The sequence below is a fragment of the Colletes latitarsis genome, chromosome 12, assembly GCF_051014445.1.
Source record: "Colletes latitarsis isolate SP2378_abdomen chromosome 12, iyColLati1, whole genome shotgun sequence".
Taxonomy (NCBI): Eukaryota; Metazoa; Arthropoda; class Insecta; order Hymenoptera; family Colletidae; genus Colletes; species Colletes latitarsis.
The window spans coordinates 18,847,560-18,919,648 of record NC_135145.1 but is presented as its reverse complement, the minus strand read 5'-3'; the positions used below and the strand labels follow the sequence as shown (position 1 = coordinate 18,919,648).

Genomic DNA, 72,089 nt, shown 5'->3' with positions numbered 1-72,089 from the left:
ACAAACTCGTCACAAACCATTATTTTTAACAACTAGTAACCGATAAGCGGTTCTCCCTCGCTTCTTGCAAAAATCTGCGTTAGTGATACATGCAAACGAATCAATTGGCTTTAGAAAAAAGTGTATAACTGAAACTTCGTGTCGAAATAACGTGCAAACTCGTCAGAAACCATTATTTAAACGACTACTAACCAATATACAGTACTACCTCGCTTCTTGCAAAAATCTGCGTTATGGATACTTGCAATAAATCGACTATTCATGTTCCTTCGACTCCAGAACTGAATTTCGTGACTATTCTTTGCATTATTGATATAAAGACGTTACTTTCGTTCGTATCGTTTTTATTTTTCGTTTTTTTTTTCTATTTTTCTAGAAATAAACGTTATAATTAATCGTTCCACACACGTGGCTCAAATTTTATTGCAAGAAAAGAGGCAGTACCACATACAGGGTGGATGGTTCACCTACATAAGACCATCTAAATATTTTCTCTAATAGTATGCATAGAAAAAATATTTTATACGCTATTTGAATGGTTCGAAAAAACGATTAAATTACAACATTCTTTTTCTAAGGTAATTTTTTTCGTAATTCACAAGGTTATCGATGTTTTTTTACATTTAATTTTATAATTTTTTTTATTGCACCGTATAGTTGATGCAAAAATACGTTCAGTTAAAAACGACCTCTAAATTAAAAAATAAATAGAAATAAACAGTTTTTGTTTATCGTGGGACTCTGTAAGTGTAAATAAACATGTTTTAATATTCCGGTATCCCCATTTAGATAGGCCACTCTGTATAAAACCAAGAAAAGACCCAAAAACTTGTTTCATTTCCATTTCGAAAATATTAACGAAGCGTTTCCCATTGCAGAGTCTGTATCGTGGGTAAAGGTGGCGACAGAGGACGCGAAATCGACGAAACATTGCATCTACGAGGACAAAGCGAAGAAGGTGGGCGAACAATGGCAGCAGTCGGACTGCGTGACCTGCGTCTGCGAGGAGGAGGGAGTGTCCTGTCAGGAACCGATGTGTAAGTCCTGCGAAAACGCCATTCCTCCGAATCCGGGCGAGTGTTGCCCCCACTGTCCCATACCGACGAACGCAACGATCGAGGAACTCGAACCGCCTTGCCGAAATTCTTTAGAAAACTGCGACTTGACATGCGATCATGGATACGTGAACGACGAGAGCAATTGCCCACTCTGCAGCTGCATCGTGCAAAAGGTACGTGGGAAAAATAATGTCCTTCGAAATCAATAAACGTAAATCAACGAGTCCCCAATATTTGAAATTCTTCAAAATTGTGTGAATAGTCAGGAAAATCTTAAACCTTCGATTTTAATAACCATGGATATCAAATTTAAATATTTATAATTATTATGCTGAAATTTAATTTTTTTTTTATTCAGTTTTAGTTACCTTGGAAATATTTGCAAGCAACACATTAAAATTTAATTTTTTTTAATTCAGTTTGAAACATATTGAAATTTAATTTTTTTTTTATTCAGTTTTAGTAACCTTGGATATATAAAATTTGAATATTTAGAACGAACATATTGAAATTTAATTTTTTTTATTATTCAGTTTTAGTAACCTTGGATATATAAAATTTAAATATTTGCAACGAACATATTGAAATTTAATATTTTTTTGATTCAGTTTTAGTAAACTTGGATATATAAAATTTAAATATTTGCAACCATCGTATTAAAATTTAATTTTGTTTAATTCAATTTGAGTAACCTTGGATATATAAAATTTAAATATTTACAACGAACATATTTAAATTTAATTTATTTTTTATTCTATTATTTAGTAATTTTTTTTATGTGAGTCAAATCATCTGGTGATAATTTATTTATAACAAAATTAAATATAAATTGAGTATTTTGAAAATGTTACGAAATAGTTGAATCTTTTCAGTCCCATTTGAATTCTCAAATGTTATTTTTCCCCCATTTTACTCTTATAGAAAATTATGGTAAATTTTCAAAAATTCAGTCAAGTAAATTTTTTTTCAAATTTTGACTGGTTTGGTTGTTCTAATGTTAAATACCTTATAAATTATATGTCTAAAGCAATATTGTCTAAAACTTCTTCCAGTACAGAAGTTAGTAAGAATTTAGTAAATTTTCAAAATTGCAGTGAAGTAAATTTTTTTCAAATTTTGTTGAGTCATTTTGACTGGTTTGGTAGTTTTAGTGTTAAATACCTTATAAATTATATGTCTAAGACAATATCGTGTAAAACTTCTTTTAGTACAGAATTTAATAAATTTTCAAAAATTGAATCGAGTAAATTTTTTACAAATTTTTTTGGGTCATTTTGACTGTTTTGGTAGTTATAATGTTAAATACCTTACAAATTGTATGTCCAAGGCAATATCGTCTAAAACTTCTTTGAGTACAGAGTTTAATAAATTTTCAAAACTTGAATCGAGTAAATTTTTTCCAAATTTTGATAAATTTTATGAATGGATTATTTTGACTGCTTTCGTAGTTCTAAATATTACTACAAATTATATGTCGAAGGCAATATCGTCTAAAACTTCTCCTAGTACAATTTAGTAAATTTTCAAAAATCCAATCGAATCAATTTTTTACAAATTTTGTTGTGTCATTTTAACCGGTTTGGTAATTCTAATGTTAAATTCTTTATAAATTATATATCCAAGGCAACATCGTTTAAAACTTCTTGTCTTACAGTTTAGTAAATTTTCAAAAATCCAATCGAGTAAATTTTTTACAAATTTTGTTAATTCATTTTGACTAGTTTGGTAATTCTAATGTTAAATTCCTTATACATTATATGTCCAAGGCAACACCGTATAAAACTTCTCCTAATACAGTATTTAATAAGAGTTTGGTAAATTTTCAAAAATCCAGTCGATTAAATTTTTTACAAATTTTTTTGGATTATTTTGACTGCTTTGATAATTCTAATGTTAAATACCTTACAAATTATATATCCAAGGCAACACCGTATAAAACATCTTCCACTATAGAATTTAACAAAAATATAGTAAATTTTCAAAAATCCAGTCGAGTAAATTTTATACAAATTTTCCTAAATATTTCAAATGGGTCATTTTGACTGCTTTGGTAGTTCTTTTTTAGTGTTAAATACCTCATAAATTACACGTCCAAGTATCATCTAAAACTTCTTCCAATACAAAGTTGAATAAATTTTCAAAAATCAAAATGAGTAAATTTTTTACAAATTTTTTTGGATTATTTTGACTGCTTTGATAATTCTAGTGTTAAATTCCTTATAAATTATATGTCCAAAGCAATATCGTTTAAAACTTCTCCTAATACAGTATTTAATAAGAGTTTGGTAAATTTTCAAAAATCCAGTCGATTAAATTTTTTACAAATTTTTTTGGATTATTTTGACTGCTTTGATAATTCTAGTGTTAAATTCCTTATAAATTATATGTCCAAAGCAATATCATTTAAAACTTCTCCTAATACAGTATTTAATAAGAGTTTGGTAAATTTTCAAAAATCCAGTCGATTAAATTTTTTACAAATTTTTTTTGGATTATTTTGACTGCTTTGATAATTCTAGTGTTAAATACCTTACAAATTATATATCTAAGGCAATACCGTATAAAACATCTTCCACTATAGAATTTAACAAAAATATAGTAAATTTTCAAAAATCCAGTCGAGTAAATTTTATACAAATTTTCCTAAAAATTCCAAATGGATCATTTTGACTGCTTTGGTAATTCTTTTTTAGTGTTAAATACCTCATAAATTACACGTCCAAGTATCATCTAAAACTTCTTCCAATACAAAATTGAATCAATTTTCAAAAATCCAATCGAGTAAATTTTGCAAAAATTTTCCTAAAAATTTCAAATGGGTCATTTTGACTGCTTTGGTAATTCTTTTTTAGTGTTAAATACCTCATAAATTACACGTGCAAGTATCATCTAAAACTTCTTCCAATACAAAATTGAATAAATTTTCAAAAATCCAGTCGAGTAAATTTTTTACAAATTTTTTTGGATTATTTTGACTGCTTTGATAATTCTAGTATTAACTACCTTACAAATTATAAATTCAAGGCAATAAACATCTTCCAGTACAGAGTTTAACAAAAATATAGTAAATTTTCAAAAATCCAGTCGAGTAAATTTTATACAAATTTTCCTAAAAATTTCAAATGTATCATTTTGACTGCTTTGGTAGTTCTTTTTTAGTGTTAAATACCTCATAAATTACACGTCCAAGTATCATCTAAAACTTCTTCCAATACAAAGTTGAATAAATTTTCAAAAATCCAGTCGAGTAAATTTTTTACAAATTTTTTTGGATTATTTTGACTGCTTTGATAATTCTAGTATTAACTACCTTACAAATTATAAATCCAAGGCAATAAACATCTTCCAGTACAGAGTTTAATAAAAATATAGTAAATTTTCAAAAATCCAGTCGAGTAAATTTTATACAAATTTTCCTAAAAATTTCAAATGTATCATTTTGACTGCTTTGGTAGTTCTTTTTTAGTGTTAAATGCCTCATAAATTACACGTCCAAGTATCATCTAAAACTTCTTCCAATACAAAGTTGAATGAATTTTCAAAAATCCAGTCGAGTAAATTTTTTACAAATTTTGTTAATTCATTTTGACTAGTTTGGTAATTCTAATGTTAAATACCTTACAAATTATATATCCAAGGCAATACCGTATAAAACATCTTCCACTATAGAATTTAACAAAAATTTAGTAAATTTTCAAAAATCCAGTCGAGTAAATTTTATACAAATTTTCCTAAATATTTCAAATGTATCATTTTGACTGCTTTGGTAGTTCTTTTTTAGTGTTAAATACCTCATAAATTACACGTCCAAGTATCATCTAAAACTTCTTCCAATACAAAGTTGAATAAATTTTCAAAAATCCAGTCGAGTAAATTTTTTACAAATTTTTTTGGATTATTTTGACTGCTTTGATAATTCTAGTATTAACTACCTTACAAATTATAAATTCAAGGCAATAAACATCTTCCAGTACAGAGTTTAACAAAAATATAGTAAATTTTCAAAAATCCAGTCGAGTAAATTTTATAAAAATTTTCCTAAATATTTCAAATGGATCATTTTGACTGCTTTGGTAGTTCTTTTTTAGTGTTAAATACCTCATAAATTACACGTCCAAGTATCATCTAAAACCTCTTCCAATACAAAGTTGAATAAATTTTCAAAAATCCAGTCGAGTAAATTTTTTACAAATTTTTTTGGATTATTTTGACTGCTTTGATAATTCTAGTATTAACTACCTTACAAATTATAAATTCAAGGCAATAAACATCTTCCAGTACAGAGTTTAACAAAAATATAGAAAATTTTCAAAAATCCAGTCGAGTAAATTTTATAAAAATTTTCCTAAATATTTCAAATGGATCATTTTGACTGCTTTGGTAGTTCTTTTTTAGTGTTAAATACCTCATAAATTACACGTCCAAGTATCATCTAAAACTTCTTCCAATACAAAGTTGAATAAATTTTCAAAAATCCAGTCGAGTAAATTTTTTACAAATTTTTTTGGATTACTTTGACTGGTTTGATAATTCTAGTATTAACTACCTTACAAATTATAAATCCAAGGCAATAAACATCTTCCAGTACAGAGTTTAATAAAAATATAGTAAATTTTCAAAAATCCAGTCGAGTAAATTTTATACAAATTTTCCTAAAAATTTCAAATGAATCATTTTGACTGCTTTGGTAGTTCTTTTTTAGTGTTAAATGCCTCATAAATTACACGTCCAAGTATCTAAAACCTCTTCCAATACAAAGTTGAATAAATTTTCAAAAATTCAATCGAGTAAATTTTGCAAAAATTTTCCTAAAAATTTCAAATGGATCATTTTGACTGCTTTGGTAGTTCTTTTTTAGTGTTAAATACCTCATAAATTACACGTCCAAGTATCTAAAACCTCTTCCAATACAAAGTTGAATAAATTTTCAAAAATCCAATCGAGTAAATTTTGGAAAAATTTTCCTAAAAATTACAAATAGCTCACCACTTTGATAGTTCCAATGTTAATCACTTCAATTTCTCAAAATTATTAAAAATCTCGCGTCCCAAAATTCTGCACTAAAAATTTGCAATCGAATGGTGTTTTTTGTAACATTTTTAACAACCAGGTTTCCGGGTTTCAGGAGAACGAGGTAGTGCATCCACCAGCGGACGTCGATAAAGTTTGCCCAGAGCTGCCGCATTGTGGACTCAATTGCGACCTCGTGAAGGACGAGGGAGGCTGCTCTGTGTGCGCTTGTCAGACACCACAGACCTTCGAGGAGCCCACCAACGACAGCGTCGTGATCGACGCGACCGGAAAGAAGATTTGCCCGGAGGTCAAGTGCGACTTGCACTGCGAACGCGGTCTGGTAATGGACGAGAACGATTGCACGTTTTGCAAGTGCAGGGCACCCAACTCCAACTGTCCGCCCCTGGTGGGATGCAGAAAACGATGCACCTTTGGCTACAAGACGAACAAACGCGGCTGTCCTGTGAGTTTTATTTTCGCACTTTCTACTCGAAACAAAAGAATCTTCCAGTAAACAATTTTTTAAACTAATTCGCTGATTTTGAAATTGTTCTGAACTATTCTGGGTTAAACACAGCATAGTGCGTATGTAAATTACTAGGAAGTTTCAAGAACGTAATTTGTGAAGAGCTGTGGTCATCGATCTGTGTTTGTTGGGTAACTTCGTAATTGATTTGAAACTGGAAATTAGGTTTTCGGTGGGTTCGAGTCCATTAAATACCAAACTATCGAAAGTAGGAGGTTTGTAAACAAATTGGATGATTACTTTTCGTGTTTTCATTTCGACAATAAAATGGAGAATTTGTGGATGATTGGAGAATATTAAACACGAGTGTGCAAAAGGGAACACATTTATAAGCGAAACAAATAATGCAAAATTGACTTAACACTGACCTAGACCGACACATTATTTCAAGAGTAGTTAGTTCCAGAAGAAACAATTATTCACGAAAAAATACTGGCTAGTAATTACGAAAAAATTCTGTATACAAGTTTAAATAAACAATTTATAATCCAGTTTTATCGTACACCAGTTTTATAATCGATAAGAATTGCTGAAACATTTGTGGGTATGTAGTGTAAAAGTAAATTGCAAAATAAACATGGAAGACTGCATAAATAATGATGATTGTTATGCTAGTCAGATGGAGGGTGAAATGCCCTTTAAAATGAGTGCTCGTTCAAGGTGATAGCATAATTAGTTCCAGAGATATAACGATTTTTGTTTCACGTTGATCGCGTGGCTAGTTCCGGAGATATGAGGGTTTAAAGCATTTGTTTACGTTTCACTGTTTACGTCGCGAGGTCACTGACCTCGCGCGATCGTAGTAAACGTGACGTCACTCAGTCTCGACTCACGCACGCAAGAGAGTGAGAGGTCGTACGCGTTAGACGGTGACAGACATAGTCGAGTTAAAAAAATTACCTTTTACATAAATTACGATATCTCGAAAACGGAAAGTCGGATCGCCAAAATCCAAAAACCATTTTTAAAAAAGAAGCTTCGCCGCTGCTAATGGCGGTGTAATAATGGATAAAGCTTTAATAGTTTCGAAACTGCAAGCGTCTAAATTTTGACTGTTTTTAATACGCGTTGTTAAACTGTTCTAAGGCAGTGGACGCTGAAGATTCTCTCTTTTCGTCTTTGGTATACATATATCTTCTAATTACATCGAAAGCTAACCAGAATTTTGTCCAGCTTTTTAAAAAAAAATATAAATCGTTTAAACTATATATTTTTCTCAGAAAACAAACAATAAGAATAAAAGTGAATATCGAAAGATCCATTATATTTAATTCGCTGAATGTCGCTAAAATATTATTGCATATTAGAAATTCTAAACGAAATTTTGAAAACGATCATTTACCCTATTGTGGTAGATTCAATGTCGATAAAAACAAATTTTTCTCAGAAAACAAACAATAAAAAAATTCATTACTAAAAATATAATATGTAACCAGAAATGGTACCACGAATTTACATGCGAATCTTTAAAACACCATAACTTCTGAACGGATTGGACGATTTTAATGTTCAAAAAGCCAAACGCCGCGTATTTTAGTGTAGAATATGTAGCAATTATAAAAATATTCGAAAAGTTGTTCCTTGACCCCCTAAAATGAGAAAAACCCCATAAAAATGGACCAATTTTGAAACAGCCATAACTCCTACAACAGTGAATATATTTCAAGGAAACTTTTTTCTGAAGTAGAGCTCCTAGGTACCTACAAAAAAGTATTAGACAAAATTTCCGTAGCGAGCCAAACAAAGTTATTAAAAATGAAAAACGAATTTTTAAGAAAAATCAAACAGGCGAAAAAAAAAATTTCAAATCGTTCTAAAAAAATTATTTTTAGCTAGTGGGGTCAATTACAATCATTTTTGGTGAATAGACATACCCACGAAATCCTACGCACTTTCGAGAAAAAAATTCGAATAAGTGGACAAATTTTTCGGCAAAACTAAAAAATTCCAAATCATTCTAAAAAAATTATTTCTGGTTTCAGGGGTCGATTACAATCACTTTCGGTGAATAGACATACCCACGAAATCCTACGCACTTTCGAGAAAAAAATTCTTTTGCGTGGCCAAAAATGATTCCCCAAAATTCCATGCGTATATACGTACAAAGCATTCGACCATACCTGGGAGAAATTTTAATGGCAGATTCTAGAGGCCAAAACAAGACAAAAATTAAGAATAGCAATTTGTTGATTGAGGCTTTGTTAAAAAGTTATTAGCATTTGCGCCTGTAAATAGACAACCTGCGTACAGCCACGTGCGCCAGCGTCTCACAGGCATAACCTTAAACGTTAATAACTTTTTAACGAAGCCTCAATCAACAAATTAGTATTCTTGATTTTCGTCTTATTTTGGTCTCTAGAATCGCTCATATAAATTTTTCCCAAGGGTGACTGAACACTATATTTTTTAAAAACGATCATTTATCCAGTCGTGGTAGGTTCAGTGTTAACAAAACCTAATTTTACTCGATTGCTTGCCCACCGTCGAACCTAGCTTCACGTAAACAAAGTCTTAACCATTTTCTGAACCAAAATATCCCATCCTGTAGGCTCTAAGGAAGAAGTCGAAGGCGGTCTCGAGCTAACCACGCGTTGCATCGTTTCAGATATGCCGTTGTCGAGCCTCCTGCACCGATCACCTGAACGGAACGCATCCGGAAGGATCGACTTGGCAACCGAACGCGTGCACCACGTGCACCTGCGAGGCCGGAGGAAGACTCGGCTGCAGAGAAACCATCTGCTCGGTAGCCTGTAGCAATCCGTTGCCTCCGAAGCCAGGAACCTGTTGTCCAATCTGTCCAATTACGGTAAGTACCGACCCAGAGGCGATGCACAGTGCTCGAAAACGGCGATTTAAACTCGAAAAAGTCTAATTTTTTGTACCATCTCCAATATCATTTTACTGTTTTTTTTGGTGTCATTAAAAAGCTTGTAAATCCTTGAGGATCTTCATTTGAAACTTTATTTATCCTCAGAAATTAGTTAAATAGGTTAATTTTTAATGAGAAAATCGACGTTTCTATTCTTCTTGGAAATCTGTTTTTGCAGTTCATATTTCTTCTGGGAAATAATGATTTTATAATAATTTTATTTTGTACTGTATGAATGACTGGAAGGTACTTTATTTTAGAATAAAAGTACTTGATATATTACTACAATAGTGAATATATTTCAATGAAATTTATTTCTGAAGTAGAGCTCATGGATATCTACAAAAAAGTATTGGACAACATTTCCGTGGAGTGTCTAACAAATTTATTAAAAATCAGAAACGAATTTTTAAGAAAAATCGACAGGGTGTAGATGGCTAAATTTTATGACGAAAAAAAAAATTTCAAATCGTTCTGGAAAAATTATTTTTGGTTTAGGGAGTGAATTACGATCATTTTTGGTGATTACACATACCCCAGAAATCCTACGCAGTTTCGAGAAAAAAATTCATTACTAAAAATATAATATGTAGCCAGAAATGGTACAACGAAATTTCATAGAAACGTTTAAAAAATCATAACTCCCGAACAGATTGAGGGATTTTAATGTTTAAAAAAGCAAACGACGCGTATTTTAGTGTAGAATATGTAGAAATTCTAAAAATATTCGAAAAGTTGTTCCTTGACCCCCTAAAATGAGAAAAACCTCATAAATATAGTTCAATTTTCAAACGGCCATAACTCCTACAATAGTGAATGTATTTCATTGAAATTTATTTATGAAGTAGAGCTCATAGGTACCTACAAAAAAGTATTACACAACTTTTCTATAGGACGTCAAACAAAATTACTAAAAATGAAAAACGAAGTTTTAAGAAAAATCGACAGGGGGTAGGTGCCTAAATTTTTTGGCGAAATTGAAAAGTTTGAAATCACTTTGGAAAAATTATTTTTAGTTGAAGGGGTCAATTACAATCATTTTTGGTGAATAGACAAACCTCCAAAATCCAATCCACTTTCTAGAAAAAAATTCGGGAAGGTGTGAAATTTTTCGAAGGGAAAAAAAAAATTTCAAATCGTTTTAGAAAAATTATTTTCAGTTGTGAGAGTTAATTGCAAGCATTTTTGGTCATTAGATATACCCCCGAAATCCTACGTAGTTTCGAGAAAAAAATTCGAGAAGGTGTGAAATTTTTCGACGGAAAAAAAAAATTTCGAATCGTCTTGGAAAAATTATTTTTAGTTGCAGGGGTCAATTGCAAGCATTTTTGGTCAACAGACATACCCTCGAAATCCTACTCAGTTTCGAGAAAAAAATTCATTACCGAAAATTTCATGTCTGACCATAGCGTCGATATGTTTCACTGAATTTTCATGCGAATCTTTAAAACGTCATAACTTCTGAACGGATTGGACAATTTTAATGTTTAAAAAAGCAAACTGCGCGTATTTTAATGTAGAATATGTTGAAATTCAAAAAATATTCGAAAAGTTGTTCCTTGACCCCGCAAAATGAGAAAAACCCCACAAAAATGGTCCAATTTTCAAACAGCCATAACTCCTACAATAGCGAATATATTTCTATGAAACTTTTTTCTGAAGTAGAGCTCATGGATACCTACAGAAAAGTATTAGACAACTTTTCAATAGGACGTCAAACAAAATTACTAAAAATGAAAAACGAATTTGTAAGAAAAATCGACAGGGGGTAGATGTCTAAATTTTTCAGCGAAAATGAAAAGTTTCAAATCGTTTTGAAAAAATTATTTTCGGTTGTGGGAGTCCATTAGAATCATTTTTGATGAATCTATATACCCCAAAATTCCTACGCATTTTCAAGAAAAAAATTTAAGAACGTGTGAAATTTTTTGACAAAATTAAAAAATTTCAAATCATTCTAAAAAAATTATTTTTAGTTGCAGAGGTCAATTGCAATAATTTTTGGTGAATAGACATACCCCCGAAATCCTACACAGTTTCGAGAAAAAAATTCTTCACCGAAAATAAAATGTGAGGCCAAAAATGGTACCCTGAAATTTCATGCGAATCTTTAAAATGTCATAACTTCTGAACGGATTGGAGGATTTTAATGTTTAAAAAAGCAAATTACGCGTATTTTAATGTAGAATATGTAGAAATTCTAAAAATATTCGAAATGTTGTTCCTTAACCTTGTAAAGTGCCGAAAACCCCATAAAAATGGTCAAATTTTCAAACGACTACAACTCCTACAATAGTGAATATATTCCAATGAAATTTAGTATGGAAGTAGAGCTCATGGATGGCTACGAAAAAGTATTAAACAACATTTCCGTAGCGCGTAAAACAAATTTATTAAAAATGAAAAACGAATTTTTAGGAAAAATCGACAGGGGGTAGCTGCTGAAATTTTTCACTGAAAAAATTAATTTCAAAATATTCTAGAAAAATTATTTCTGGTTCCAGGGGTCGATTACAATTACTTTTGGTGAATACACATACCCTCGAAATCCTGCGTACTTTCGAGAAAAAAATTCTTTTGCGTGGCCAAAAATGTTCCCCAAAATTCTATGCGTATATACGTACAAAGCGTTCTGCCATACCTGGAAAAAATTTTAGTAGGAGATTCTAGTGACCAAATTAAGACGAAAATCAAGAATAACAATTTGTTGATTGAGGCTTCGTTAAAAAGTTATTAACATTTAAAGTTCCGTCTGTAGAACGACAATCTTCGAACAGCTGCGTACACGTGACAGTGCGCCATTCTACAAGTGCAACTTTAAACGTTAATAACTTTTTAAGGAAGCCTCCATCAACAAATTGATATTCTTGATTTTCGTCTTATTTTGATATCTAGAATCTCTCAACAAAATTTTATATTAAATATCACTCATATTTGAATTAAATTTTTATAACTTTGGATACAAAATTTAAATATTTAAACCCATCATATTTATATTTAATTTTCGTAAATTTTATTATTCAGTAATTTCTTTTATTGTAAATCCTCTTTAGTCCCAATTTGAATTCTCAAACCTCTTTTCAACAATTTTGAATTTCTCAACAATAATAAAAACAAAAAAATACCAAATGCAACATAAAAAAAACGCATTTTACAGTAGAAGACTCGAAGTGAAATATAATTCTTCACGTCTAAATCGTCGTTTTCGAAAACTGTTCGTCGCGTTATAAATAAATAAACGAATCGACGTGAAAATACAAAAATTCTATTCTGTCCGCAGAAAAAATTTTAGTGGGAGATTCTATTGGCCAAAATAAGACGAAAATCAAGAATAACAATTTGTTGATTGAGACTTCGTTAAAAAGTTGTTAACATTTAAAGTTCCGTCTGTAGAACGATAATCTTCGAACAGCTGCGTACACGTGACAGTGCGCCATTCTACAAGTGCAACTTCAAACGTTAATAACTTTTTAACGAAGCCTCCATCAACAAATTGGTATTCTTGATTTTCGTCTTATTTTGATATCTAGAATCTCTCAACAAAATTTTATATTAAATATCACTCATATTTGAATTAAATTTTTATAACTTTGGATACAAAATTTAAATATTTAAACCCATCATATTTATATTTAATTTTCGTAAATTTTATTATTCAGTAATTTCTTTTATTGTAAATCCTCTTTAGTCCCAATTTGAATTCTCAAACCTCTTCTCGACAATTTTGAATTTCTCAACAATAATAAAAACAAAAAAATACCAAATGCAACATAAAAAGAACGCATTTTACAGTAGAAGACTCAAAGTGGAATATAATTTTTCACGTCTAAATCGTCGTTTTCGAAAACTGTTCGTCGCGTTATAAATAAATAAACGAATCGACGTGAAAATACAAAAATTCTATTCTGTCCGCAGAAAAAATTTTAGTGGGAGATTCTATTGGCCAAAATAAGACGAAAATCAAGAATAACAATTTGTTGATTGAGGCTTCGTTAAAAAGTTATTAACGTTTAAACTTCCGCCTGTAGAACGACAATCTTCGAACAGCTGCGTACACGTGACAGTGCGCCATTCTACAAGTGCTACTTTAAACGTTAATAACTTTTTAACGAAGCCTCCATCAACAAATTGGTATTCTTGATTTTCGTCTTATTTTGATATCTAGAATCTCTCAACAAAATTTTATATTAAATATCACTCATATTTGAATTAAATTTTTATAACTTTGGATACAAAATTTAAATATTTAAACCCATCATATTTATATTTAATTTTCGTAAATTTTATTATTCAGTAATTTCTTTTATTGTAAATCCTCTTTAGTCCCAATTTGAATTTCTCAACAATAATAAAGACAAAAAAATACCAAATGCAACATAAAAAAAACGCATTTTACAGTAGAAGACTCAAAGTGAACTATAATTTTTCACGTCTAAATCGCCGTTTTCGAAAACTGTTCGAATGTTAAATAAACAAATCGACGTGAAAATAAAAAAATTTCTATTCTGTCCGCAGCATCCGAAGGAGAACGAGACTGGGGGCCACCAAGGTAGCAGAAGCTGGGGCACGGTACCGATCACGTTGATCGTCATACTATCGGTGCTCTGTTTGGCGTTGATCGTCGACATAGTCCGCAGTCGATTCCGCGGACGACTGTCGCCGTCGGAGACGTCGTTCGCGTCGTATCCGTCGCAGTACTACAAATACGTGCCCGCGTACGACACGCCGATGCATCGAAACGAGAAAATCGTACCCCTGTAAAAGACTGTAAAAAGAAAAAAAAAAACAAAAAAACAGAGAAAACCAATTCCGAGAGAAATTACGAAAAAGTCTTGGGTTCGCCCCTGTCACCGTTGACGAAAACGAGAAAAGGAATTTAAAGAAAGATCGAAAGCGGGGACGGAGAGAAGGGTCCCCGATTTTTTGGGACTGCGAACCTTGGGTCCCCTGATTTTTTTGTGGACACGAGAGAGAAAAAGTAAAAAAAAAAAATTGTCAGGCGAAACAGGCTTGAAAAATACCATGCGTAGCTTCAGTATTATTTGTAAGTAGCGGGACGGTGTTGCGGTTGAAAGGGAAGAAAAGGGAGGGCGGGAAAGTACCGGAAGCTCGTGACACGGCTGTCGAAAACTATCTTCAGTCCCCCTAACTTAATACGATATCGTGTTGTAACCTGTAAATTATAATATAAAAGTTAGCGTAATTACCGTGGAATGGTAAACAAGTGAATATACTAATGGTAATGCTGGTAGATCCTAACTTAATCGAGAACCGTAGAAGAGAGACAGGTGTCTCGATCCGTAGTACATATTAGTTCCCTCGATCTCTGGACCATCGTTGTTGTTTCGCGTTGTGATAACGAAGCTCCGCCGTTTACTTAGGCGGCACAGAGAACCTCGCATTGTTTTAGTTTCGGTGATATTCGAAATGGCAACCATAGGGGATGAAAGGAATATTTTTTTTTTTTAGTTGTTTTTCAAAATTTTTACTGGTACCTTCTTAATCTGGTGTCTTTTTTAATCTTAATTTACGAGGAAGACAAATTTGAGACTGGGAACCACTAGGGATGAAATTAAAAAATATTTTTGTTTTGTTTTTCGAAATTTTCACTGGTACCTTTTTAATCTTAATTTACAAGGAAGACAAATTTTTTTAATAATCAAGGTAGTCCTCTTAAGAAATTGAGACTAAGAAGCACTAGGGATGAAATTAAAAAATATTTTTGTTTTGTTTTTCAAAATTTTCACTGGTACTTTCTTAATTTGCTACCTATTCAATCTTAATTCACAAGGAAAATAAAATTTTTTGAATAATCAAGATGGTACTCTTTTAAAAATTTGCTACTAGAAACCACTAGGGATAAAAGTAAAAATATTTTTTTTTTTTGAGTTGTTTTTCAAAATTTTTACTGGTATTTTCTTAACCTGGTACCTTTTTAATCTTAATTTACAAGAAGACAAATTTTTTTAATAACCAAGGTGGTCTTCCATTACAAATTTGAGACTAGGAACCAATAGGGATGAAAGTAAAAAATATTTTTTTGTTTTTCAAAATTTTCACTGGTATCTTTTTTCAATTTTAATTTACAAGGAAGACAAATTTTTTGAATAATCAAGATGGTACTCTTTTAAAAATTTGCTACTAGAAACCACTAGGGATGAAAGTAAAAAATATTTTTTTTTTGAGTTGTTTTTCAAAATTTTTACTGGTATTTTCTTAACCTGGTACCTTTTCAATCTTAATTTACAAGGAAGACAAATTTTTTGAATAATCAAGGTGGTCTTCTTTTAAAAATTTGAGACTAGGAACCAATAGGGATGAAAGTAAAAAATATTTTTTTGTTTTTCAAAATTTTCACTGGTATCTTTTCAATCTTAATTCACAAGGAAGATAAAATTTTTTTAATAATCAAGGTGGTCCTCTTTTAAAAATTTGAGACTAGAAACCATTAGGGATGAAAGTAAAAATATTTTTTTTTTGAGTTGTTTTTCAAAATTTTTACTGGTACCTTTTTAATCATAATTCACAAGACAAATTTTTTGCATAACCAAAGTGGTACTTTATTAAAAATTTGAGACTAAGAACCACTAGGGATGAAAATAAAAAATATTTTTGTTTTTCAAAATTTTTACTTTATTATTTTTTATTATTTTTCAAAATGTTTACTGGTATCTTCTTAATCTGGTACTTTTTTAATTTTAATTTACAAGGAAGACACATTTTTTGAATAATCAAGTTGGTCCCCTATTAAAAATTTGGGACTTGGAACCAATAGGGATGAAAGTAAAAAAAATTTATTTCGAATTGTTCCACAAAATTTTTTTTTTGTACGTTCTTGATCTGTACCATAATATGTTGCTCCTTAAATATTGATTTACTAAAAAAGGACAAATTTTTTAAATAGTCAGGATAGTCCCATACTAAAAATTTGAAACTGGGAATCACTAGGGATGAAAATAACAAATATTTTATTCGAATTATTCGTCAAATATTCATTTACAAGAAACAAATTATTTTTAAATAGTCAAGGTCCCTCTAAAAATTTGGGACTTACACCTCGTTACTTTTATTCTCGAGAACTCTCTACTTATTCCACAAAATTTCTACTTCTACCTTCTTAATATTCATTTACAAGAAAGAAAAATTTTATAAATATTCGAGAACCCTGTAAAAATTTGGGACTTACACCTATCCTTGTTACTTTCATTCCCGAAGAGTCCCTAATAATCTCAAAATTTCTACTCCTACCTTCTTAATATTCATTTACAAGAAAAAAAACTTTTGTAAATAGTCAATGACCCTCTAATAATTTGGGACTTACACCTACCCTTGTTACTTTCATTCTCGAAGAGTCTCAAATTATTTCTCCAAATTTCTACTCCTACTTTCTTAAGATTCATTTTCAATGTAACAAATATTTTCAAATATTCCAGGTCCCTCTAATAATTTGGGACTTACACTTACACTTACACTTATTACTTTTATCCTGGAGAAGTTTCTACTTATTCCACAAAATTTCTACTCCTACCTTCTTAATCTATTCCTGCACTATAATGTATTTCTCCTTAAATATTCATCTTCAAGAAAAAAAATTGTTTAAATAGTCAAGGTCCCTTTATTAATTTGGGACTTACACCTACCATTGTTACTTTCATCCTCGAAGAATCTCAAATTATACCTCAAAATTTCTATTCCTATCTTCTCAATATTCATCTATAATACACAAAATTTTTTTAAATAGCCAATGCCCCTCTAAAAATTTGGGACTTACACCTTGTTACTTTCATCCCCAGAGGAGTCCCTACTTATTCCACAAACTGTATACTCCTACCTTCTGAATATTCATCTCCAATACAAAAAATTTGTTTAAATAGTAAAAGTTCCTCTAAAAATTTGGGACTTACACCTTGTTACTTTCATCCCCAGAGAAATCTCTACTTATTCCACAATCTGTATACTCCTACCTTCTGAATATTCACCTTCAATACAACAAAATTTGTTAAATAATCAATGTTCCTCTAAAAATTGGGACTTACACCTTGTTACTTTCATTCCCGATGAGTCCCTACTTATTCCACAAAATTTCTATTCCTACCTTCTCAATCAATTTCTCCTCAACTATTCATTTACAACGAAGAAAAATTTTGCAAATATTGAAGGCTTTTAATTTGGGACTCACGTCTCACTTTCATCCCCGGAGGAGTCCCTACTTCTCTCACTGTTGCATTTCGACCTTCGTTAGAGAAACGTACGGTACGATCGATTGCCTGTTGCAAAAGTCTCTGTGCGCTATTCAGGTTGTAAAATGGCGGCATCGAGCGGGCGCGTTAAGCGTTCTGGGAATAACGTCGACTCGGGAAGAAATATTAATTCACCGGTCGGAGGCGATACTTTGTTCTCGAAGCGGAGCGTCGTTAATCACGGCATTGCTTGCGGGAGCCCTAGTTACAGAGTACGTTCGTTCTTACGCTCCACGGGAGACCTTTTATTTCACGGCGGATTAAATCCAAGCGTCTTAATTTGTCATCGAGGACCAACCGGGTACGAACGAAAGAGATGAAAAATGCTTCTTTGCCGTGCCTCGCTCGTAAGAACAGCGTGGTAGATTTAATATTATAGGTTAGCCTCCGATAACTGTGTTACTAGACTGTTCCTATGTTTCGCCTTTCTTTAACGCGAATAGTGTATCTTCGTACCTAGCGACGTCGAGTGTGACGCGCGATATTTATACTTCTGTCGAGAAACCTGACCGTTGTTTTGTCATGGCGGAAAAAAGAGTCCCTTCTACCCTGGAAATGAGAGCTCGTTTAGGGCTGGGGGAATACAATGTCGAATATTATTTCGTGCCTCTGGACGTTCGTAGATCTATGAATCAAGCTTCTCGAGTTAATCGTAATTTTTTTTATTTATTAGATCGTCCCATAAATTCGTGTGAAATTGATAATTTAAGAAGGAACATACCAAATCACTAATTTTAATGAAATTTACACACTGGTAGCAGACTTAAAAATGTTTGACCCTTATTTTTTGTTTATTTAAAATTGTTAATTTTGTTTATCGAGGGATGAAATTCGTCTTCAAAGTAGAAGCTGTTAAGTATATTTGCTCTAATTTGTTGCAAACTATTAAAAATATTGGAATGGTGTAAACGGATGAATATTATATTTTTAAAACAGACTTTTTTTGGAAGAGGGAAATTTTTCACTGTCCGGTTTCCTAGCGCCGTATTCAAAAGCATGGTGATGTGACCCATATAAGGGTCATGGACAGTGAACGTCTTGACGGATGAAAAATCATTTAACGTGTTCACTGTCCGGTCACTTAACTACGTATTCAAAAGCATGGTTCTGTGACCCATATACGGGTCATGGGCAGTGAACGTGTTAACTTTTTTTTTTATTTCATTCTTTTGCAAATATTAAACCAGTCGTCAGATATTATGTTCTATTTAGAAGTAATAGTGTAAAAATAACTATGTTGTCGTGAGAATCGATTATAAAATAGATTTTTTGGAAAAAGGAAATTTTAGATATAACAAAAATATTGGAATAGTGTAAACCGATGAATACTATATTTTTTTGGAACGGGAAAATTTAAGAAGCTCGAATAATGAGATTTTGAAAAAATATTATTTAACATCAAATATATATACAATACGTTTGATTTTAGTAAACATGTTTTTGATAGTTGAATACGAATAACACGTTCACTGTCCGGTTTCTCAGCGGCATATCCAATAGCACGGTGATATGCCCCATATACGGGTCATGGGCAGTGAACGTTATAATACAATTTATTTTTGAAACCTAAATTTAAGCAGCTATGAAACATTGGAACAGCCCCAGCCCTATTTTCGTATCGGAAGATGTATAATCGCGACGGTTGCAAAAAAGAAAAAAATGCTTCGCCCTTATTTTTCTGCGCGGTGTATCGTTTTTTGGTTTCGTATTTTGCTGCTTCGACGCGGAAAAATCACGGCAAGCGGGAAAGAAAAGAGCTGATCTCTCTCGATCGGAGGCGCATCGACACCGGAAACTTTTATACGACTTTTATACGGTGCTGATTTCTCAAAGCGGAAACAACAACAACAACAAAAAAGTTCTATATTTTTGTACGGTTCGGTAGACGGTTTAATTTACTGTTTAGCGCGTTTCATTCCGAGCGTCGTGTGTGTCATTTGCTTTCCAAAATCTGGAACACGCGTTTTACGTAGCAAAACTTTATGAAAGATCCAAGAACCCGAGAGAGTGTCCTGATCGTCTCCGATCCGGGTACAGTACCAGTCTCGATGCGTTCAGTTTCTCCCAGCGCACGCTTGTACATATTCGCGAATCTAATCGACACCTAAATGGCACTTGCTATCGCGTAACAAACGTAATTACAGTCGAACTTGGTTGTAACGAGCATCGAGGGATCGACAAACTTTTCCCTAATTATTATTTTATGTACAGGTAATCCCCCGTATAGCACGGTTTCGTTGTGACACAATTTTAGGATCAAATTTAACGCGTTCGCTGTCCGATCTCTCAAAGGCGTATCCAAAAGCATGGTAATATGACCCGCATATGAGTCACAGACAGTGAACGTGTTGACGGTTGAAAAATCGTTCAATACATCCACTGTCCGGTTTCTCAGCGGCGTATCCGAAAGTATGGTGGTGTGACCCACATATGAGTCACAGACAGTGAACGTGATGACGGTTGAAAAATCGTTTAACGCGTTCACTGTCCTATTTCTCAGCGGTGTATCCGGAAGCATAGTGCCGGTGACCCATATACGGGTCACCGGCAGTGAACGTGTTGACGGTTGAAAAATCGTTTAATAGATCCACTGTCCGGTTTCTCAGCGGTGTATCTGGAAGTATAGTGTCGTGACCCATATACGGGTCACCGACAGTGAACGTGTTGACGGTTGAAAAATCGTTGAATACATCCACTGTCCGGTCTCTCAGCGGCATATCCGAAAGGATGGTGTTGTGACCCATATACGAGTCATGGACAGTGAACGTGTTAATGCAATTTATTTCTGAAACCTAAATTATTAAGGAACCAAACTAGCGTGTTATAGAGGGAGTACCTGTACCGATGACGAGTTCAATCTACCTCCTATTATTTTGTAATTCTCACTAGCTTGATTAAAAAAAGTATTCAAGAGGCAAAATAACTATTGAAGGGAGAAAAATAATATAATTACATATCTATGCTTGTATAAACTACAACAGCACTTAATATTAATCGTTCAACTGGTTTCGAAAGGAGTATACAATAACATTACTCCTGTATTTAATCTTTACATATGTAAGTATAATTAACGAAAAATAATTTGTGAAATTAATCCCGCACAAAGGCTTTTTCTAGCACTGATTAATTTAACTATGAAAAGAACTATTTATTTATCTGTATTTCGAGAACCATACACAAACAAAGAGACAAGAAAACATGTATCTAAATATTATCCAATTTTTAAATTATATTTTACTTTAATCGTTAGATGTATATTAAGGGTATCTATTCTTGTTAATTTATGGTTATTTCTAAAGAGTTTCCTAACATCTGCTACACGATTTGTTCAATAACAGATATCGATTAATCTTTTTATTTACGAATCGCGAAATTTTCGTTCGAAAGATTTTATTTCGATATCTCTCGATAAAATTTATGTCCTTATTAAAACTGCGATTTCGTTGTATTCGTACGCGTTACAACCAAGCACGACTGTGTATTCGATATCGATCGGAGCGTCGCGCGTTTTACGTAAATCGTTCGTTTGCACCGCGCTTGTTTTCAGAGGCTCGATATATCGCGATGTATCGTCCAGCAGCGATAGCCCGACACTGTAATATAGCCTATCGTTAACGAACGAGAAAAAAGAAAAATGCGATCGACGGCGAGAGACCTGAAACAAAAGGTGATAGAAGAAATTACGAAAACAAAAGCTGCAAACGGTCGAGTAAAAATAAAATGAAAGAGAGACGGCGTTACGCGCACCGACGTTCTTCCTTGCAGTCTCGTTTTCGATCGTGTGCGCGTGTGCAGACATATCCTTCGCGCCGGGGATGGGCAAAAGTTACTAGAAATTCAAATTCAAAGAAAAGTTACTAGAAATTCAAATTCAAAGAAAAGTTACTAAATATTCAAATTCAAAGAAAAGTTACTAGAAATTCAAATTCAAAGAAAAGTTACTAGAATTCAAATTCAAAGAAAAGTTTCTAGAATTCAAATTCTAATTTTCATCCGACAAATTCGAAATATTACTTTCGTTACTATTGTTATTTTTTATAATTCAGATTTAAATTTTTATTTAACAAATAACAATATACAATTCGAAATATATTTATAATTCGAAAAATACTTTCTATAATTCAAATTTCAGTTTACATCCAACAAATAATAAATCCAAACTTCTTTATATGTATATTTACAATTTGAAAAAATTGTTTTTTTCTTATAATTCAGCTTCCAAATTTTATTAAACCAATAACAATATACCATGAATCGTTGCCCATTTCTCTCAATTTCGTTCAAATATTTCTCTCCCTACCACCAAAATAATTTCCTCACTTTTGGCGCCAAAAAAATTCTCAAACCAAAATAATTAACGTTATCTTCCAAAATTTCATTTAAATATGAATTTTGCCCATCTTTGGTACGCGTGTCCCAGGTTTCGCGTATCGTTGTAACAACGCAGGTTAACCGATCTATCATTGAAGGTTGACTACCAACATATCCGTGCATGTAGTTAGTGGCGCGCGCGCGCGCGCACGTAGAGACTCGTCTTATCGTTCCTCCTCTCCTAAATTAACGCATACATATATATTTTTTCAATGTGACACTCTCGTCTTACTGTAATATCTTATATAACCTATCGTCTCTATCGTCTAGTAATACTAAAGTTACTCGCGTACGCGCGATCACGGTCGCGTGCGTACCTAATACAGAAATGATCGTCGATCAATATTTCGCGGGCTGTATTTCGTACGTGTACATGTACCTTGAAGACAATATGCATCGACAAAAGGGTTTCTCGAGTCTTGTTACCGTGTACTCGAAGCGAAAAGATTGAGGATCAACGATGCGATTATATGTGTCTTGATAGAAAGAGTTCTTTGGCGTACGCTAAGAAGGTTTTTAGGAATAATACGGGGATCGTTTCTTTTTTTGTCATGCGAGATTTTCCGCTGGGAAGAGAGGAAGAGGTAATAAGGGGTCCGAAACGCGCGATTTTATCGTCTCTGGCCTCGGGAAGCAAGCCAATCGACTCCAACGTCGATCGATCGTGGAAGTTGATTAAAAGGAATCCACTTTTTTCACGAACAGCAAAACATGGACCGTGGAAAAGTGAAGTTGACTCTAAATCCCGTTGGGTCGCGAGTCTCTCGTCTCCAGATTTTTTAACGCACGATTTCTACACTAAAAGTTTAAAAAAGTATTCAAAATTGTGGGTAAAAATGTCTCGAGTTTCGAAAGATCTTCTGGAAAGTGTTTAATCTTGGAAGAGCGACCAATGTAGAGTTGCGTATCAAAGTAAGATCTTTTCACGACGATCGAGCTTGCTTCTCGCGATCGTCCAGATCGTTCGACGCTTTCTAACGTTCCGCGTGGAGAAAAGAAAAATCGTTTAATGCGTTCACTGTCCGATTTTTTAACGGCGTATTCAAAACCATGGTGCTATGACTCATATATGAGTCATAGACATTGAACGTGTTGACGGTTGAAAAAGCTTTTAATACGTTCACTGTTCAGTCTCCCAACGGAGTATTCGAAAGCATGGCGATGTGACCCACATATGGGGCATAGACAGTGAACGTGGTGGCGGTTGAAAAATCGTTCAATACATCCACTGTCCGATCTCTCAGCGACGTATCCGAGAGCATGGTGTTGTGACCCACATATGGGTCATCAACAGTGAACTTGTTGACAATTGAAAAATCGTTTAACGCGTTCACTGTTTGGTCTCTCGGCGGAGTATTCGAAAGCATGGCGATGTGACCCACATATGGGTCACAGACAGTGAACGTGGTAACGGTTGAAAAATCGTTTAACGCGTTCACTGTTCGGTCTCTCGGCGGAGTATTCGAAAGCATGGTGTTGTGACCCACATATGGGTCACAGACAGTGAACGTGGTAACGGTTGAAAAATCGTTTAACGCGTTCACTGTTCGGTCTCTCGGCGGCGTATTCGAAAGCATGACGGTGTGACCCATATGCGGGTCACAGACAGTGAACGTGTTGACGGTTGAATAATCGTTGAATTTTGGAGGGAAGCTCGACGAAGCTACGAGAAAAGGAACGCAGGGAACGTGCACCGCGGGTACGTAATCGTCGAAGAGTCCTAGAAGAATCGCGGTAAGAAGATCGAAGGTCCGAACGATGATCGAAACGCGGCGATAAACGGGCGCAGAAAGACACCGAGAAACGAACAGTGGTCTCGTGCTTGCGCGCTCTTTGTACAGTTTCACCGTAACGAAATCATATCAGTGTAACCTAGACTTATTTAATATGTGCGAACACGTATGCATATTAAAATCGTGCGTCATGTTTAAAGATAGCTCTTGTATGTTAAATAAAACGAGACTAAATAAAATTGTTGATATGTGATATTGTATATGGGAGGTAAAACGTTTGGATGGCCGAACTATTCAATCCTTGACGATTTCCTTCATCCATCGTGAGCTTAACGAACCAGCTACCTGAATCCTCGACTTTATTGAACTTCGATTGTCCAGTTGTATTGGTAAAATTTGCACGAAAGTATGGTTTGCATACAAAATCGGATGCAAAGGATATTTTCAAGCAATAATTACTTAATCGTGAATAAATAAATGCATTACAAAATGTATTCCTATTTCGAGTAATTAAATCCTCTGAAATCGAAGGGTGAATCATTGGAATATTAATTTGTATACAGAGTAAATGCAATTGTATACACGATCCGCTGATTTCCATAATCTTATTTCGAACGATAATGTCTGATAGCCAAATCATACACCCTCACACTCGAATCGCTCTTTCAGGTAACTTAATAAGCTCGATGTGTTATATACATAGTTAAACAGGAAAGTTATCGATAGATGGAGTTGCCAAAAACAAGTCTCCATGGGTAAAAATGGCCAAACACGGAAGTTATTGATAGATGGAGTTGCCAAAAACAAGTCTCCAGAGGTAAGAATGTAATCGACTTACCATTCACTAGTAAATGATTCACAAACTTATGAATGATTCCTTAACATTATGAATCAGAGTGTAATATTGAAGTAAGCATACGAGGTAATAGATATTTGATCAGAAACGAGGCTATAATTATATAAAATAGACTATGCATCTTATGGGAATGGATCCCACACGAACTGAAATACCGACCTAGTAAAATCCCCATGATTCTCTAGTGACCTCTTCGTTCACAGAACGGTGGTCCTCGAAACTACAACCAATTGAACTACTGATAACGTAAAATTAGTAACCGTAGAAAAGACTTTCTTCTCTCACATGGCATATCTCCTCTATGGTAACAGACACTTTATCTTATGGGAAACGATTTCGTACGAACTGTAGTACCGACCGTGTAAAACATCAATGGTTTTTTAGAACGAGCGACCTCTCCCATCAAAATACAACAATTCTGAGAACTGTAATCAACTCAGCCAATAAAATCATTGAAGTTAGCAAACGTGGAAAAGTCTGTCGTCCCTATTACATGTTAAACTGTATCACTGTATTTATTTCCAAATAAAGAACTAAAAAGAATTTGCAAATGGAGGCACTCATTTTAATTGCAGAAAAAAATGATCGTCTAATCGTCAGAAGTCCAAACAAATACCCATGATCATTTCTCATTAACAATATGAATGCTTTAACACATTGATAGCAGTATAACCCATATATAGATGAGAGAACTTTTAATCAAAAATTCATTTTCAAGATGAGATGATAAAGAAAATAAATTTACATGCGATTCATAAATATCAGAAACAGTAAATACAAAAATATTATAATAAATTATCAATTAAGTAGTTTTCAATGAACTAAAAACCAATTTTAGCCTCATGAAAACATTCAAAGATATTAATCTGCTAGTCAATGTGTTAAATAGTAATGGAAACATTCGTGAGAGCAGCAACTTAGGGTCACATCACGTCAGAAGATCAAGACCCAATCGATTCTCATGTACTTACACATATCAAAGAATGTGCCAATCCAGCCAGTTCATTCAGCAGCTTCATGGTTCAGCAAACACCTAAGGGATAAATTGGCCGTTCCATAGATCGCAACACTAAATAAAAAACAACGCGTTTAGTCATTATCGCGACACTAATTCAATAACACGACGCAAATTCAAAATATAAAATATCTATAAAATCGAACGCGTTTAATATTCATGATTAATGATCCTAAAAACAATCGCGATCAATGCTTACTGAACGTAATAGTATTCTCAACAAAGAAAACGAAATTAACATTGGATAAATTATAAACGTGAAATTAATTATAATGAATGTTTATTACTCGAAACACAAAAGCAATAGCGTCAAGTCTTCACGAAGCGCGATTTTATCTTAAAAACAAACGCAAATGATGTTCAAAATCCGCAACACTAATTCAAATCGCGATTTGCCCAATCTATACTGGATCAGGGTTCAGCATGTGTGGTATCTGTAAATGTGCATGCAACAAAAACAAACTAACTACTACTACTACTGGCAAATGCAGTGACAAAGAAGTAACGTGAATGATTCCCCATCCGAAGATGGAGGACCATTTGATGCAGCCCACTCTTGCGACAGTTTGTCAGGGCCTCTTCAGCTATTAGCTTCTTCTCTCTTCGGACGACATTGTCCAACCTGAAACTTAATACTAGGCTCGAAATTCAGTGCAGCACACGGACGTCCAACGATTCCAGGAATCGTTGTCGGCGCACGTGTGAAGAATCTCGAGCGCGACGAGCGTTTCGGGACCTATCACCGCGACCGCGATCGCGAATAGCGATTTTAAGATCGCCAGACTTGGAGGATCGAAGACGAAGCCAGGAACGGACGACATGATTCGTCTGGACCAGCTTTGCATCGACTTTCCAAATCCAAAAATCAGGTGCAGGTCTAGCACGCGAAGACACGCCTAACCGAACACAGACCGTGACGACCTGCCCTGGTCCTACCTACTTACGTCTACCACATACACACCAGAAGGTAAGTTACCTGCCTACCTAGCTCTAGATTTAAAAAAGCAAAACACATTCTCGCCAACACACGCACTCCACGGTCCTCACACATGACGCCCGGGTGCAATGAGCCTAATCTAGAGAGGATGTCCCGGGACACCTCCGACACCCGAGCGCAACACGCAACTTTCACATTCTCTAGGGTACGTACCAATGTCCTGAAATCGATCGACAAAGGCTAGCGACCATTGCGTATACGTATCGTGAACAAAAATATTTGTAGGCAGAGTTCTGCACAATGTAGTTATGAATAAAGTACCGTAGATACAGTAATTATCAATTTTATATTACATGTTCTATTATACATGGTGTTCGGCCACCCCTGGGAAACATTTTAATGGGAGATTCTAGAGGGCAAAATAAGACGAAAATCTAGAATACTAATTTGTTGATGCAGGCTTCGTTAAAAAGTTATTAACGTTTAAAGTTCCGCCCGTACTGAATTTTTTTCTAGAAAGGGAGTAGAATTTCGGGGGTAGGTCTATTCACCAAAATGTGTAAAGGAATGTATAAGTAATAACGTGAAAAATTGTTATATATTTCGTGGTAAATAAAAGTTCAATATATCTATTTTTACCGATAATTATAAAAATATGATATTAAGAAATATAACTGAGTTTCTGGATTATAAAGATTTCTAAACCGACGCACCTCCACACCCTAGCCACACACACTCATACATGTGTGGAAAGTACGCCGTGCACGATTCGCTAACACGATGTCGATCGCTCACACAGATTATTATTATTAATTTAACAATATATGGCATCGTGCCCATTGCCTTCACCTACTCAAGTAGCACCTGGGCACGTGAGTAACTTTAGGCAATGAACACGGAAAAATTATCCTGAAAATCCTCAACTAAAAACAGTTATTAGTAGAAAAAGTAACGAACTAGCATTCTTTCGTTTTTTGTCACTTTATTTTCAGTTTTATGAAACTATTATCTTATTTATAAAATAACAAAAGTATTTTATTTATAAATTTACATTTTACTTATAATATTACAAAAGCAAACATTCGGAAATATAATTATTAAGCAATATGTATATAATGCAAGTTGAATTCTATGGAGAAAAAGATTTTAAATAAGAAACTTATTCAGAAAAGTTCGTTTTCTATCATTTTATTTTCAGTAAATGTGACTCGATATTTTATTTGCAGAATTTCCAAAGCGAACATTCAGCATGTATTAATATTGGAAATATAATTATTAAGCAATGTGTCTATAATGAAAATTGTATTCTATGGAAAAAAAGATATTAAATGAGATTTATCAAATAAGAAATTTATTCAAAAAAGCTAACAGAAATATTGGTTGAACCTCAAGTGGCTCCATTGTCAAAGTAATTTTTCAGAGGTCAAAATGAATGTTCAAATGATACTACTTTGACTCAGAAACCTACCTATCGCGAAATGTCTTTTTGTACATAAACTTTAACTACAGAACTTCAACGCAAATATATATTGTTTAAAAATTGTGAATTGAATTCATTACACATATTATATTTGAAAATACAACTTGAAAAACATGAAAAGAAATAAAACCATTAAATATTATATATTCAATGATATATTATATATTTAATCTAAATTAAATATTATAATAATTGTCTTTATCAGAATCTCGAATTCGGAGATTATCCGAATTCTTCACTACATGATCAAGCATTTATCGCTATTTAATTGATATCATAAATATTATTATAAAATTCTTACAAACGTTTTCAAGCATACATGCCAATGTATATCACGATTTCATGAATATCCACAAAAATGTATTAAAGTATATTAATAATTGACGCGAAGTACAAAAAGACCCTAGCCTGAACTAAGAAATGAAATAGAATACGCTACTTCTCACGAGTATTATGAATACCCGCGGTCACTGTATTTGCCAAAACAACAATAATTCAACCAGTCACCGTGCCGATTCGAACCTTCTGTCCTACGGCATGATTGGCGACTGGAGGTAATAATATTGCATGCGACTCACCGATCGTAGACTGTGAAGAACCAGGAATTTCATGCTGAATCGATGGCGATGTTGTTGTCCAGTGAAAAATGCTGTGGGAATCGTCGGTGGAGTCGTTGATGAAGTTCTACTGGCCCCATGATTGATCTGGTGAAACGTGAAAAGTCTGTACAAAAAGGAAAGGAACAAATAAAAGAATGCACAATACATTACAGTCTGTTTGAAACAATATACAAAGTATAGTTTCAATAGAGACGACTAACATTCCGATAAGTTTGAAAATTGGCACTAACATAGCAAAACTTGAAAGTTAGATTATTTTTCTAAACAAAGATAGAAATAATTGCGAAGATACTTACATTATTGGCAACTGCTGCATCGCCCAATATTTGTTTCCAATTATGCACTGACTCTAATACCGATTTTAAGTAAATTTTTAAGTTGAAAGAAAGAATATTATGTTATACTACTATGACTGAAACAGCTTGGAGAGCTACGACGCTCTGAAAAGAGTTTAAGATACGCAGTAAATCCTGACCCTGAGGCGAAAACGTAAACAAGAATTTACTCGGTTCTACTATGTACCAAAACAAACTGTATGCAAAAGAACTGACTCTACCGACCGCCTTGCGCGCGGTCGCCAAATCGTCTGAAAAGTAAAGTGAAATGGATAAGGGACATAAACATTCAAGCAAGCGCAGATGTGCTTTTCTGTTATATATTTTGATTTCTTCATTGAAATGTTTGCCATGGAAATAGTACTGCTTCTCCCGAAAGTACGACGTTCTCAACGTTCTCAGCAGATGTAAATATCTGAAAGTTTCAAAACTAAGGTATTATTAAAATATAATAAATACAGTGCAGTCGTTGAATAAAAAATATATAATATATAGAATTTTCGTCTTAGAGTTGTGAATATCTTTTCATATTTGTCGAAAGATACTTTAATATGATGCAATTGTTATGAATATTAAGAATGGTAATGCAAAAAACAAAGATTGTTAGTTAGTTGAACAACATGGTGATGTATAAATAGATAGTTTCTTCGTCAATTTGGATTTTCATGTAGAATATGCATACAAGCGTAATCATGTTAGCCGAATAATATATTTATCGAAAATTATGAAGAAAGGGATCAAAAAATATGCAAATGTATCTACTATCGTATAAATACTACGACTCGAAATTTTCACGAACACGTAACGACGCCATTTTCATTGTTGAATAGATCGATATAAAAGAAAATTGTTATTTGAGTTTTTACACTCACGGATATTCACTAACAGACTACCGAATCGATCAAAAATTCAATAAAATTCGAAAAATCAGGAAGAAAATGTGCTCATGATCGTATTATCTCGTTGATTTTATAATTCAAACGAGCTTACCAATATTCCGTTGAATCTCGTTCGATTCGGCCGTTAGCCAACATGGCGCCCATGACGTCACCTTGTCGTTCGAATTCGTATCGATGATCTGTATCGAAAGAAAAATGACAAATTAAAGCACAATTGTTATAATAAATACAGCTTTACTATGCCTAATCGAATCGCAATCGGCATCGAAATAACTTGGAAAAGATTATAACCTCCTAACAATCAGAGAAATCTCGTAACAATTGTAAAGTTCAAAGAGAAAAGCGCGAAGCCGATTGAACTTTTCTCAAGATTTTGTGTCGAATTTACAATCAAAATCGTAATGATAATCATATAAAGCATTGATAGAGGTTGCACGATGATAATGGCAACGATTAGCAACAATTAAATATAAAAACATGAGAAAATTACGCACCTGATATTCGCGAATCTCGTAACGCGTCTTGTCCCTTTCTATTCCGTCGAGCAAATGGCGTCCCCCCCGCCGCGAGTCGTTTGTTGGACGAATTGACTGGTAGGTGGCGTGGGGGATAGGGTGTCTTCCACTGAAATTCTTATATCAAACCGAAAGATTGAACACGATTGAATTTTAAACATCAAATAACACTGTTGAATCGTAAAATGGGGATACAAATTCACGACGAATATTTAATTCTACAATATTTTTGTTATTAATGTATTCTAGTACCATTTATTATAATCAACGAAGAAGAATGAATCTATCATGATTGAAATATTTTAGAGAACAGCTATGCTTTAGAAAGAATGAACCATCTCTCAATCGCGTTTAAAATGTGAAAACGAAAATTAGAAAAATGTAAAGCACAGATATTTACGTTCGTAGTTGCTACGTATTCGACAAAGGTTGGATCGAGATCTAGAGAACACCCAGTCGAACGCAGCTGTGCTTTCGTATTATTATTTACTTTTTTCTACTCGAGTGTTCTGAAAATACTGAAGTTCCTGGAACTACGACCGTCGCTCGTTCATCGGTATACACGGTGTCAATGTCAAGAAACTTAAATATTTCCCACGCGTCAGAAACATTATGAATTTCAATGGGTAAAATATTATTCAGAAATATAATGTTTCAGTAACAAAATGGGTAAAGAATACGTACATATCTCACATAATAACAGATTGCAGATCTCAGTTTTTAAACTTCACACAACGAATGACACACTGACGCCATGAATTGGCGGTACTGAAACGGTGAAACGGCAGAAGGGTGGGGGAAGATCCCATATCCACCGGAAGTTCGTATTTCTAAATAAAAGTTTCAACATCTTTGAAATACTTATTTCAAATAATATTGGTAATACATACGATGAGAAACATTTTAGATAAAATCAAAAACTATAATACAAGAAAACAGACACCAAGCGAGTATGCAATTTTCTAATTATTGTCGTTCGACTACTGCACTGCCACCTATTCTATGAATCTTTCATTCCATATTTTTGGATTATCAAACATTAATGTATCGTACAAATCACTTGTAATTCATTCGATGTAAATGCTTTAATTTTCGAGAAATTCGATTGCATCAATGTGTAAATAAATAATCTTTCACTTCAAACGAACGTTTAACGTTGTCGACTATAGTTAGTGTGAATGTGACTTCCAGAGTTACCTTTGAAACGTGCCACGTGCTGCAGAACAATTGATTACGAAGTTGTTACTGGACACGAATTTTCATGTCCGGTTTGTTCTATTGCACCTTAATAACGCTATAAAAATGTCCACGTTCACCATAAAACTGATCAAAGTCTAATTTTCTTGCAAGCTTCACAATGCGGTGACAGGCCAGTTACAACCTCATGCAAGTAGGGTTAAAAAACTGAAATATCGACATCGTTAAACGTAAATACTTTCGATGCGCCCTGCGTTCAAGAACGGCGACTCCAAGAATTATACTGAAACTCATTATCGAAGTCGATAAAGTTAGCAAGTGCAAGAATTCGCTGTTTCTACGTTAACGAAAGCAAGCGTAAGTACGATATCATACGAATACGCGAATTAAATTTTAACGAGTGAAATGAATAACTAGATCGAAAATTAATAAATGCGCTAAAGAATCGTAAAATTCTAAAATTAAGGTGTCAATTTATATATCGAAGATCAACTTCACGAAATACGGAAAGACAAACGTACACAATAGATGGCAGTAGAATACATTAATTAAGAAAATATTGTAGAATTAAATATTCGTCGTGAATTTGTATCCCCATTTTACGATTCAACAGTGTTATTTGATGTTTAAAATTCAATCGTGTTCAATCTTTCGGTTTGATATAAGAATTTCAGTGGAAGACACCCTATCCCCCACGCCACCTACCAGTCAATTCGTCCAACAAACGACTCGCGGCGGGGGGGACGCCATTCGCTCGACGGAATAGAAAGGGACAAGACGCGTTACGAGATTCGCGAATATCAGGTGCGTAATTTTCTCAAGTTTTTACATTTAATTGTTGCTAATCGTTGCCATTGCGTCGTGCAACCTCTATCAATGCTTTATATGATTATCATTACGATTTTGATTGTAAATTCGACACAAAATCTTGAGAAAAGTTCAATCGGCTTCGCGCTTTTCTCTTCGAACTTTATCAATTGTTACGAGATTTCTCTGATTGTTAGGAGGTTATAATCTTTTCCAAGTTGTTTCGATACCGATTGCGATTCGATTAGGTATAGTACAGCTGTATTTATTATAACAATTGTGCTCTAATTTGACATTTTTCTTTTGATACAGATCATCGATGCAAATTCGAACGACAAGGTGACGTCATGGGCGCCATGTTGGCTAACGATCGAATCGAACGAGATTCAACGGAATATTGGTAAGCTCGTTTGAATTATAAAATCAACGAGATAATACGATCATGAGCACATTTTCTTCCTGATTTTTCGAATTTTATTAAATGTTTGATCGATTCGATAGAGTGTTAGTGAATATCCGTGAGTGTAAAAGATCAAATAACAATTTTCTTTTATATCGATCTATTCAACAATGAAAATGGCGTCGTTACGTGATCGTGAAAATTTCGAGTCGTAGTATTTATACGATAGTAGATACATTTGCATATTTTTTGATCCCTTTCTTCATAATTTTCGATAAATATATTATTCGGCTAACATGATTACGTTTGTATGCATATTTTACATGAAAATCCAAATCGACGAAGAAACTATCTATATATGACCATGTTGTTCAAGTAACTAACAATCTTTGCTTTTTGCATTACCATTCTTAATATTTATAACAATTGCATCATATTAAAATACCTTTCGACAAATATGAAAAGATATTCACAACTCTAAGACGAAAATTCTATATATTATATATTTTTTATTCAACGACAGCACTGTATTTATTATATTTTAATAATACTTTAGTTTTGAAACTTTCAGATATTTCTATCTGCTGAGAACGTTGAGAACATCGTACTTTCGGGAGAAACAGTACTATTTCCATGGCAAACATTTCAATGAAGAAATCAAAATATATAATAGAAAAGCACATCTGTGCTTGCTTGAATGTTTATGTCCCTTATCCATTTCACTTTACTTTTCAGACGATTTGGCGACCGCGCGCAAGGCGGTCGGTAGAGTCAGTTCTTTTGCGTACAGTTTGTTTTGGTACATAATAGAACCGAGTAAATTCTTGTTTACGTTTTCGCCTCAGGGTCAGGATTTACTGCGTATCTTAAACTCTTTTCAGAGCGTCGTGGCTCTCCAAGCTGTTTCAGTCACAGTAGTATAACATAATATTCTTTCTTTCAACTTGAAAATTTACTTATAATCGGTATTAGAGTCAGTGCATAATTGGAAACAAATATTGGGCGATGCAGCAATTGCCAATAATGTAAGTATCTTCGCAATTATTTCTATCTTTGCCTAGAAAAATAATCTAACTTTCAAGTTTTGCTATGTTAGTGACAATTTTCAATCTTATCAGAATGTTGATCGTCTCTATTGAAACTATAATTTGTATATTGTTTTAAACAGACTGTAATAGATTGTGCATTCTTTTATTTGTTCCTTTCCTTTTTGTACAGACTTTTCACGTTTCACCAGAATAATCATGGGGCCAGTAGAACTTCATCAACGACTCCACGGACGATTCCCACAGCATTTTGCACTGGACAACAACATCGCCATCGATTCAGCATGAAATTCCTGCTTCTTCGCAGTCTACGATCGGTGAGTCGCATGCAATATTATTACCTCCAGTCGCCAATCATGCCGTAGGACGAAAGGTTCGAATCGGCACGGTGACTGGTTGAATTATTGTTGTTTTGGCAAATACAGTGACCGCGGGTATTCATTTAACTCGTGAGAAGTAGCGTATTCTATTTCATTTCTTAGTTCAGGCTAGGGTCTTCTTGTACTTCGCGTCAATTATTAACATACTTTAATACATTTTTGTGGATATTCATGAAATCGTGATATACATTGGCATGTATGCTTGAAAACGTTTATAAAAATTTTATAATAATATTTATGATATCAATTAAATAGCGATAAATGCTTGATCATGTAGTGAAGAATTCGGATACCCTCCGAATTCGAGATTCTGATAAAGTCAATTATTATAATATTGAATTTAGATTAAATATATAATATATCATTGAATATATAATATTTAATGGTTTTATTACTTTCCATGTTTTTCAAGTTGTATTTGCAAATATAATATGTGTAATGAATTCAATTCTCAATTTTTAAACAATACATATTTGCCTTGAAGATTTTGTAGTTAAAGTTTATGTACAAAAAGACATTTCGCGATGGGTAGGTTTCTGAGTCAAAGTAGTATCATTTGAACATTCATTTTGACCTCTGAAAAATTACTTTGACAATGGAACCGCTTGAGGTTCCACCAATATTTCTGTTAGCTTTTTTGAATAAATTTCTTATTTGAAAAATCTCATTTAAAATCTTTTTCTCCATAGAATTCAATTTTCTTTATAGACATATTGCTTAATAATTATATTTCTGAATGTTTGCTTTTGTAATTTTATAAATAAAATGTAAATTTATAAACAAAATACTTTTGTTATTTTATAAATAAGATAATGGTTTCATAAAACTGAAAATAAAGTGACAAAAAACGAAAGAATGCTAGTTCGTTAGTGTTTCTACTAATAACTGTTTTTAGTTGAGGATTTTCAGGATAATTTTTCCGTGTTCATTGCCTAAAGTTATTCACGTGCCCAGGTGCTACTTGAGTAGGCGGAAGCAATGGGCACGATGCCATATATTGTTAAATTAATAATAATAATCTGTGTGAGCGATCGACATCGTGTTAGCGAATCGTGCACGGCGTACTTTCCACACATGTATGAGTGTGTGTGGCTAGGGTGTGGAGGTGCGTCGGTTTAGAAATCTTTATAATCCAGAAACTTAGTTATATTTCGTAATATCATATGTTTATAATTATCGGTAAAAATAGATATATTGAACTTTTATTTACCACGAAATATATAACAATTTTTCACGTTATTACTTATACATTCCTTTACACATTTTGGTGAATAGACCTACCCCCGAAATTCTACTCCCTTTCTAGAAAAAAATTCAGTACGGGCGGAACTTTAAACGTTAATAACTTTTTAACGAAGCCTGCATCAACAAATTGGTATTCTTGATTTTCGTCTTATTTTGACCTCTAGAATCCCCCATTAAAAGGTTTCCCAGGGGTGGTCGAACACCATGTATAATAGAACATGTAATATAAAATTGATAATTACTGTATCTACGGTACTTTATGCATAACTAAATTGTGCAGAACTCTGCCTACAAATATTTTTGTTCACGATACGTATACGCAATGGTCGCTAGCCTTTGTCGATCGATTTCAGGACATTGGTACGTACCCTAGAGAGTGTGAAAGTTGCGTGTTGCGCTCGGGTGTCGGAGGTGTCCCGGGACATCCTCTCTAGATTAGGCTCATTGCACCCGGGCGTCATGTGTGAGGACCGTGGAGTGCGTGTGTTGGCGAGAATGTGTTTTGCTTTTTTAAATCTAGAGCTAGGTAGGCAGGTAACTTACCTTCTGGTGTGTATGTGGTAGACGTAAGTAGGCAGGACCAGGGCAGGTCGTCACGGTCTGTGTTCGGGTAGGCGTATCTTCGCGTGCTAGACCTGCACCTGATTTTTGGATTTGGAAAGTCGATGCAAAGCTGGTCCAAACGAATCATGTCGTTCGTTCCTGGCTTCGTCTTCGATCCTCCAAGTCTAGCGATCTTAAAATCGCTATTCGCGATCGCGGTCGCGGTGATAGGCCCCGAAACGCTCGTCGCGCTCGAGATTCTTCACACGTGCGCCGACAACGATTCCTGGAGTCGTTGGACGTCCGTGTGCTGCACTGAATTTCGAGCCTAGTATTAAGTTTCAGGTTGGACAATATCGTCCGAAGAGAGAAGAAGCTAATAGCTGAAGAGGCCCTGACAAACTGTCGCAAGAGTGGGCTGCAACAAATGGTCCTCCATCTTCGGATGGGGAATCATTCACGTTACTTCTTTGTCACTGCATTTGCCAGTAGTAGTAGTAGTTAGTTTGTTTTTGTTGCATGCACATTTACAGATACCACACATGCTGAACCCTGATCCAGTATAGATTGGGCAAATCGCGATTTGAATTAGTGTTGCGGATTTTGAACGTCATTCGCGTTTGTTTTTAAGATAGAGTCGCGCTTCGTGAAGACTTGACGCTATTGCTTTTAGTGTTTCGAGTAATAAACATTCATTATAATTAATTTCACGTTTATAATTTATCCAATATTAATTTCGTTTTCTTTGTTGAGAATACTATTACGCTTAGTAAGCATTGATCGCGATTGTTTTTAGGATCATTAATTATGAATATTGAACGCATGTGATTTTATAGATATTTTATATTTTGAATTTGAGTTGTAGTATTGAATTAGTGTCGCGTTAATGACTAAACGCGTTGTTTTTCATTTAGTGTTGTGACCTATGGATCACTCAATTTATCCCTTAGGTCTTTGCTAATCCATGAAGCTGCTGAATGAACTGAGCTGTGATTCTGGGCTGGCTGGATTGGCTCATTTTTTGATATGTGTAAGTATATGAGATTCAAATAATCTCTGATTGACTACTCTGATTTTACTTTTGTATTGAACATGTGGGCTGCCAGACCAATAGTTTCGAAAATTTCTGATTCTTAAAATTAAATAAATATTCATATGTATTAAAAATTTATTACATATCCTGAAATTTCTTTAGGGCATAATTTTGGAACTAGTTGGAAGAGGGGGCAATGGAAAATAATTTTTTTGCTGTTCCCTGAAGAGGGTGAAGTATTATCTACTGTTGATAATTTAGCCTTTTAGCACAGACGAGATATACGAGTAGACCTTACATCCAATGTATTTTTTCTGTCCATTTTTCTGAGGCTCTAGAGCCCATTACCATTTGTCACTCGCAATATTACCAACGGGTTAAACAAATAAACACAAGAGAAAATGAGAGAAAAATTGAAATTACAGAAATATTATATTTTCAGTAAAGAATTTTTTTCTCGAAAATGGTTAGGATTTCGGGGGTATGTATAATGACCAAAAATGACTGTAATTGCTCACTGTAACTAAATATAATTTTTTCAGTATGATTTGAAATTTTTTAATTTCGCCTAAAAATTTCAGTACCTACTCGAATTTTTTTCTCGAAAGTGGGTAGGATTTCAGGAGTATGTCTATTAACCAAAAATGATTGCAATTCACCCTCTAAACTAAAAATAATTTTTTCAGAACGATTTGGAATTTTGTTTTCCTCATAAAATTTAACCACCTATTCCTTGTCGATTTTTCTTAAAAATTCGTTTTTGATTTTTAATAAATTTGTTTGACGCGTTACGGAAATTTTGCCTAATACTTTTCTGTAGGTATCCATGAGCTCTACTTCAGAAAAAAGTGTCATTTAAATATATTCACTATTGGAGGAATTATGGTCGTTTAAAAATTGCGTTTCTCATTCCTTTCATTGTCAACTCTCATATATCTACAGCAGTCTGCCCATCAATATCAATTAAGTGAATAGTTTCTGAACTGACCGCCATTTTCAAGTCGGTATGGCAGTCGGATTGGGCCACGAAAGTTCATAAGATCTACTCGTGTACCTCGTTTATGGTAACACATATTTGCAGGATAATAATTAATTACATTCCTATGGTCACAATAAAAAAGTTTTTCTCCATAAATAGAATCAAACAAAATAAGAATTAACTGTTCTCTTCGATCCCTATTTTAATTCTTTCATTTACATTTTGATAATACTCTGAATGGTTTAACAAGCTCCTTGGACTAATTCTGGAGTGTCTCTTCAAACATTTATTGTCTTTATATAATTTTAGATGTTTCATACTAATTATAATTCAAAACTAGTGTCATTATACTTAACGAATTTTACTATATTTTTATAACGTCATTTCCAATTCAATTGTCTAACCACTGATTTAACAACCTCTTTTCTACTTTGGTTTCCCCAATGAAAATTACTTCCTCTTCCGGCAATACAGTTCAATCGAATCGTTATAATTCTTCCTTACAAACTAAATCTCTTCCAAAAAAAGAACCATCATATATGTACAATTAAAAAATAAATTCTCTCAAAAACACAGCAGATAGAGTTGCAAGGAAAGACGTAACACAATTCACGCATCCATGTTTTATTTCCTATACATCCAACGCGCGTCACATAATTTTACAATTAATGTCTTGTCGAAGCGGATATATCCCTCGTTTCCTTCTCGAGACGCTAGAATCGTCCAAAATGCACGGGGCACGCGATTCTCCGATCAAAAATATATTTTACACTTCGAAACGAGCTTCTATTTTGTACACCTTCGCGAGACTGCTTTCATTAATTCTCACCCTTCTCGACACTCCACTCGAATACACGATTCATAGATGAAGCAATGTTCGAGATACTTTGTTTACAAATTTGGGCACGATGATCTCTCGAAAGCTTCGAAATATTTCTATTCGTTGCTGAAGGAGGTCTCCTCTCCGTGCCGCCATATCGATTTACATCTTTTACGAGCTCCTCTCCTTTGTGCGATCATTACGCGAGCATAGAACCGGGGAGCAGCTGAACTCGAACGCGCCATCGCTCGAAGGGTGCGCGAAACCAGTTATTCAGAGCTCCTCCCAGCTGTTTTACGGACGTTCTCGCCCTTCCATTGGCGACGAATCACAGCGGTGGTTCTCGCGGAACCACCATGATCGCGCAATGCCCTCCGCGAGTCGCTTTCGCCAACGTTCATCGTCTTCCTCGAGGCAAACGACAAATTCCACGATGTTCCTTGGGTTCCCAGTGGATGGGAACGTACGATGATCTAGGAAATGCTTAGTTCGCTCGTCGATCGGTCGTCGAGGTTGCAGTACTTGATGGGGGCCACGTGGACGAGTCAGGCGAACGCGTGGACTCGCGCGAATATGTCGTCGCTTTGGCCGTGCTGATCGTCGTTGCGATCGGTCTCGTAGTCCGTTGGTCACATCGAGTGCTGCGGAGGCGGCAGCATGATCTCGTAACCGGCTGGCATGGTTTGCTGGTGATGGTGGTGATGGTGGTGGGCGCTGGTCATCATCTGATGGTGGGTTTGTTGGTAGTATTGGTGGTGCATGGGCGAGTGTGTGGAGTAGTAGACGGAGCTCTGTTCTGCGTCTTTACCTGGAAAAATTCACATAGTTAGTATGATAATAATTTATTTTAGTATTATGTAATTATATAAAGTGTTATACTGAATGCACTAAAATATTATGCAATTATATTGCATGAAGTGTTATATAATAATAGAAATAATATATGCAAATGCAATAAAATATTATTGTACAATGACCCATATGTGGGTCACGGGCAGCGAACGTTTTAAGACTCGACAGTATTATTGTACGATGACCCATATGTAGGTCACGGGCAGTGAACGTTTTAAGACTCGACAGTATTCTTGTATAATGACCCACATATGGGTCATGGGCAGTGAACGTTTTAAGACTCGACAGTATTATTGTACAATGACCCACATGTGGGTCACGGGCAGTGAACGTTTTAAGACTCGACAGTGTTATTGTACAATGACCCATATGTGGGTCACGGGCAGCGAACGTTTTAAGACTCGACAGTATTATTGTACGATGAGCCATATGTAGGTCACGGACAGTGAACGTTTTAAGACTCGACAGTATTCTTGTATAATGACCCACATGTGGGTCACGGGTAGTGAACGTTTTAAGACTCGACAGTATTATTGTACAATGACCCACATGTGGGGCACGGGCAGTGAACGTTTTAAGACTCGACAGTATTATTGTATAATGACCCATATGTGGGTCACGGGCAGTGAACGTTTGAAGGCTCGACAGTATTATTGTATAATACTTTATTATAATTGTATATATTATTTCTATTATCATATAATACTTCATACAATATAATTGCATAATATTTTAATGTATTTTATATAATACTTTACATAATTACATAATAAAAAAGTAAATTATTTGAATTATGTACAAAAAAAGTGCACACTATTGTACTAAATACATTAAAATATTATGCAATTACATTGCATGAGGTATTATATAATAATAAAAATAATATATGCAAATACAATAAAGTATTATTGTCCAATGACCCATATGTGGGTCACGAAAATATTATGCAATTATATTGCATGAAGTATTATATAATAATAGAAATAATGTATACAAATACAATAAAGTATGATACAACAATTGTTTATTATATGGAAAAATCCGTATTCTCGTCTAGATATTGCGTTTTCATGTTGGTAGTGCTGCTAGTCGTTTTATGGGACACGAAATCCTGATAGAAGATAAAATAAATCTGAATTCCATCTAGGGGCATTTTCTCGAGCTTCACGCAGTAGTGATGTTCAGTTAAGTAAAAACATTTCACCCCGGATAAGTGATAAGGAACCATCCCCAACGTTATTTCCTCAACTCAAGCAGGGTAGACACGAGCAAAATATTATTCGAATCAAATTTTTTCATTTCAATCTGTAATATCATTCCATTTTTTAAAAATTGTTAATTGAAATTTTTGACGGGAAAAGAAATTTGACCCAATTTTTCAAAACTCAACTGTATTTTAATATTTATAGTTAACCAAACGAAGCCTCGAACAAAAGTTGGTTCAAGAACGAGTCTAAAATTTTCATTCGTTATTCGTGAATAAAGTTTATTGTAGCTGTTTCCTCAGTTCAAGATTTTTTATTACAATAATATTTTTCATTCCAGTAATATCATTCTATTTTTAAAAAATTATTAATCAAGATTTTCAACGGTCTAATTTGACCCAATTTGAATATTAACGCGTTCACTGTCCGGTCTCCCAGCGGCGTATCCAATAACGTGGTGATATGACCCATATACGGTTCATGGACAGTGAACGTGTTAAGTTTCAACTGTATTTTAATATTTATAGTTAATCAAACGAAGCCTCGAACAAAAGTTACTTCAGGAACGAATCCAAAATAGTTGTTCGTCGTTCCTGAATAAAATTTTTCGTAGATCGTTGTGTGTATCGTTCCGTGGTTGACTTACCAGTCTCGTAAACGCCGCGACCGTAGCAGAGGGCCTTGACGTCGTTCATGGGGCTAAGGCCTCCGTTGTGGGGGTGGACGGAGGACGGGGTGACGGGCGCCGCGTATCCGTGATGATGCGGGCCCATGGGGCTCATGCCTATCGGGCTGCACGGGTTCATGCCCACCGGTGACATGCCCATCGTCGACAGCGGCGACATCGCGAGATTTGGGCTGTCCGAGTCGATGCTCTGCAACGACTGTATGCTACCCCCGTTGCTCACGGAATTGCTCATCGCGTTGGCTGCACCGCCCTGGCAGTTTAACGGTAACATGTCCCTGGAACGAAAAATATAGGATTCTTGTTGGAACTAGGCTTGGGACCAACTTTTTTTCAACGCCTCAGCGATTCAAAATCCCGCCAATGTAATTTGTAGACACTTCGATGATTATTTAAATTGGATCGAAACAGTTAAGGGGGGATTCTCGTGTAACTGCGTTAAAATTGCTGCTTTTTAATTTTGTTAAAATGAAATTTTGTAAACTATAGCATTTTGGAGAACAAATTTCTTTTTTTGGTATTGAAATATGGAAAATTTAAAACACTATTACATTGTGAAGAAATACATTCTTTGATTGGTATAAAAATGTGGAAAACTTTAAAAACTATAGTATTTTGAAGAACAAATTTCTTTTTTTTGGTATAAAAATATGGAAAATTAAAAAAAATACAGCATTCTGGTGAACAATTTCTTTTTTTAATATAGAAATATTGGATATTTTAAAAACTATAGCATTTTGAAAAACAAATTTTTCTTTCGTATAAAAATAGGAAAAATTTTTTAAATATAGCATTTTGATGTACAAAATTCTTTTCTTTTTAGTATAAAAGTATGGAAAATTTAAAAAAATGTAGCATTCTGGTAAACAATTTCTTTTTTTAATATTGAAATATGGGGACTTTTAAAAACTATAGCATTTTGACGAACAAATTCTTCTTTTTGTAACAAAATATGGAAAATTTAAAAAATATAGCATTTTGATGTACAAATTTCTTTTTTTTGCCATGAAAATATGGAAAATTTTAAATACTATAACATCTGAATGAACAATTTCTTTTTCTAATATAGAAATATAGAAAATTTTAAAAACTATAGCATTTTGAAGAACAAATTTTTCTTTTAGTATAAAAATAGGGAAAAATTTTAAAAATATAGCATTTTGATGAACAAATTTCTTTTGTTTGGTATAAAAATATGGACAATTTTAAATACTATAGTATTTTGATGAACAAATTTCTTTTTTTTTTATGCAAATATGGAAAATTTTAAAAACTATAGCATTTTGAAAAACAAATTTTTCTTTTCGTATAAAAATAGGGAAAATTTTAAAAATATAGCATTTTGATGTACAAATTTCTTTTTTTTTGGTATAAAATATGGAGAATTTTCAATACTTTAGCATCTGAATGAACAAATTTCTTTTTTTTTTGGTGTAAAAATATGAAAAATTTAAAAAAATATAGCATTCTGATGAACAATTTCTTTTTCTAATATAGAAATATAGAAAATTTTTAAAACTATAGCATTTTGAATATTAAATTTTTCTTTTAGTATAAAAATAGGGAAAATTAAAAATGATATAGCATTTTGATGAACTAATTTCTTTTTTTTTTTTTGATATAAAAATATGAAAAATATTATAAACTATAGCATTTTGATGAAGAAATTTTTCTTTTTGTATGAAAATATGGAAAATCCTTAAAAATATAGCATTTTGAACCAAATGTTTTCTTCAAAATGCTACAGCTTTCAAAATTGTCCATATTTTTTGTTTAAAACGGGTTCACTACCAGTGAAAACCAATTAGCTTTAAGAAAACATTTGGTATAAAAATGTATTCTCCTAAATATCATACTTTTAAAAAATCAAAAACTAAATTTTAATTTTAACTCTGTTACACGACAATTCCCCCTCATCTATCACAATATTTTATCCACTAATTGTCTAAACTTTCATTCGAGGCAAACAGTTTCCAATTTCAATCGCTATATTTTCACTTGCAAAAAAGATTTTCATGCAATAATGAAGTCACCAAAGAATTTTTAATCGTAAAATCATACGAGAAATTGCTAAACTTGAGAGCTAAGAGAGTGCGTCCTTGGAATTCAGATTTCACGGACGAAAATTTAAAAAAGAAAAGAAAAAACGTTTCGAACGAGTTCAGTCGAAACCCGTCGCGAAAATCGTGCGTTTCCCCCGAGAGCTGCACGTGTCGCGAAGAAAAATCGTCGCAGACCCGTCGTAAATCTCCATCCGTTTCGAAGGGAAAAGTCGTCGAAGCGTTTCCGACCGTGAAGCACATTCGAGGCCTCCTCCATTGTCTTAGAGGCTCGCCTGGACAAAAAATCCAGTGACCCTTGGCCCCGGGACCAATCGAGGAGTCACCCCCGCGCGCGTGCACACACATGCTCGTTCCGAGAAACTTCAGTCGGAGACGTTAAGGAGGCCGACGTAGGGCAAAAAAGGTCGACGAGGAAGGCCACTTTATTCCACGCATTGTTCCTCGTCGTCCACGGTGGAAACAACCGCTTCGGTCGTTTGCACGCGCGGCTCCTCCGTCCCTGTCCCTCCCCATGGCCTCCCCTGTGTCACCGTTGAACACACACGCATGGTGGCCCATGTGCAGGGCTCCGCCCATGACCGTAGTTTGTCCACGCGGCTCTGAGCCTCCCCTCCGACCCCCTTTCGCAACCGTGCATTTTTTTATGGTTGTGCTTCAAGGTCTGGATCTCGAGACGCACGGCCACCGACGATCGAGTTCACGCCATCTTGGCCCAAAGCATTTTCAATATAGTATAAATAGTAGGATTATTGCAGATTGCCACTAATGTTCTTATTGAGAATTTGTATTACTTGGTAGGGGGGAAAGGGAACGTGTTAGTATATTGAATTTTAATTTTTATAAATTTTTATAGTGTCAGAATTAATGATACTTTATTTATATTTGGCTACTGGTGAAAAAGGATAATATTAGATCGTCCCATATGTTGGTGCTGGAATTTTGTACTGGACAATAATATTTTAAACATATAATGGAATTTTATGAAAATCAGTAAACCCCCTCCCCTTCCTTTGGCAGAGCTCACGCGTCGACCGCCATCTTGGTCCAAAGCATTTTCAATATAGTATAAATAGTAGGATTATTGCAGTTGCCACTAATGTTCTTATTGAGAATTTGTATTACTTGGTAGGTTTGAAAATGAAACGTGTTAGTTTATTGAATTTTTATAAATTTTTATGGTGTCAGAATTAATGATACTTTATTTGTATTTCGTTGGTGGTGAAAAAGGATAATATTAGATCGTCCCATATGTTCGTGCTGAAGTTTTGTACTACACAATAATATTTTAAACATATAATAATGTAAAGTTATTAAATTTCAATTTTTATAAATTTCTATACCATTAAAATTAATGGTACTTTATTTATATTTGGCTGCTAGTGAAAAATGGTAATATTAGGTTGTTTCATATGTTCGTGCTGGAGTTTTATATTACACAATAATGTGTTTTAATTTAAACATATAATGGAATTTTATGAAAATCAGTAAACCCCCTCCCCTTTCTTTGGCAGAGCCATTGTATCTACAAAATTTCTTTGATATTTTTATTAAAATGTAGTTCAAAGCTTTTCGTTAGAACATTGATATATTCAAAACACTAGTTTTTCTCGTTTGAGTTCACGCGTCGCCCGCCATCTTGATCCAAACAATTTTAAATATAGTATAAATATTAGGTCTTCCCATTGCAGATAGCCCCTAATGTTCTTTTTGAGAATTTGTATTACTTGGTAGGTTTGAAAATGAAACGTGTTAGTTTATTGAATTTTTATAAATTTTTATGGTGTCAGAATTAATGATACTTTATTTGTATTTCGTTGGTGGTGAAAAAGAATAATATTAGGTCGTCTCAATTGTTCGTGCTGAAGTTTTGTACTACACAATAATATTTTAAACATATAATAATGTAAAGTTATTAAATTTCAATTTTTATAAATTTCTATACCATTAAAATTAATGGTACTTTATTTATATTTGGTTGGTGGTGAAAAATGGTAATATTAGGTTCTTTCATATGTTCGTGCTGGAGTTTTGTATTACACAATAATATTTTAAACACATAATGGAATTTTATAAAAATCAGTAAACCCCCTCCCCTTTCTTTGGTAGAGCCATTATATCTACAAAATTTCTTTGATATTTTTATTAAAATGTAGTTCAAAGCTTTTCGTTAAAACATATATTCAAATTGTTTATCCATTAGTTTTGCTCATTCGAGTTCAAGCGTCGACCGCCATCTTGATCCAAACCATTTTCAATATAGTATAAATATTAGGTGTTTCCCATTGCAGATTGTCCCTAACGCTCTTATTGAGAATTTGTATTACTTGGTAGGTTTGAAAATGAAACGTGTTAATTTATTGAATTTTAATTTTTGTAAATTTTTATAGTGTCAGAATTAACCATACATTATTTATATTTGGTTGGTGGTGAAAAATGATAATATTGGGTCGTCCCATATGTTCGTGCTGGAGTTTTGAACTAAACAATAATATTTTAAACATAGAATAACGTCACTTTATTAAATTTCAATTTTTATAAATTTATATAGTATTAAAATTAATGATACTTTATTTATATTTGGTTGGTGGTGAAAAATGATAACATTAGGTAGTTTCATATGTTCGTGTTAGAGTTTTGAACTACACAATAATATTTTAAACACATAATGGAATTTTATGAAAATCAGTGAACCCCCTCCCCTTTCTTTGACGGAGCCATTGATTCTACAAAACTTTGAAATTTGTATTAAAATGTAATTCAAAGCTTCTCGTTAAAACATATATTCAAATTGTTTACCCACTAATAAGCCTGGCGATTGTTGTATTTTATTTCTTATAAAATTTTATTATATGCTAATGAAAATATTCATGCAATTAGGCTCGAGTACGATCAAGAAAATTTCGATCCATAAATCAGTGTGGATTCTAAACTTCAAGCTTTGATACAATATCTGTGAATTATTGAATTATTGTCGCTGATCTGATAAATTTTGGTTAGTTTTCTATTAAATTAGAAATTTTATCGTCAATTTCAGAATATCGAACTGTATAGACTTATGGAACATATAAATAAGTTACACATGATGACACTTGTATTACGTATAATGAGAATCAATCTGTTTCATCGAAGTCGCGTTTGTATCGTTTTTCTCTTTCATCTGCAAATCCACCATTTTGCTTTGCAACCAGAGAATCGCCATTTATCTGGTATATTACAGTTCGTCGAGTAATTACTCTCGCGTTTATGTCGGGGCAATTTCAATGGCACAGATTAACGTTCACGCTGTGTAATTCAAAGTAATGACTAATTAATTAAAAATAATTAATTAAAAAATCTTTCAAATTGCCAGGATACGCGATACTTGTCCCGAGTTCGAACCGATTTGATCCCCGTATGTGGGTCAATGGGAAGTCAAACGCGTTAACACTAGTAATTTGATGTTTTCACAGAACGATACCATATTAACTTCTCACCAGCGTCTGCTAGGAATAATATCCTACTTCGACAGAAATTTCATACTGACGATCAGATTAAAATGTGCTGAGAGTATTATCAATGTATTGACGAGATTCTCCCGATGAAAATGAGTCCAAACACGACCTAGTTTGGACTACTTTTAATTTTGACTTACTCGAACTATTTTTGAAAAATTCTAAATTACGTGAAATTAAAAATTGTCCGAATGGTGTCGTGTTTGGACTCGTTTTCATCGGGAGAATCTCACCAATCTCATTTTGCAAGAGATTGTTACCGTATTCTGAAGTTATAGAATACTCCCTGGACGAGCCAAGGGTCATAATTTTAAATATGAGAATTAAAGTTTTACTGAAAGTCACATTGCTGGTCAGATTAAAATGTGGTGAGAGTATTATCAAAGTATTGACGAGATTCTCCCGATGAAAATGAGTCCAAACACGACCTAGTTTGGACTACTTTTAATTTTGACTTACTCGAACTATTTTTGAAAAATTCTAAATTACGTGAAATTAAAAATTGTCCGAATAATGTCGTGTTTGGACTCGTTTTCATCGGGAGAATCTCACCAATCTCGTTAAAATCTTATAACAAACAGAAGTGTAATAAAAATAGTATTTTGACACATACACAAACCATTACAGTATGCTTCGAGTTTCAAGTTCATTATTTACTTCTTCATGCTATACAATTACTTTCTTTGAATTCTTCTTTCAAATTACAAAAATCGTAACACGTTCACTGTCCGGTTTCTCAGCGTCGTATCTAATAGCACGGTGACGTGACCCATATGCGGGTCACGGACAGTGAACGTGTTGAAAATGTCAATGGTGCTATAGTTATGCTTCGTATTGTGCATAGTCGATGTTCAGCGCATGTGCGGGTAATTTTTGTAGGTAGACGGCGCGCTTCCGTGCGGCGGGACGCGCGTCGAGATAAATCGACGCAGCGTCGGAGGGCCGGTCGTGGCCTTTATGTAGTAAACTATTGGTAGTGCGAACAGCTCAATGGTGAAACGCGAGACGTAACCAAAGCTGCGTCATAAAACGGTAATGGGGCGTCGCGTTTCCTTTTCCTAGGGCCTCTGTCAGGGGGGGGAGGACGTTAAGGGCGGAAAGAGGGAGGAAGCTGGAGAATTTTTCGTTTCGTGGGCGTTCTGCCGAGGTGTAAAGCACTTGGAAACTTTCGAGGGCCGCGATTCGGCGTCTCGACGCCTCTATCAAGAGCTGTAGCGACGAAATGTTTGCTCGCGTCTGCAACCCCCCCAAAAAACCGATACACAACACTTTCGATGAAACTTTAAAGAAATATATAGGGTGGTCTGTGCAACTTGTGTGCTTCTGTGACTTCCAAAGTATGCTCAAAAAAATTTTGTATGGAAAGGTTGCAGGGTTTGAAGGGGTACACTATGCAGTGCATTTGTATTTTTTATGGATGAAGGTATTTTGAAGATTTAAGGAGTTAATTTTGTTTTTTTTTTATATGGAATAATATGTCTTTTGTACCAAAGTATGGAAGAATATCAAATTCTGAGGAGAAAAGTGTTGATTTGTATTAGCTCTAAGTCTAATAAGTAATGAATAATTTTAATAACGAGTGAAGAAAATTTTCAAGAAATAAAGTGAAATTACTCGTTAATTTTTTGGTTTAGGGTTAATACAAGTCAACATTTTTCTACTCAGAATTTGATATTCTTCCATATTAGGGAAGATAATTATTGATTAGATATTAATTAAACTTTAGATTAAAGAATTTTTTAAATTATTAATTAGAGATTATACAGTATAAAAAGTATAGTATTTCATTAAAGAAAAACAAAATTTACACTCAAATATCTGAAACGCCTTCTTTTATAAAAAAGACAAATGCATTACATAGTGTTCATATTGGACACCCTGTATAATACAAGAATCCTCGACCACAATTTTATTGTCTTTGATAACGAGGAGTTAATTTGCAAAACTGTGTTTGTTTTTGTGAGTTTAGTATAGTTTCGAAGTTTGATCCTGACATATTTCAACACCCTATATAATGTTCTTGGTTACGTCACAATTTTAATATCTTTAATAACGAAAAGTTAATTTGCAACACTGTGTTTCTTTAGGTTTTAAAGCTTGCGTTTGTGAGTTTAGTTTCGAAGTTTAGTCTTAACCATTTTGGACACCCTATATAACGTTCTCGACTATGTTACAATTTTAATATCTTTAATAACGAAAGGGTATTTACAAAACTCTGTTTGTTTAAGTTTTAAAGCTTAGTTTTGCGAGTTTAGTTTCGAAGTTTAGTCCAAACCATTTTGGACACCCTATATAATGTCCTCGACTATGTTACAATTTTAATATCTTTAATAACGAAAAGTTAATTTGCAACACTGTTTCTTTAGGTTTTAAAACTTGCTTTTGTGAGTTTAGTCCCAACCATTATGGACACCCTATGTAAAGTCCTCGACTACAATTTTAATATCTTTAGTCAGGAAAAATTAATTTGCAAAACTATGTTTCTTTACGTTTTAAAGTTTGCTTTTGTGAGTTTAATTTCGAAGTTTGATCCAAACCACTTTGGACACCCTATGTAACGTCCTCGACTGCAATTTTAATATCTTTAATAACGAAAGGGTAATTTTCAAAACTGTGTTTCTTTAGGTTTTAAAGCTTGCGTTTGTGAGTTTAGTTTCGAAATTCGATCCAAACCATTTTAGACACCCTATATAACGTCCTCGACTATATTAGAATTTTAATATCTTTAATAACGAAAAGTTAATTTACAAAACTATGTTTGCTTAGTCTTGAAAGTTTGCTTTTGTGAGTTTAGTTTCGAAATTTGGTCCAAACCATTTTAGACACCCTATATAACGTCCTCGACTATGGTAGAATTTTAATATCTTTAATAACGAAAAGTTAATTTGCAACACTGTTTCTTTAGGTTTTAAAACTTGCTTTTGTGAGTTTAGTCCCAACCATTATGGACACCCTATGTAAAGTCCTCGACTACAATTTTAATATCTTTAGTCAGGAAAAATTAATTTGCAAAACTATGTTTCTTTACGTTTTAAAGTTTGCTTTTGTGAGTTTAATTTCGAAGTTTGATCCAAACCACTTTGGACACCCTATGTAACGTCCTCGACTACAATTTTAATATCTTTAATAACGAAAGGGTAATTTGCAAAACTGTGTTTCTTTAGGTTTTAAAGCTTGCGTTTGTGAGTTTAGTTTCGAAATTTGGTCCAAACCACTTTGGACACCCTATGTAATGTCCTCGACTACAATTTTGATATCTTTAATAACGAAAGGATAAATTGCAAAACTGTGTTTGCTTAGTCTTGAAAGTTTGCTTTTGTGAATTTAGTTTTGGTCCCAATCACTTTGAACACCCTATATAACGTCCTCGACTACAATTTTAATATCTTTAATAACGAAAGGGTAATTTGAAAAACTGTGTTTCTTTACGTTTTAAAATTTGCTTTTGTGAGTTTAGTTTCGAAATTTGGTCCCAACCATTTTGAACACCCTGTATAACATCCTCGACTACGTCAAAATTTTAATATCTTTAATAACGAAAAGTTAATTTACAAAACTATGTTTGCTTAGGCTTGAAAGTTTGCTTTTGTGAGTTTAGTTTCGAAATTTGGTCCAAACCATTTTAGACACCCTATATAACGTCCTCGACTATGGTAGAATTTTAATATCTTTAATAACGAAAAGTTAATTTGCAAAACTCTGTTTCTTTACGTTTTAAAGCTTACTTTTGCGAGTTTAGTATACACATTCTGTTAAGTAAACATTCTATTTGTCAATACGAGCTAGAAACGAGGTTCGCGTGCAAGTATCGAGGTTTCATTTGCTCAGGCTCTATACAATTGAGATAGCGTATGGAAATATACAGGGTGTCCCGTAAATGGTGTAAAAACCGGAAATGTGGGGTAGCTGAGACGATTCTGAACAACAATTTCCTTTGCAAAAATGTCGGATGGAGCTTTGTTTTTGAATTATTAACGAAAAACGAAGCTCCATCTGACATTTTTGCAAAGGAAATTGTTGTTCAGAATCGTCTCAACTACCCCACATTTCCGGATATTACACCATTTACGGGACACCCTGTATACAATATTCACAATCTCTATTCATCTAGTTGAATCTGTGATTCTTTTTTTTTCTACCTCACTCAGACGAATAAAAGTGAGTAAAGTGGAAAAATATGCAAATGTTTTCCGTTCCAGCCACGAACTGTCGATAGTCCGTCGATCGAAAATATGTATCACGATTCGAACGATTAAATAGTTCGTCGCGTTGGCGGTCCAAAGCTAACCGTAAACGAGGCACGACGTAGCCATAACAACGCTCGCTCTCCGCTCATTCTTTCTGCACACGTATGCTCCACCTACACCGACGAAGAAGATTTATGCGAATGCATGCACGCTTGAAAATATTTCGTAAACCATAAATAACCACCAGAAGTCAAAATTATCTCCGTAGATTTAATATTCCAAAAATGGGTAAAATTGTATTCGATTAATTTTGCAATTTATTCAAAAATTTGTATTTGCTAAAAAACATTTCATTTTATGATGGAAATATTGATTCGAATTTTTCGTTTGTTATTAGAAAATCCAGATAAGAATTTTGCTTTTCTTATGAGGATTAGTTTCCATCCCCCAATTTTATCTGTGTAGATTTAATGTTCCAAAAGTGGGTAAAATTTTATTCGATGGTTTCTGACGTTTATTCGAAAATTTGTATTTGTTAAGAAATATTTAATTTTATTATGGAAATATTGATTCGAATTTTTCGTTTGTTATTAGAAGATTCAGATAAGAATTTTGTTTTTCTTATGAGGATTAGTTTCCATCCCCCAATTTTATCTGTGTAGATTTAATATTCCAAAAGTGGGTAAAATTTTATTCGATGGTTTCTGACGTTTATTCGAAAATTTGTATTTGTTAAGAAATATTTAATTTTATTATGGAAATATTGATTCGAATTTTTCGTTTGTTATTAGAAAATCCAGATAAGAATTTTGTTTTTCTTATGAGGATTAGTTTTCATCCCCCAATTTTATCTGTGTAGATTTAATATTCCAAAAATGGAGAAAATTTTATTCGATTGATTTTGACGTTTATTCGAAAATTTGTATTTGTTAAGAAATATTTCATTTTATTATGGAAATATTGATTCGAATTTTTTGTTTGTTATTAGAAGATCCAGATAAGAATTTTGTTTTTCCATCCCCCAATTAGGACACAGTCGAGGTGACGAGGTTGTTGTAATCTTATCTTAATTCACGGGCCGTGTTGTATCAATAAACGGTTAAACACGTGCTCAGCATTATCTAAGGACAACTGTTCGTTCTTCCGTTACGTAATTGACACTCTTCTACGGTTCGGAAGATATCTGCAAAGGGTTTACAAATAACGGTGGAGCGATCGCGAATACGTAGCAAGTTCTAGGATTACACAATCACAAGAAATTAGGCGCTTCTTGATTTCGAGCATCGCGGAGGACGTTTAAGGCTCGCTGGAATTCTGATAAGCTCGTTAAAACGTTCCTAAATGCACGCAGAATAGTTTAAATACGATTGAGACGAACTTGTCTAAATAAATGTATCGAGAATTAATAGTTTACCCGTTATATAAAAATTAGAACGAAACGTTTCACGACAATTTTTAAATTAAGGTGTTGTGAAGTTAAGTTAAGAAAATTCGTGCAGAATGTTACGAAAATAAGTACTATGACATATTATTGGTTTTGGAGTTTCCAATTTTTTTTTGGAAAACATTTTTGCTTCGTAGAAAATTTCATGGCTATTGGTCTGGCATGTGTTTATAAATCAAAATTTACAGGGCAAGAAAATTTATATTTTCTTTGTGTAATTTGTATTAGAAACACGATTACGTCTCGAAAATTCATGTTGAAAATCTGTTTCGTGTTTTGAAACCCCAGATCAAGGGACAATTTTCATTCAAAATGCACGGAATATTTTTTAAATAAAAGAAAGTAGGAGTAAACGTTCATTTTAGTTACTGAAAACCAGTATTTCAATTTTTTGATTTGAAAAATAACTCAGCAAAAAAAGCTAAGCAAAAGTCTGAGGTGGAACATATTTTAACCTAACCTCAAAGTGTTAAATAACTCACAAATCATTTGCAAATAATAGAACTTCTACAAATCTTCCCTCTAAAAAGCTTCCATTTCATCGATTCTGTTAAGACCATTTTGCAAATGGCGTCCATCCATTAAAACGTGGTGAGAATGTTATTAATGTATTAGCGAAATTCTCTCGATGAAAAAGAGTCCAAACACGATCTAGTTCGGACTACTATTAATTTCGAATGATTTTAAACAAAAAAACACTCAAAATGCACGGAATATTTTTTAAGTAAAAACAAGCAGGAGTAAACGTTCATTTTAGTTATTGAAAACTAGTATTTCAATTTTTTGATTTGAAAAATAACCCAGCAAAAAAAGCTAAGCAAAAGTCTGAGATGGGACATATTTTAACCTAACCTCAAAGTGTTAAATAACTCACAAATCATTTGCTCAATAATAGAACTTCTACAAATCTTCCCTCTAAAAAGCTTCCATTTCATCGATTCTGTTAAGACCATTTTGCAAATGGCGTCCATGCATTAAAACGTGGTGAGAATATTATTAATGTAATGGCGAAATTCTCCCGATGAAAAAGAGTCCAAACACGACCTAGTTCGGACTACTATTAATTTCGAATGATTTTAAACAAAAAAACACTCAAAATGCACGGAATATTTTTTAAGTAAAAAGAAGCAGGAGTAAACGTTCATTTTAGTTATTGAAAACCAGTATTTCAATTTTTTGATTTGAAAAACAACTCAGCAAAAAAAATTAAACAAAAATCTGAGGTGGGACAGATTTTAATCTAACCTCAAAGTGCTAAATAACTCACAAATCATTTGCTCAATAATAGAACTTCTACAAATCTTCCATTTCATCGATTCTACTAAGACCATTTTGCAAATGGCGTCCATTCATTAACTCTTCGAAGCACACAATTTTAAACAAAAAACCACTCAAAATGAACAAAATATTTTAGAAATATAATAAACTAGAAATAAACGTTCATTTCAATTATTAACACAGGTAATTTTAACTTTTCGATTTGAAAAATAACCCAGCAAAAAAAATTAATCAAAAGTCTCAGGTGGAACAATTTGTAACCTAACCTCAAAGAGTTAAATAACTCACAAATCATTCTCAAATACAACTTTTACAAATCTTCCCTCTAAAAAGCTTCCACTTCATCAATTCTATTAAAACCACTTTGCAAATGGCATCTCTCCATTAACTCTTCGAGTCTCACGATTTTAAATAAAAAAACACTCAAAATTCACAGAGTATTTTTCAAATAAAAGAAAGTAGGAGTAAACGTTCATTTTAGTTATAAAACACGAGTATTTCAACTTTTCAATTTAAAAAATAACTCAGCAAAGAAAGTTAATCAATAGTCTCAGGTGGAGCAGTTTTCAACCTAACCTCAAAGAATTAAAGAAACCACAAATCATTCTCAAATAGAACTTCTACAAATCTTCCCTCTGAAAAGCTTCCATTTCATCGATTCTATTAAGACCATTATGCAAATGGCGTCTCTCCATTAACTCTTCGAGCCCCACGATTTTAAACAAAAAACCACTCAAAAAGAACAGAATATTTTAGAAATATAATAAACTAGAAATAAACGTTCATTTCAATTATTAACACAGGTAATTTTAACTTTTCGATTTGAAAAATAACCCAGCAAAAAAAATTAATCAAAAGTCTCAGGTGGAACAATTTGTAACCTAACCTCAAAGTGTTAAATAACTCCCAAATCATTCGCAAATAATATTCCGGCTATTTAGAGGCAAAGTAAAGTAATTAAAATATTCTGGAGGTGTAAACGTGACTTTCAAATAGAAATTATACAATTTATAACAACGTCGTAGTTGGAAACCTCGTAGATGCCCCAAATTTCGTTGCATCTTCTCGAGAGAAATTCGACTCCGTTCGAGGCGGTCGAGAACCGATTTTTCGAGCGGCGTTTCCCCCGAAAAACAATCGTCCCCGATGATGTCGGTCGTTGTGGCTCGTAGAGAATGATTTACCGTCTCCGAAGTGGCCGCTGTGCCACTCGTAAAAGGACGCACGGACCGATACACATGTCGAAACACTTGTTGCATGGTGGAAAAGTCGTGACCCCCCGTTGGTACACGTGCCCTCCATGCACGCATGTTCCGCCGCGGGACGCTTGGTGCCCCCGTCGAGGATTCCTCGGGGAATTTTCTGCGCGTTGACACTCCTGAAGGCCATACTTTTCACGCAACAAACGTCTGCTCAAAGGGGCATCGCCGTTGGGGACCATTAGAAGAATCGTTTTTACTGGTTTTGGTCAAAGTGGCCCAAAAATTCTTTTTTATTGCAATTCTTTGGGAATCCCCCCCTTAATCTGCGTCGAAGATAGTAGGACATTTTTAATTTCTATATTTTAAGGTACACGAGGTTTGGTAAAGTTTTCGTTGATGTAACTTTGATAGATTTTGTCAAAATATAGTTGAAATCTTTTTTACTGCAATTTTTTTTGGAATCCCCCCCCCCCCCCCCCACTTAATCTGCGTTGAAGATACTAGGACATTTTTAATTTCTATATTTTAAGATACACCAAGTTTGGTAAAGTTTTCGTTAATGTAACTTTGATAGATTTTTTCAAAATATAGTTGAAATCTTTTTTATTGCAATTTTTTTTGGAATCCCCCCCCCCCTCTTAATTTACGTCGAAGATACCAGGACATTTTTAATTTCTATACTCTAAGGTACACCAAATTTTGAATATTGTTTGTTAAAGTTTTCGTTAATGTAACTTTGATAGATTTTGTCGAAATATAGTTGAAATCCTTTTTATTGCAATTCTTTAGGAATCCCCCCCTTAATTTACGTCGAAGATAGTAGGACATTTTTAATTTCTATATTTTAAGGTACACGAAGTTTGGTAAAGTTTTTGTTAATGTAACTTTGATAGATTTTGTCAAAATATAGTTGAAATTCTTTTTATTGCAATTCTTTGAGAATCCACCCTTAAGCTTTCATCAAACATACCAGCATATTTTTAATTTCTGTATTTTAATATACACCAAATTTTGAATATTGTTTGGTGAAGTTTTTGTTAATATAATTTCATTAGATTTTCTCACAATATAGTTGAAATCTTTTCTATTGCAATTCCTTGGAAATCCCCCTCTTAATTTACGTCGAAGATACCAGGACATTTTTAATTTCTATACTTTAAGGTACACCAAATTTTGAATATTGTTTGTTAAAGTTTTCGTTAATGTAACTTTGATAGATTTTGTCAAAATATAGTTGAAATCCTTTTTATTGCAATTCTTTAGGAATCCCCCCCTTAATTTACGTCGAAGATACCAGAATATTTTAAATTTTTATATTTTAATATACACCAAATTTTGAATATTGTTTGGTGAAGTTTTTGTTAATATAATTTCATTAGATTTTCTCACAATATAGTTGAAATCTTTTCTATTGCAATTCCTTGGAAATCCCCCTCTTAATTTACGTCGAAGATACCAGGACATTTTTAATTTCTATACTTTAAGGTACACCAAATTTTGAATATTGTTTGTTAAAGTTTTCGTTAATGTAACTTTGATAGATTTTGTCAAAATATAGTTGAAATCCTTTTTATTGCAATTCTTTAGGAATCCCCCCCTTAATTTACGTCGAAGATACCAGAATATTTTAAATTTTTATATTTTAATATACACCAAATTTTGAATATTGTTTGGTGAAGTTTTTGTTAATATAATTTCATTAGATTTTCTCAAAATATAGTTGAAATCTTTTTTATTGCAATTTTAAGGAAATCCACCCTTAATCTTCCATCGAAGATGCCAGTATATTTTAAATTTCTATATTTTAATATACACCAAATTTTGAATATTCTTTGATAAAGTTTTTGTTAATATAATTTCATTAGATTTTCTCAAAATATAGTTGAAATCTTTTTTATTGCAATTCTATGGAAATTCACCCTTAATTTCCATCAAAGACACCAGCATATTTTAAATTTCTGTATTTTAATATACACCAATTTTGGAATATTGTTTGGTAAAGTTTTTGTTAATATAATTTCATTAGATTTTCTCAAAATATAGTTGAAATCCTTTTTATTGCAATTTTAAGGAAATCCACCCATAATCTTCCATCAAAGATACCAGAATATTTTAAATTTCTATATTTTAATATACACCAAATTTTGAATATTATTTGGTGAAGTTTTTGTTAATATAATTTCATTAGATTTTCTCAAAATATAGTTGAAATCCTTTTTATTGCAATTTTAAGGAAATCCACCCTTAATCATCCTATCAAAGATACCAGAATATTTTAAATTTCTATATTTCAATGTACACCAAATTTTGAATATTCTTTGGTAAAGTTTTTGTTAACATAATTTCATTAGATTTTCTCAAAATATAGTTGAAATCCTTTTCATTGTAATTCCATGAAAATCCACCCTTAATCTCTTTTGAAGATACCAGCACGTTTTGAATTTCTACATACATTTTAACTAATTTATAGCAAATTTGAATATTCTTTTTTTATTTTTTATTTTTTAAAAAAATCGACAGATAAATTTTTCGTCGAAATTAAAAATTTTCAAATCGTTTTAAAGAAATTATTTTTGGTTGCAGGGGTCAATTATAATCACTTTTGGTGGATAGACATCCCCGAATTCCTACGCTTTTTTGAGAAAAAAATTCTTTACTGAAAATATAATGCGTGACCATAATAAATGTCTTCTCGAAAATGTTTAAAAAATCATAACTCCTGAACGAATTCGACGATTTTAATGTTTCAAAATGCAAACAACGCGTATTTTGGCAAAGAATTTTAAAAAATTCCAAAAATATTCGAAAAATTATTCCTTAACACCATAAAGTGAGAAAATTCCCCATAAAAATGGTCAAATTTTCAAACGACCATAACTCCTACAATACTGAATATATTTCAATGAAATTTATCTCTTAACTAGAGCTCACGTATACCTATAAAAAAGTATTACAAAACATTTTCGTACAGCGTGAAACAAATTTATTAAAAATCAAAAACGAACTTCAAGAAAAATCGACAGGGGTTAGCTGGATAAATTTTTCGTCGAAATAAAAAATTGTCAAATCATTCTCAAAAAATTATTTTTGGCTAAAAAGGTCAATTACGATCATTTTTAGTAAATACACATGCCCCGGAAATTCCACGCACTTTCGAGAAAAAAATTCTTTACTAAAAATATAATGCATGGCCATAATAAATGTCTCCTCAAAAATGTTTAAAAAATCATAATTCCTGAACGGATTGGACGATTTTAATGTTTCAAAATGCAAACAACGCGTATTTTAGCAAAGAATTTTTAAAAATTCCAAAAATATTCGAAAAATTATTCCTCAACCCCATAAAGTGAGAAAAACCCCCATAAAAATGGTCCAATTTTCAAACGACCATAACTCCTACAATACTGAATATATTTCAATGAAATTTATCTCTTAACTAGAGCTCACGTATACCTATAAAAAAGTATTACAAAACATTTTCGTGCAGCGTCAAACAAATTTATTAAAAATCAAAAACGAACTTCAAAAATTCTTACGTCAAGGGATCAACGTCGATCGAAACTGACAAGTGACAAAAGAATACAAATCGACTCACGTTCTCGTCTGTGGAGTCCTGTCTCTCTGGCGTCTATTCTTGAACCAATTGGACACCTGGGTGAGCGTCAGCCCGGTCTTCTTGGCGAGGTTCTTCTTGTCGTCGGGCGTCGGGTACCTGTTCCTCATGTAGCACTCCTTTAAAGCTTTCCTCGATCGTTCCTTGAAGCAGTAGACCGTCTCCTCGCCGTCCCAGATCGTTTTTGGCAGAGGGTACTTCTTCCTCAAACGATACTTCTCCACAGCGCCCAGTGGACGGCCGCGAATTTTCTCCGCCTCGCGATAGTGCGACTTGAACCACATCTGCTGGAGCTCCGTGTGCCGTCGCGGCGAGAAAGGGTGACTCTCCAGGATCGAATAGAGCTCGTGGTATGCGCCACGATGGAAAGCTACCGCGGCTCTAGCCATCATCACGCTCTCGCCGCCGCGAAGCAGCTCCCCCGGTGGAAGGGACCAGAGAAACCTGATCGAAACGGTTGATTTTTAAATTCAAGTCTCAACTGGAAGTGTTTTGTTCGAATAATTATTGGTAAATAACGCAACTGCGCAAGCGTAAATTCAGATATCAGCATAGTTTAAAATTTTCAAACGTTTCTAGTTTTTTTTGGGACCATTTTCGAGAATACCTCTAGATTTTTGCAATTTGGGAAGGTTGAATCAAAGATATTTGATCGAAGTCTCAATTGGGGGGCTTTTATTCGAATAAAAATTGATAAATAACGTGGAGAGATGTACAAGCATGATTATAATTTATTTGCGTCAAATTTTTCTAGGTTTTGGGACCACTGACCTTTATATTTTTGGAGTTAATAAGATTGAATCAAATATATTTGATCGAAATCTCAATTGGGTACCTTTTATTCGAATAAAAATTGATAAATAACGTGGTGAGATGTACAAGCATAGCTCTAATTTATTTGGGTCCAACGATTCTATTTTTGGGACCGTCTTTATATTTTTAGAATTAAGAAAATTGGAATTTATGGTTTTATGAAAGCACATTTGATTTAAATCAATGTCCCAATTGGACGTCTTTTGGAATACTTTTTGAGTCAAACGTTTGTAATTTTGGGACCATTTTCGAAAACACCTCTATATTTTTAAAATTGGAAAGATTGAGAGAAACATATTTGATCGAAGTCTCAATTGGGGGGCTTTTATTCGAATAAAAATTGATAAATAACGTGGAGAGATGTACAAGCATGATTATAATTTATTTGCGTCAAATTTTTCTAGGTTTTGGGACCACTGACCTTTATATTTTTGGAATTAATAAGACTGAATCGAACATGTTTGATCGAAATCTCAATTGGGTACCTTTTATTCGAATAAAAATTGATAAATAACGTGGTGAGATGTACAAGCATAGCTCTAATTTATTTGGGACCGTCTTTATATTTTTAGAATTAAGAAAATTGGAATTTATGGTTTTATGAAAGCACATTTGATTTAAATCAATGTCCCAATTGGACGTCTTTTGGAATACTTTTTGAGTCAAACGTTTGTAATTTTGGGACCATTTTCGAAAACACCTCTATATTTTTAAAATTGGAAAGATTGAGAGAAACATATTTGATCGAAGTCTCAATTGGGTGCCTTTTATTCCAATAAAAATTGATAAATAACGTGGAGAGATGTACAAGCATGATTATAATTTATTTGCGTCAAATTTTTCTAGGTTTTGGGACCACTGACCTTTATATTTTTGGAATTAATAAGACTGAATCGAACATGTTTGATCGAAATCTCAATTGGGTATCTTTTATTCGAATAAAAATTGATAAATAACGTGGTGAGATGTACAAGCATAGCTCTAATTTATTTGGGTCCAACGATTCTATTTTTGGGACCGTCTTTATATTTTTAGAATTAAGAAAATTGGAATTTATGGTTTTATGAAAGCACATTTGATTTAAATCAATGTCCCAATTGGACGTCTTTTGGAATTGTTTTTGAGTCAAACGTTTGTAATTTTGGGACCATTTTCGAAAACACCTCTATATTTTTAAAATTGGAAAGATTGAGAGAAACATATTTGATCGAAGTCTCAATTGGGTGCCATTTATTCCAATAAAAATTGATAAATAACGTGGAGAGATGTGCAAGCATAGCTCTAATTTATTTGGGTCCAACGATTCTATTTTTGGGACCGTCTTTATATTTTTGGAATTAAGAAAATTGAAATTTATGGCTTTATGGAAGCACATTTGATTTAAATCGATGTCCCAATTGGACGTCTTTTGGAATTTTTTTTGAGTCAAATATTTTTAGCTTTGGGACCGTTTTTGAGAACACTGACTTTTGTATTTTTGGAGTTGGTAACATTGAATAAAAAATACACGATCGAAACACGCCTGCTTTAAATCGATGTCTCAATTTGACGTCTTTTGGAATTGTTTTTGAGTCAAACGTTTGTAGTTTTGGGACCATTTTCGAGAACACCTCTAGATTTTTAAAATTGGAAAGATTGAATGAAACATATTTGATCGAAATCTCAATTGGGAGTCTTTTATTTGAAAAAAAGTTGATAAATAACGTGGAGAGATGTGCAAGCATAGTTTTAATTTATTTGGGTCCAACGATTCTATTTTTGGGACCATCGTTATATTTTTGGAATTAATAAGAATGAATCAAACATGCTTGATTTAAATCGATGTCTCAATTGGGCGCCTTTTATTCGAATAAAAATTGATAAATAACGTGGAGAGATCTACAAGCATGATTATAATTTATTTGCGTCAAATTTTTCTAGGTTTGGGACCACTGACCTTTATATTTTTGTAATTGGGAAGATTTAATCAAACCTAGTTGATCGAAACACGTTTGTTTTAAATCGATATCTCAATTTGACGACTTTTGGAATTTTTTTTGAGTCAACCACTTTTAACTTTGGGACCGTCTTTATATTTTTGGAATTAATAAGATTGAATCAAACATATTTGATCGAAATCTCAATTGGGTACCTTTTATTCGAATAAAAATTGATAAATAACGTGAAGAGATGTACAATCATAGCTCTAATTTATTTGGGTCCAGCGATTCTATTTTTGGGACCGTCTTTATATTTTTGGAATTAAGAAAATTGGAATTTATGGAAACACATTTGATTTAAATCGATGTCTCAATTTGACGATTTTTGGAATTTTTTTTGAGTCAACCACTTTTAACTTTGGGACCGTCTTTATATTTTTGGAATTAATAAGACTGAATTAAACATATTTGATCGAAGTCTCAATTGGGTATATTTTATTCGAATAAAAATTGATAAATAACGTGGAGAGATGTACAAGCATAGCTCTAATTTATTTGGGTCCAACGATTCTATTTTTGGGACCGTCTTTATATTTTTGGAATTAAGAAAATTGGAATTTATGGAAACACATTTGATTTAAATCGATGTCTCAATTTGACGATTTTTGGAATTTTTTTTGAATCAACCACTTTTAACTTTGGGACCGTCTTTATATTTTTGGAATTAATAAGATTGAATCAAACATATTTGATCGAAATCTCAATTGGGTACCTTTTATTCGAATAAAAATTGATAAATAACGTGAAGAGATGTACAATCATAGCTCTAATTTATTTGGGTCCAGCGATTCTATTTTTGGGACCGTCTTTATATTTTTGAAATTAAGAAAATTGGAATTTATGGCTTTATGGAAACACATTTGATTTAAATTGATGTCTCAATTGCCTTTTAAAATTTTTTTTGAGAAGACATTTTTAGCTTTGGGACCGTCTTTATATTTTTGGAATGAATACAATTGAATCAAACATACTTGATCGAAATTCGTTTGATTTAAGTCTCAATTGGACATCTTTTAAAACAATTGATAAATAACAGAAAGATGTACAAGTGTAGTTCTAATTTATTTGGGTCAGACATTTCTATATTTGGGACCGTCCTTATATTTTTGGAATTAATAAGATTAAATCAAACATACTTGATCGAAACACGTTTGTTTTAAATTGATGTCTCAATTGGACGCTTTTTAAAATTTTTTTTGAGAACACATTTTTGACTTTAGACTCTAATATTTATATTCGTATTAAGTAGAAATGCTGAGTTCATCAAATATCTTAAGTGGAAAGAAAGTTTAAAAATACAAACTGATTAGTCAACGTTTGTCTATTATTTAAGACCAAATAACTATTTTGGATTTCAAAGGTCTTTTGTTGATACGCTAAATTGCACTATCAGGAACAAACACAAAATTCTTATCTACATAATTTTGAATAATGAATGAAAAATAAGTTAGAATATATCTTATGATGGATAAATAAAACTGTGAGTGTTCCATTGAATAAATGTTACGAATAAATTGGTTCACGTTGATTATATTGATCATCTATTATTCGAATTAAATATTGCCCGTCTTTGATATTCAGTTATGATACTATGCTTATTTTATTTCGTCTCGACATCAAAGCTACCATTGTTATATTTTTCAAAAAATCCAAACATAATATTGCCCAATCAATTCGAATAAATTGCTACACATTGGTTCTATTGATCATCTATTATTCGAATTAAATATTACCCATCTCTGATATTTAGTTACGAAACTATGCTTATTTTATTTCGTCTCAACATCGAAGCTACCATTGTTATATTTTTCAAAAAATCCAAACATAATATTGCCCAATCAATTCGAATAAATTGCTACACATTGGTTCTATTGATCATCTATTATTCGAATTAAATATTGCCCATCTCAATATTACTATATTTTTGAAAAAAGCCAAACACACTATTGCCCAGTCAATTCGAATAAATGACACGAATAAATTGCTACACATTGGTTCTATTGATCATTTATTATTCGAATTAAATATTGCCCATCTCTGATACTCATTTACGAAACTATGCTCAATTTATTTCGTCTCAACATCAAAGCTACCATTGTTATATTTTTCAAAAAAGTCAATCATAATATTGCTCAGTCAATTCGAATAAATGCCACGAATAAATTCCTACACATTGGTTCTATTGATTATCTATTATTCGAATTAAATATTGTCCATCTCTGATATTCAATTATGAAACGATGCTTATTTTATTTCATCTCATCATCGAAACTAATATTACTATATTTTTAAAAAAAGTCAAACACAGTACTGCCCAGTCAATTCGAATAAATGCCACGAATAAATTTCTAAACGTTGGTTATATTGATCGTCTATTATTCGAATTAAATATTGCCCATCTCTGATATTCAATTATGAAACTATGCTTATTTTATTTCATCTCATCATCGAAACTAATATTACTATATTTTTAAAAAAAGCCAACCATAATATTGCCCAGTTAATTCACACCAACGCGATACGCAATCAAGACGTTCAGACTGTTCATTATTGCAGACTGTGGATCGCAATTTGAGAAAGACTGATGGCGCGTTATACGCTTTTATTTATTGCTTACTAAGGACCACGTATAGAACGTCTCTTATAACAGGTTAAAATAATAAAGCGATCGAGCAGCTATAATCAAGATAAGTGTTTTTAGTCAACAAATCGATCGAAAACATTTCCTCCAAGTCTTCAATCTCATGCAATTCTACAATTTATTAGCATTAATATACATTCCATTCGCTAATAATTACCCTAATACCAAACTTAATCAAAAATTAAATTCTCTAATCAGAAACAAAACTGTTAGATTTGTTTTCTAAAACTAGCTTTTTCCCGCGCTTGAAATTACTTTCCCCCGGTGATTTAACACTAGAACTATCAAAAACAGTCAAAATTACCCATTCATAGTTTCTAGTAAAATTTGTGAAAAATCTGCTCGACTGAATTTTTAAAAATTTACCATAATTTATAATTCTATTATATGTATTATATATTATATTAATATCTTAGTAAATATAGAGGTAGTAAAATTGCGTACTATGACATAAATTCGACCTAAAAATTTTAGCTTGAATTATTGCATAGTTTTAGAACTTTTGTTTAAATAATTTTATTACGTATTTGTCAGGCCCAATATTTTTCATTATTATCTTAATAAATATAAGGGTAGTGAAATTTTACACTATTTTATAAATTCGTTCCAAAGATTCTACCTTACCAAATTGTATAGTTTTGGAATTTTTGATTAACTAATTTTATTACGTATTTGTCAGGCCCAATATTTTTCATTATTATCTTAGTAAATATAAGAATAGTAAAATTGTGTACTATGATATAAATTGGATCTAAACATTGAAGCTTGATTCATTTCACATTTTTAGAATTTTCGATTAACTAATTTTATTACGTATTTGTCAGGCCCAATATTTTTCTTTATTATCTTAATAAATATAGGGGCAGTAAAATTGTGAACTATGATATAAATTCGACCTCAAAATTCTAGCTTGAATTATTGCATAGTTTTAGAATTTTTGTCAAACTAATTTTATTTCGTATTTGTCAGGCCCAATATTTTTCATTATTATCGTAATAAATATAAGAGTAGTAAAATTTTGCACTATTCTATAAATTCGTTCCAAAGATTTTACCTTTCCAAATTGCATAGTTTTAGAATTTTTGATTAATTAATTTTATTATGTATTTGTCAGGCCCAATATTTTTCATTATTATCGTAATAAATATAAGGTTAGTAAAATTGTGTACTATGATATAAATTCGACCTCAAAATTCTAGCTTGAATTATTGCATAGTTTTAGAATTTTTGTCCAACTAATTTTATTTCGTATTTGTCAGGCCCAATATTTTTCATTATTATCTTGATAAATATACGGGTAGTCAAATTTTGCACTATTTTATAAATTCGTTCCAATGATTCTACCTTACCAAATTGTATAGTTTTAGAAATTTCGATTAACTAAATTTATTACGTTGTGAGGCCCAATATTTTTCATTATTGTCTTAGTAAATGTAAGGGTCGAAAATTGGGTACTATGATACAAATTCGACCTATCAATTCTAGCTTGAATTATTGCATAGTTTTAAAATTTTTGTCCAACTAATTTTATTACATATTTATCAGGCCCAATATTTTTCATTATTATCGTAATGAATATAAGGTTAGGAAAATTGTGTACTATGATATAAATTCGACCTAAAAATTCAAGCTTGAATTATTGCATATTTTTAGAATTTTTGTTTAACTAATTTTATTACGTATTTGTCAGGCCCAATATTTTTCATTATTATCTTGATAAATATAAGGGTAGTGAAATTTTGCATTATTCTATAAATTCGTTCCAAAGATTTTACCTTTCCAAATTGCATAGTTTTAGAATTTTTGATTAACTAATTTTATTACGTATTTGTCAGGCCCAATATTTTTCATTATTATCGTAATAAGTATAAGGATAGTAAAATTGTGTACTATGATATAAATTCGACCTCAAAATTCTAGCTTGAACTATTGCATAGTTTTAGAATTTTTGTCCAAATAATTTTATTACGTATTTATCAGGCCCAATATTTTGCATTATTATCTTAATAAATATAAGGGTAATTAAATTTTGCACTATTCTATAAATTCGTTCCAAAGATTCTACCTTTCCAAATTGCATAGTTTTAGAATTTTTGATTAACTAATTTTATTACGTATTTTTCAGGCCCAATATTTTTCATTATTATCTTAGTAAATATAAAGGTAGTAAAATTTTGCACTATTTTATAAATTCGACCTAAAAATTCTAGCTTGAATTATTGCATAGTTTTAGAATTTTTGTCCAAATAATTTTATTACGTATTTATCAGGCCCAATATTTTGCATTAGTAAAATTTTGCACTATTCTATAAATTCGTCCGAAAGATTCTACCTTTCCAAATTGCATAGTTTTAGATTTTTTATTTAACTAATTTTATTACATATTTGTCAGGCCCAATATTTTTCATTATTATCTTATTAAATATAAAGGTAGTAAAATTTTGCACTATTCTATAAATTCGTCCGAAAGATTCTAGCTTATTAAATTAAACACTTTTAGAATTTTTATGTAATTAATTTTATTACGTATTTGTCAGGCCCAATATTTTTCATTATTGGCTTAGTAAATATAGGGACAGTAAAATTGTGTACTATGATATAAATTCGACCTAAAAATTCTACCTTTCCAAATTGCATAGTTTTAGAATTTCTGTATAACTAATTTTATTATATTGTCAGACCCAATATTTTTCATTATTGTCTTAGTAAATATAATGGTAGTGAAATTGTGTACTATGATATAAATTCGACCTAAAAATTCTACCTTACCAAATTCCATAGTTTTAGAATTTTTATTTAACTAATTTTATTACGTATTTGTCAGGCCCAATATTTTTCCTTATTATCCTCTTAAATATAAAGGTAGTAAAATTGTACACTATTCTATAAATTCATTCCAAAAATTCTACCTTGCCAAACTGCACATTTTTAGAATTTTTGTTTAACTAATTTTATTAGATATTTGTCAGGCCCAATATTTTTCAGTATTATCCTACTAAATACAAAAGTAGTAAAATTTTACACTACTATACAAATTCGTCCCAAAAATTCTATCTCACCAAATCCCACACTTCTATAACTATTATCCACTATTATTACGTAACTCTTCCTAAAACTTCGTCCACCTCTCGCGTACCCACAACGAAAAAGTCCCAAAATCCTCGTACCCCTCGAATACACGTCCGCCGAAAGTCTCAGAATCGCCACGGATGTTCGCGATCGTTGAAACCGCAACGACGGAGAAACAAAGGGGCTTACCTCGTGAGCTTCTCGATATCCTGGCTCTGCGATAACGCCTCGCACATGCAAGATATCTGCTCGGGCGTAAAGTTACTGCTCGCGCTGCCCAGAGACAGGGCCCCGATGTTCCCAATGTTCCCGGACGCGTTGCTCGAGCTGCAAGTGGTCAGCTCCTGCGGATACTGCGGACTGCCGTTCGACGTTGGCGTCAGATTCTGCGGATGAGAATGATGGCTCAACGATAATCCGGGCATCGAGGAGCCGTTGTACTGTCCGGCGGCCGCATTTCGGTGCACGGCGCCCATTTGGCTGTTGCAGTCGCTGTTCGGCGATGACAATTGGTCCGAACAGTCTGACATTCTCGATCGATTCTTGCCGTTTCTCGCGAGACGGCGCCCACGAATCAATCCACGCGCATCTCGTCGATTTCCCCGAATCGAAAGTCTCCGCGAGCTATCGAAGCCGTCGCGTTATCGATCGCGGAACGAGAACGATTCCCAAAGCGCGACGCGCGTGTTTACGGACGAACGTCTCGCGACGAAAGTAAGCATCCGCCACACGATGGACGTTCGATCGATTCATTCATGTCCCCCCGTCGATTTCCATTCATAAATCCTCGTGGTACTCCTGGGAAACGTTTCCGCGATTCACCTCATCACTTGTGCACACTGTCGTCGAACAACACTCCGCGGGTACACTGGGAACGATTCGGAACAGAGAGAGCCACCCGGCGTGTTTTCTGGCGAAAAAATCGCGTTTGCAACGTGGTACGTCGCGGTCGTGCAGCTACTGGTGGGTCCAGGGGCGATGGTGGTGGTGCCACTGCCGATTATTTCGCACCGATGTCGTCGCTGGAGGACGGGGTCGACAGTGGCGGTGGTGTTTCTCTCTTCCTCTTCTCAGCGCCCTCTTTTTTTCAGCGGCCGGCGGAGGAGTGGAGCGCGCCGCGGCGCAGCGGCGACGCGATTGGTCGGCCGGGGAGCGCGCGAGCTCGTGCCATTGGCCGAGCACGGGGGCGGTGCGAGCTTCTACCCCCGTCGGAACCCACCCCATTCGGCGTACGCGGCTCCCGGCTTCCTCTCGCCGGTGGATCCTCACCTGCCCGACGTACTCGACGAATTCGAGAGACGATTACTCGAATCTCTCTGTGCCCCACGCCTCTCACGGTCGCACGGTCGATTATTTCGCGACTTTATATACCCCCCCTCCCTTCTCTGGGGGAAATTGGAAAGAATTATTTTCGTCGTCGGGGAATCGGGGGATGAAATTTAGTTATTCGTTTATTTTCGATCGACAGTGGTGTCGTCCCTTTTTGGAAATCTTGACACTGGATTTATGGACGTTTGTTGGATGCCATTTTTATTCAAATTTGTTATATTGGCAGTTATGTTAACCCTTAAGTGGATTTTTGAGCCCTCCGCAAGTTTAAAGTAATAACTGGTTAACACGTTCACTGTCTGATTTTTTAGCGGTGTATCCAAAAGCATAGGGCTGTGGCCCGTATACGGGTCACGGACAGTGAATGTGTTGTTAACATATGTCAATGTAGTTATTTGAAAATATATGCAATCCTCAGTTAGTTCATTATTTTTTAAATGCTTTAACACTTTGGCTGTCATGTCAGCCATATATGGGTTAATTCTCAAGTTGAGATGTCGAGGGAATTAAATTTGGATAAAATTTGGACGTTTGATACATATATTTGTATTCTTTATCGATTATTTCGCGACTTTATATACCCCCCCCCCCCCCCCCACTCCCTTCTCTGGGGGAAATTGGAAAGAATTATTTTCGTCGTCAGGGAATCAGGGGATGAAACTTAGTTATTTGTTTATTTTCGATCGACAGTGGATTCATCCCTTTTTCAATATCTTAACACTGGATTTATGGACGTTTGTTACATGTATTTTTATTCAAATTTGTTGTGTTTACAACTATGTTAACCCTTAAGTGGATTTTTGAGCCCTCCGCAAGTTTAAAGTAATAACTGGTTAACACGTTCACTGTCTGATTTTTTAGCGGTGTATCCAAAAGCATAGGGCTGTGGCCCGTATACGGGTCACGGACAGTGAACGTGTTAGTATATATTTCAATGTAGTTATTTGAAAATGTATGCAATCCTCCGTTAGTACATATATATGGGTTACTTCTCAAGTTGAGATGTCGAGGGAATTAAATTTGGATAAAATTTAGACGTTTGTTACATATGTTTGTATTCTTTATCGATTATTTCGCGACTTTATTTCCCCCCTCCTTCTCTTGGGGAAATTGGAAAGAATTATTTTCGTTGCCAGGGAATCAGGGATGAAAATTTGTTTATCTTTGATCAAGAGTGGAATCATCCCTTTTTTGGATATCTTAACACTGGATTTATGGACGTTTGTTGGATGCATTTTTATTCAAATTTGTTGTGTTTGCAACTATGTTAACCCTTATGTGGATTTTCGAGGGCGCTGTGACCGCTGTGACGATTAAAGTAACAACTGGTTAACACGTTCACTGTCTGATTTATTAGCGGTGTATCCAAAAGCATGGGGCTGTGACCCGTAGACAGGTCACGGACAGTGAATGTGTTAGTATATATTTCAAAGTAGTTATTTGAAAATATATACAATCCCCCATTAGTTCCTTATTTTTTAAATGCATTAACACTTTGACTACTACGTTATCCATATATGGGTTAATTCTCCAGTTGAGATATCGAGGGAAATAAATTTGGATAAAATTTGGACGTTTGATACATATATTTGTATTCTTTATCGATTATTTCGCGACTTCACCCCCCCCCCCCTTCTCTGGGGGAAATTGGAAAGAATTATTTTCGTCGTCGGGGAATTGGGGGATGAAATTTAGTTATTCGTTTATTTTCGATCGACAGTGGATTCATCCCTTTTTCAATATCTTAACACTGGATTTATGGACGTTTGTTGGATGCATTTTTATTCAAATTTGTTGTGTTTACAACTATGTTAACCCTTAAGTGGATTTTTGAGCCCTCCGCAAGTTTAAAGTAATAACTGGTTAACACGTTCACTGTCTGATTTTTTAGCGGTGTATCCAAAAGCATGGGGCTGTGACCCGTATACAGGTCACAGACAGTGAACGTGTTAGTATATATTTCAATGTAGTTATTTGAAAATGTATGCAATCCTCTGTTAGTATATATATTTATATATGGGTTACTTCTCAAGTTGAGATGTCGAGGGAATTAAATTTGGATAAAATTTAGACGTTTGTTACATATGTTTGTATTCCTTATCGATTATTTCGCGACTTTATATCCCCCCTCCTTCTCTGGGGGAAATTGGAAAGAATTATTTTCGTTGTCAGGGAATCAGGGATGAAAATTTGTTTATCTTTGATCAAGAGTGGAATCATCCCTTTTTTGGATATCTTAACACTGGATTTATGGACGTTTGTTGGATGCCATTTTTATTCAAATTTGTTATATTGGTAGTTATGTTAACCCTTATGTGGATTTTCGAGGGCGCCGTGACCCTTCGCAAATTTAAAGTAACAACTGGTTAACACGTTCACTGTCTGATTTTTTAGCGGTGTATCCAAAAGCATAGGGCTGTGGCCCGTATACGGGTCACGGACAGTGAATGTGTTAGTATATATTTCAAAGTAGTTATTTGAAAATATATACAATCCCCCATTAGTTCCTTATTTTTGAAATGCTTTAACACTTTGACTACTACGTTATCCATATATGGGTTAATTCTCCAGTTGAGATATCGAGGGAAATAAATTTGGATAAAATTTGGGCGTTTGTTACATATATTTGTATTCTTTATCGATTATTTCGTGACTTTACATCCCCCCACCCTTCTCTGGGGGAAATTGGAAAGAATTATTTTCGTCGTCGGGGAATCGGGGGATGAAATTTAGTTATTCGTTTATTTTCGATCGACAGTGGTGTCGTCCCTTTTTGGAAATCTTAACACTGGATTTATGGACGTTTGTTGGATGCATTTTTATTCAAATTTGTTGTGTTTACAACTATGTTAACCCTTAAGTGGATTTTTGAGCCCTCCGCAAGTTTAAAGTAATAACTGGTTAACACGTTCACTGTCTGATTTTTTAGCGGTGTATCCAAAAGCATAGGGCTGTGGCCCGTATACGGGTCACGGACAGTGAATGTGTTAGTATATTTTTCAATGTAGTTATTTGAAAATGTATGCAATCCCCCATTAGTTCATTATTTTTTAAATGCTTTAACACTTTGACTACTACGTTATCCATATATGGGTTAATTCTCAAGTTGAGATGTCGAGGAAATTAAATTTGGATAAGATTTGGACGTTTGTTACATATGTTTGTATTATCGATTATTTCGCGACTTTCTATACCCCCCCCCCCCCCCCCCGTCTCTGGGGGAAATTGGAAAGAATTATTTTCGTCGTCGGGGAATCGGGGGATGAAATTTAGTTATTCGTTTATTTTCGATCGACAGTGGTGTCATCCCTTTTTCAATAT

The 72,089-nt window shown here is 33.6% G+C and overlaps 2 protein-coding genes and 1 long non-coding RNA gene across 6 annotated transcripts in view; 2 read left to right on the top strand and 1 right to left on the bottom strand.

Annotated features, from left to right (window-relative positions):
• Positions 1-14,302, top strand: part of Cmpy (crimpy) — a 553,068-nt gene extending 538,766 nt beyond the window's left edge. For 3 of the 4 annotated variants that reach the window (XM_076779491.1, XM_076779488.1, XM_076779490.1), the window contains 4 exons: positions 879-1,249; positions 6,193-6,534; positions 9,203-9,403; positions 13,982-14,302. In XM_076779491.1, coding sequence (XP_076635606.1) covers positions 879-1,249; positions 6,193-6,534; positions 9,203-9,403; positions 13,982-14,227 — 1,160 coding nt within the window. In that variant the 3' untranslated portion in view covers positions 14,228-14,302. Of the gene's footprint in view, positions 1-878; positions 1,250-6,183; positions 6,535-9,202; positions 9,404-13,981 lie in introns of all 4 variants that reach the window. The other variant, XM_076779489.1, reaches the window with a different exon arrangement.
• Positions 14,303-16,569: 2,267 nt separating this feature from the next.
• On the top strand, positions 16,570-24,070 carry LOC143348841 (uncharacterized). Its single transcript, XR_013080832.1, has 2 exons — positions 16,570-19,763; positions 22,154-24,070. It is a non-coding gene; the product is annotated as an uncharacterized LOC143348841 (long non-coding RNA).
• Positions 24,071-39,546: 15,476 nt separating this feature from the next.
• On the bottom strand, positions 39,547-67,969 carry Six4 (homeobox protein six4). Its single transcript, XM_076779730.1, has 4 exons — positions 67,629-67,969; positions 58,920-59,381; positions 41,621-41,937; positions 39,547-39,725 (listed from the first exon to the last, which is right to left on the bottom strand). The coding sequence occupies exons 1-4, from the start codon at positions 67,967-67,969 to the stop codon at positions 39,547-39,549; spliced, it is 1,299 nt and encodes a 432-aa protein (XP_076635845.1).
• Positions 67,970-72,089: the final 4,120 nt, after the last annotated feature.

Coding starts and splice junctions, on each gene's coding strand:
- Six4 (XM_076779730.1), bottom strand. CDS start 67,969: ATGTCAGACTGTTCGGACCAATTGTCATCGCCGAACAGCGACTGCAAC. Junction 59,382..67,628: donor GATATCGAGAAGCTCACGAG/GTAAGCCCCTTT, acceptor CGTTTCGATCAG/GTTTCTCTGGTCCCTTCCAC. Junction 41,938..58,919: donor AGGACTCCACAGACGAGAAC/GTGAGTCGATTT, acceptor TTTTCGTTCCAG/GGACATGTTACCGTTAAACT.